Source organism: Pipistrellus kuhlii, unplaced genomic scaffold, assembly GCF_014108245.1.
Source record: "Pipistrellus kuhlii isolate mPipKuh1 unplaced genomic scaffold, mPipKuh1.p scaffold_m20_p_14, whole genome shotgun sequence".
Lineage (NCBI taxonomy): Eukaryota > Metazoa > Chordata > Mammalia > Chiroptera > Vespertilionidae > Pipistrellus > Pipistrellus kuhlii.
The window spans coordinates 14,575,285-14,647,373 of record NW_023425449.1 but is presented as its reverse complement, the minus strand read 5'-3'; the positions used below and the strand labels follow the sequence as shown (position 1 = coordinate 14,647,373).

Here is a 72,089-nt window from a genome sequence, read left to right as displayed (position 1 = left end):
ATAATATTTTATTGAGTTGTACATTTGAAATCGGTATGATTTTATTAACCAATATATTCAAAAATTAATTAATTAATTAGTAAACTCACAAGCAAATTAAAAATAATAATAATAATTAGATTTTTGTGTCCATACTGCCTTCTGTCTTATACATACTGACACAACCAGAGTATTTACTTATAATAAGGTTCCAAAACCCAAAAACATAATTGTGTAACATAGCTGGGTTATACACAAAGTTCTAAGTTAACTTTGTGCAGATATTTAATTCAACTTTGCCTCACAGACAGCCGGTATTCAAAAAATAAGATAAAATACATAAATTATGATAAGTCTAATCTACAAATTTATAAATTAAAATAAATATAACTTAATATGTTTATATTAAGGAATTAATTGTTGGTTCTTTATATTTAGAATCCCTATTAAAAAGACGCTTCTGTGTTCTTAATGTAAATAAGGTACTTCTTTGTATATTTGCAGATAATCTCCAAGAACATAAAATATCCCAAGTTTATGTGGTAAGTATAGATGAGTTTAGAATATTGGCTTCAGCTTAATGTGCACTGACTCTAAAACATATACTGAAAGTTGTTTTATTCTCTAAAAAAAAAACCTAGGTATCAAATTTACTTTTATTTTCTATTCCATTATTTGCTCTATAAAAGTTCATTTATATTCTCACTTGTTTTAAGTAAACAAAAATTTATACAATTATATTAATGATAATGATGATTTTCCTTTGACTAAAAGCAATCAATATATAAAGCTTCATTCTACAGAGGCTAATGTCAATCGACAAGACATTCTGTTTTGTTTTCAACTTAGGGATTTTTATAGTATGATGCAAAGTTATTATAATGCAAAAATGGTCACAGGTAGAGTAACTATGGCACACAACTGCAGTTGTATTTGGTGTTCTTGGAATATATGGGTCCAAGAAACAAGAAGCTACTGCTTTCCTGCCAAGAAGTCAAGTTTAATTTGCTTTCTTTTCCCCTCCCTCTTCAACTGGCTGAAATACAAGTTCCACTGCAAATGCAACAACCAGCAAACACAGATGCCATCATAAATACATAATGCTGCCAAGTAGGAAACCTTACATTGATGAATAACAGAACTCTCCATAGCAACAGGAAGATAGTCTGAGCAGCATACTTAAATCTTGAAGCTATATTATAAATAAAATGCATGCATTCCTATAACTAAAAAATAAGTTAATTTAAAAAAAAAACACCTGACATTTACTATTACTCAATAGCTAATTTTTCTGTTTAGTTCATAGTCTTAGTAGACTGAGAAATTTTATGAATCTTTCATTCTGAACTTCTGCAATACATAACTGTGATCAAGGAGGCCTTGCTATGCCTTAAACAAAGTTTGCCAGACTCAATAAAATGACAAAAACCACAAACCGTTTTCAAACTTTGCCAATGAAATTCATAGTCTGATAAGCTAATTTGGGTGTTTAAGATTTACCAACTGGGTGACCTTCCTCCCCAGCATCAGTTGGCCTGAGTACAAAATATGAAAACAACAAATATTTATAAGCATCCACTGTGGAAACAAAATATGTTAGATGCTGCAGTGGGACGACATTGAAGACAAGACCTCTACTCTGCAGGAACTTTTCCTCTAGTTTGTAAGAATCACTTATAAAGGACACTAATAAATCAAAGCAGTATTTCGTTTTAAAAAACAAAACAAAAAACAACAACAACTGATTCTTCTGGGATGTTACAAGAAACATCATTTGCCCACAATTGCTCTCAGTTCTGACCTCCCCAAAGCAAAAAATTCCAAACGTGACATATTACCAGATGCAAAAACTAGAAAAGGATCTTTTAGGGCAAAGATGTGATAGAGGCTCAAGACCTCTTCAGCTTTGGTTTTAAGTCCAAAATGTGTCGCAATGAATTTATGAACTCTTTCCCCATCACAATCACTATGAAATATCAATGCTGAGAAGTGATAGCACCAAGATGGTGGAGTAGGAAACCCCAACCTCTATGCCCCCACATAGATCAACAATTAGACAGCTATCCATCAACAAAAACAGCTCCAGGGGAATCTGGAGTCCACGTAAGAAACTTTAGCAATACTGTAGAACAAACAAAAAATAAATGAACAAAAACAAAACACCTGAGAATAACTGCACAAAAAGGAGAAGAAGAGCAGCTTCATTTTGTGCTCATCATCCCATCCCCCAGGACGGCCCTGCTCAGCGCCAAGAGGGAACTCCCCAGCTAGAAAGAGGTTCCCTTGCCGGGAAAGGGAAAGCAGGGTGAGTTATCAGCTTCCCCAGCCTTTCAGGACACTGTACATAGAATCCACAGCAGCTTCATCCTACCCAGAGACCAGCAAAGCTGAGACATACAGAGTAAGGTAGGGACAGAGAAGAAGGGAAGGGGCTAGCAGTATCAACTGCACAGCAGAAATGATGACAGTTCCCAGAGTGGTCCCTCTGCAGAGGATCCTAGCGGTTTTAGTCACTGAGGAAACTAGTACAGCTGCAACAAAACCCCTGCAGATATCACTGGTTTTCACCCTACAGGTTTGTGTGTGTGTGTGTGTGTGTGTGTGTGTGTGTGTTTAATTATACCAACTCCAGATGCCAGATCTGCACCAACATCCTGCCCTGGCTTCTGCAGCCACAGGAGTGTAAGGTGCCAGCCTAGATTTCCATGGCTGACCCACCACTATGCCCACAATCCAGGGTAGCTCCTTCAGCTGTGTACTTGCACACCTCCAGCCCCACACCTGTCACCAAACTCCCTGCCTTGTACACACCCATGGCAAGACTCTGCAGCCACAGGACTGCACACTGACAGCCAGAGATGCTACAGTTGCCAGTGCACCCACACTTGGCACCAACCCTTGATGCCTGCCCTATCCCCAGCACAATGTGTGTTTCTGAAATTAGCACTTGTCACAACATAGGCACCAGCACTGGCTCCCACAGCCCAGGTGGACACACCAGCGGCTTCAGTCACCTACACTGCCTTCTCTAGTCCAGTCCCTAGCCACTGCACCTCATTTATATCCCCCAAAGCTTAATAGAATTTCCTATTAACTAGAGAAAATAAAGAAGCTCAATTCAAGTATATAGAAATTTTGCTATATAAAAAAATTCTCACATTGAAGAATCAACAACTTTTGTGTCCACTGAAAATCCCCCACAGTGCTCATCAAGGACCAATAGCTGCCAGTGTTATAGATTCCAACAGCCTGAGTCACAGACACCATGCCCCACCACCAGCACCCAGAACTGCCATACACACCCACACTGGTACTCAGAACCACTAGACCGGAGCTTACGACATACTAGACTGTGTATCCCCACACAGTTTAAGGTCTTTCCTTATTAAAGCCAGTCCATAAATTTTGGAAGAGGTGACTGTGCTTCTTCTAATGTATAGACACCTATGCAAAGGCACTGAGAATTATAAAGAATCCTGAAAACATGACATTAACAAAGGAACTCAGTAAAATTCCAGTTTCTGATGCCAAACAATGAAAATCCAGAAATTGCCCAATGAAGAATTGAAAATAATTGTTCTAAAGATAGTCAGAGAGCTACAAGAGAACAGGTAAACAATTAATGACAATACAGAAAAGCAATACAAGAGCAAATGAGAAGTTCAACAAAGAGAAAGAATACACAGAAGAAGAACCAAAAGGAAATTTTGGAACTGAAGAATACAATGAATGCACTGACAAAGTCAATAAAAGCTTCAACAGCAGACAGCGCCAACCAAGTAGAAGAAACAGTGAGCTCAAAAATATATCACTTGAAACTACCAAGTGAGAGAAACAAAAAGAAAAAAAATGAACAGAAATGAGGAAAACGTACAGACACTGTTAAGAGAAAAAAAACAACAACTGCATCACTGAAGTTACAGGAGGAGAGAGAAAAAAGGAATAGAAAACTTCAAAAAGAAATAATGTCTGAGAACTTTACAAATCTGGAGACAGATTTAGAGATCCAAAATCAGGAAGCTAATAGGTCACTCCACAATTTCTATCCAAAACAATGTACAATATCCAAAACAATGTTCTTCAACATACCTTATTATAAAATTGTCTCAAACCAAAGATGAAGAGAGAATTTTAATAACAACGAGAAGAAAATTTTTCCTCATATAAGAGAATCCCCATAAGGCTATGAGTGGATTTATCCACAGACCAAGAGAGAATGGGATGATATATTCAAAAAGCTAAAAGGAAAAAAAACTGCCAACAAAAATATTTTACCTGGCAAAGTTGTCCTTCAGAAGTGAAGGTGAGATAAACACTTTCCCAACAAACAAAATCCAAGGGAGTTCATCACCACTAGTCTTGCCTTATTAGATATGCTGGAAGGAGGTCTTCAGGCTGTAACAAAAGCACACTAATTATAATAGTAACATAAGTTTAAAACATATAAGAATGTAGGGGGTGGGTTGGAGGTGGCAGGTGAGAGGTCAATGGGGGGGAAAGAGACATATGTAATACTATATGTAATACTTTAAACAATAAAGAATTTTTTAAAATAAAATAAAAAGCTTAGTCTGAAAAAAGTATAAGAATGTATAATATACAGCTAAAGGTTAAGTATACAGTCAGATTCAGCAAACTCTAATAGTATAATATGATGATTTGCTTTCCATTTAACTCCAGGCTACAGGAGAAAAAATATTAAATAGAATTATAGTTATAAAAACTTGTTAATGGATACATAATATAAGAAGATATAAATTGTGATATCAAAAACCTAAAATGTAGCATGGAGGAGTAAAAGGGTAGTTTTCATACATAAACAAAATTTAGCTATTGGCTTAAAATTGACTGTTACATTTATTAGATGTTTTAAAACATCAGCCTTAAAATAAACACAAAACAAAAATCTGTGCTAGATATAGACAAGATAAAAAGAAGGGAATCTAAGTATGTTACTATGAAAAATCATCAACTCACAAAGGACGACAATGAGAAAGGAAGAAAGGAACAAAGTACAAAAGAGCCAGAAAACAATGTAAAGGATGGCAATAGTCCTTACCTATCCATAACTTATTTCAATATAAATGGATTATCCAATCAAATGGCATAGAGTAGCTGAATGAGTGTGGGGGGGGGGGGGGGAGACACACACACAAGATAAAACAACAACAAGACCTAATTATATGATGCTCCAGAGACCTACGTCAACTTCAAGGACATACACAGGCTCACAGTGAAGGGATAGAAAAAGATAATGTCATGCAAATGGAAACCAAGAGAGCAGGAGTAGCTATACTTATATATCAGACAAAATAGAATTTAACAAAAGATCACGAAGGTCATTACATAATGATAAAGGGGTCCGTTCATCGAGAGGCCATAACAATGAACTACACAGGTACTCAACATCAGAGCTATCTTAAATATGGGAAAAGGACTTGAACAGATATTTTTACAAAGAAGACATACACATGGATCACCAAGTACATAAAAAAAGTGCTTCACATAACTTATCATCAGGAAAATGCCCATCAAAATCACAATGAGATACAATCTTATATAATATATATCAGAATGACTACCACAAAAAGACCAGAGATAACAACTGCTAGAGAGGATGTGGTGAAAGAGGAACCCTGGTACACTTCTGGTAGGACTACTATGGGAAACAGTACAGAGATTGCTTAACATAAAAAAATAGAACTACCACATGATCCAGCGATCCCACTTCTTCTGGGTGTATATTTAAAGGAAATGAAATTACTGCACTCCCATGTGCATTGTGGCATTATTCATAATAGACAAGACATGGAAACAACCTAAGCGCCCATGGACAGCTGATTGGATAAAGAAAGTGTTGTGTCTACATATAAAACATAAATCAGCCACGACAATAAAGGAAACCCTGCCTTTTATGATAACCTGGATGAATCTTGAAGGCATTAAGTTATTGAAATAAATCAGACACAAAAAAATACTCTATAATCTCACTTATATGTATAATAAAAAAATGTCAAAATCAGAGAAATAGAGGCTAGATTGATGGTTACCAGGGACTCTTGGTTGGAGAAAATCGAAAGAAGTTGGTCAAAGGGCACACATTTTTAACCGTAAGTTGAATAAACTCCAAGGTCCTAAAAGTACAGTATGGAAACTATAGTTAACACTGCTCTGAGAGTAAATATTAAATGTTTTTTCTCATAACAACAAAATGGTAATTATATGAGGTAAATGATGAGTCAATTAACCCTACTATGGTAAACATTTTGCAATATATGTGTATCAAAACACTACCTTATAAACCTTACTTAAACTTACACAATATTATATGTCAATTACATTGCAATAAAGCAGAAAAAGAAACCGAAAATGTCAATGCTTTTTAACGTCACCTAGTTAAGGAAGCCTGTAATTATTACATAGCATTTTCTCAGTAAAGATAGATAGGTCTACGGATAAATTTTAAAACCTGTTCTTTTGGATTTCCCGCCCCTTATTTCACCTACAACTGAAAAACTGTAAGATGCCAAACAAAAGGTTCATTTCATTCACATTTCATTAGCATTTGAAAACCTTTAACTTTCTGCATGTTCAGATCTCTAGCGTCAAAGCTTACTCAGCGCTGGCCAGTGTGCCTCAGTTGGTTAGAGCTTCAAACCTTCACACCAAAAGGTTGTGGGCTTTATTCCTGGTCAGGGCAACATACCTAGATGGCAGGTTGGATTGTGTAGGCGGCAACAGATTGATGTTTCATTCTCACATTGATGTTTCTCTCTCTTTCCTTCTAAAAATATATAAAAGTATGTCCTTGGGTAAAGATTTTTTAAAAATCCATACTCAATGGCTATGTCTTTTGCAATTATATTTTTAAAATTCGTTGAACATGCTAAGATGAATGTTTGCTGCATGCATTGTTTATGTATGCATACAAAGCTCATTATTTATATCTCTTAAATATTTTTATAATTATTTTAGTTGGTAATGACATATTAAAATCAGTTCTAGTGTCACTGAAATCAGGTTTTAAAAATCTTAATTTTTGAACTTGATTTGTAAATTGTTAATTCTGGAACTATAAACAAAAAATGATATCACATATACAGCAATATTAGGAAAGTGGCATATAAAATAAAGTATATGCAAAAAAATGTCACAATTATATTAGATTGATTTTTATTAAAATATGACTTTTTATAATTGAAAATAACATTAAACTAGCCCACTAGTTTTTATACTTTAAAAATCACAAAACTTACTCTAGGTGGCGTACTTCTATAAGCTTATGGAAGAAAAAATACAATGGAATATCAAGCTTTTGTGTTATTTCTAATCAATGATTATTAAACTTATGAATTCAAAAATCCACCAATATTTGAGATTTGTTAGTAGAAAATTAAGTTCAAACTTAGTTATTAAGCTAAATTAGGATATAATTAATAACAAAATACTCCATAATGGCTTTCTTTAGAGGAGTAAATATTTCCTTGTGAGAAAAACCATAGAGAAATCTTATACAGAAAAATGAAATACTTAGTAGTTACCTCCAAAAATGAAAGAAAAAAAATATTGTATTCAACTTTTACATCTTTAACTTATTTTTTAAAGTCCCCCTCATTCTAAAATTCTGAATCGAGGGTGCCACTGTTTATGCCACCATTTGTTTGGTACCATTTCTATTTCCTGACTGCTATTAGTTTTCTTAAATCAGTGACATATTATGCTATTTGCACTTCTTTTTAGCAAGACAACTTTTATAGTTTTTCTTCACCCCACTCTGATCAACCTCAAAGAACTCCAGCCGTGTGTATATATTTAGTCAGACTAGTAGGGAGATTGGGGAATTATCAACCAATGGGGCTGTGTTGTCTCTGGTTCTCTCTGTCATACGGAATGTGACATGTATACCAGTAGAGTGAAATTGGATCTAAAATCAGCTGTCATTCGAGTCCAACCCTTGAAACCCCTGGTTATAGTTACCAATCTGGAGACCTTCAAATTTATTTTAAATTGATGTGATATTATGGCATGCATTGTTACCTAGTTTTTAAAGAACATGCTCTTAGATAAACCTCAATTTTTTTGGTGATTCCTCTGTTACAATCACATATTCACAGAAGTGTTACCCATGTTTTCATGCAATATTTAAGTTACCTAAAAAGGAACTGAATTCACAATTAAAGGGACTTAGGAGTTTATCTCTCAAGTTACTTAGCATAAGCTCAGATATCTTTAAAGTTACTATCCATTCTCTATTTACAAAGGTTCATTATTACTTGGACGTCTACAAACAGATGTTTTCATATTAGTGACTTATTTGCCAAATTACTATCTCCAAGTTTATTTTGGTAGCAGCAGTTGCATAGAGAATTTTTCCAGGACCTAAAGAATTGAAAATAAGTTGTACTTTCTTATAATGTTATATTTTCTTACATTAAATAGTAGAGAAACAATTGACCCTATTGGAATTCACTTATCTGTGGCTGAAATGGTTTGTTACAATATGCTTCTAATTAAACTCTGGGAACACTAAAATCTTTCTAATTGTTAATCAGACTTTCATATTAAGAAACAATGAGGACAGAATATAGAACTTGATATTAATCTTGCTTTCTACTATGCTCATTATAATACAAAACTCATACCTTCTATATCATAATGATTATAGTTTGGTGCAAAAATATATATATATACACACACACACGTGCGCATGCGCGCGAGGAGGGAAGAAATGTATATATGATCCTTTTTTATATGTGTGCAGACAGATTTTCTCTTTTTAAAAGACTACTGAACTACCTCCATCTTCCTCCTTTAAAAAATAAAGTTTATAAAACTATTGAAGGCAACTAAGATAAATAATAAATTCAGCTGGACTTCTGAGAAAAATAATAGCAACAATTCTACATACAGGGTCTCCCCCCAAAATATAGCTCAATTAACATTTCTTTCTTTTCAGATTTTACCTATTGAAATTAATAACTCAAAGTATATATACATATTTGGGACACCCTGTATATACTCATTTTTTAAATTACAAAGAGAAAAGTATTCCACTCAATAAACAAAAGAAACATGTATATCTCGGTTCTTTATTATGGCATCTAGAGAAAATAGGGTTGAGGAAAAAAATGGGGAAAATAAAGCAGAATAAAAGGGGATAACACAAAGAATGTCATATGCAAACATAATAATAGAACAAAGGGAATAATACACAGAAATCCACAGAATCATCTGCTTCTTCCAATCAGTCTTCAAATAACTGAGTTTAGTCAGATGTTAGTGGGCTTCAGGAATACCTGATGGGTTAAAAACAACTTGCTGGAATCTCTCACACAACAGATTGGAGGATCCATAATTTGCATTTCCAGCAAATTAAAAAATGAACATGCTTTGAGAACATTCACTAGAACTCTCTAGTAGAGAGTTTGAAACAGACCATTAATGAAACTTGACCATTCACAATGTTCTTAGAATTGGAGAAAATTTTGTAGCTATTGAAAATGATCCAGATTTATGTATCTCAGAGTAGTCAAACTGTGAGGTATTATTTTTTCTTCCTGTTATTAATATATATGATCTCCTTGATATCCTTAAGCATAATGTTGTTCCTGATATGGATATTAGATTTTTGGAATGACTGATTAAATTCAATTTACCGGGGAACTAAATGAAGCTAAAGTACATCTGGAAGATTTGTTAAATAGAGTATAGCATAATGTGCAGAATATTTTAATTCATTCAAATATGTACCAGGTGTAAGCATCTGTTAGAAGCTGTAATGACAATAATGGACAAAGCTGGATATAGTCTCTGACTTTATTGAAAGAACCTATTGGGGAAAACAATCACCTGAAAATATAGTGGCAAATGGTCCAAATGAAAGATATGTGATAATATAAAAGAATACAACTGTTCTCCAGAGGAGCTAAATATTGACACTTCCAATCTGTTTCACATAATCATTGACACACAGGATTATCAATGTTTTATTTTAGCCATCCTAATGTGTTCAATGGCATGTCATTAAAGCTTTAATTTGCATTTCCCTATTAATTGCTAATGATTTTGAACATTTTTTCATGCACATATTTGCCAACCTGATAGATAGCCTCTTTGTGAAGTGTCTGCCTTTTGCCCATTTCCTGATTAGTGTTTTCTTACTATTGAATTTTCAAAGTTCTTCTTATATCCTGGGCACACTATTGTTAGCAAATATTTGTCTGTGGCTTGTCTTCTTTAACAGGGTCTTCTTTTCATCTTCTTTAACAGCGTCTTTCTCAGAATAAGATTTTATTTGTGACAAGATCAAATTTATTTTTTTTTTTTAAATTGCACCTTTGCTGTCACTTGAAGAATTTTGACCAACCCTACGTCATTGGTCATATATTTCTTCCTTTTTTTTCCCCCCCTAAAAATTTTACAGTCTTACATGTTACATTTAGATCCATGACTCATTTTTGTTCTTTTTTTTTTACATATATAACCCCCCCTCCCCCAGAGAAGGAGGATAGTTAGAAACATTGATCAGCTGCCTCCTGCACATGCCCTACTGGGAATGTGCCTGCAACCAAGGTACATGCCCTTGACTGGAATTGAACCTGGCACCCTTCAGTCCGCAGTCCAATGCTCTATCCACTGAGCCAAACTAGCTAAGGCCATGATTCATTTTAAGGTGTGTGTTTGTTTGTTTTTAATATGGTGGAAGGTCTAAGTTGAGGATTTTGTTTTGTTTTTCTTTGCTATGAAATATCCAATTGTTCCAATACCATTTTTTAAATATTCAACTGTCTCACACAATTCTATTGAATTGCTTATGCAACTTTTTCAGAATTTAGTTTTTCATACTGTGTGGGTCTATTCTGGACCTGTTACACTGCTTTGTATGTTACTCTGACAAAACCACACCATAAGTAGCAATACCACATTGTCATGATTACTGTGGCTACATAATTTTTAATATCTGGTAGTCTGATTCCAAATTTATTTTCAAGGTTGCTGAAACTATTCTACTTCATCTTTCACATAAATCTTAGAAAGTTTACCTACAAGGGATCTGAGATTTCAATAGAAATTATATTAAATTTATATTAATCATTTGGGGAAGAACTGACATCTTTATTATATTGTCCTCCAATCCATGAATATGGTATGTCTCTCCATTTTTTAAGTCTTTTTTTTCTTTTATTAGCATTTGTAGTTTTCAGCAAACATATCCTATACATGGCTTTAAAATTTTATACTTAGTATTTTTATATAAATATTATTTATTGCTAGAATATAGGAATACAATTGGTCTTTGTTGGCCTTGTATCTTGTGATCTTGCTAAACTCACTTGTTAGAGTTACAAAAATGTTCTTGGAGATTTTTTATTTATTTATTTTATTTATTTATTTATTTTTAATAATCTAAGGGAAAAAAGGTCGGTGCTTCTGGCTAGTAAAGTATTGCATGTTTTAAAAATTCAGGAGGTTGCTGGTCTATACAGAAGGACCGAGTATATTGAAAAAAAAGCATGACAACTCCATGAAACTTAAGTATGGATAAATTTAGAAATAGAGGGGATAGGGAGATAGTTTATCTATATATATATAAAAGCCTAAGTGACAGTTACAATAGGTCGCTATGATGATGCACTGATCACCAGGGGGAAGACGCTCAATGCAGGAGCAGCTGCTCCCTTGTGGTCAGTGTACTGCCAAAGCCAACCTCCCATGTCCCTCCACCTGGCCAACCCCTATCAAAACTGGTGAGACAGTCCCGATCATCCCCTAACACTGGCCAGGCCAAGGGACCTCACCCATGCACAAATTCATGCACCAGGCCTCTAATACTTAAATAAAAATCTGAATCCTTCTTCCTGATTCTGACACTATATAGAACCTCCAAGGCCAAAGATCAACAAATGAAAAACAACTGAATTTTAGTGAGGAAAAGGATAAACCGGCCTCTTTAGTGATATTAGTAACATTCTAGCTGCTATGGAGAATGGACTGGGAGGAAGTAAAAGTACAGGAAAACCAGCCATCTGGCTACTGTCCAGAAGTCAGGGAATGGTTCTTGGGTTCAGAGAGTGGGGGCAATGGAAATAAAGAAAAAGACAGATATGCAATGAATAAGAGCATAGAATTATTTAGAGGACTAAAAAGGTCCATTAGATTGGTGACATGAAATTAAACTATTTCAAAGGAATAATGGGAAGGGTGTCGGAAAGAATCTATCATAGTTAAAATAAGAGAGCAAGATGAAGAAAATAGTGTAAAGAAATGAGATGATGAGAGGTCTGAGGGAAGGCAGGATGCTTTGTGGTAGGAGAAAGTATGGCAAATGCATGAAAGTGAAGTACAGCTAAAGTATAAAAATGAAGAGACAGTGGTGGGAATTGGCTCAGAAAAGGGTATGGCTACTTGATTATAAGAGGAAAAGAGGTAAAACTGGGTATAAGAATATGTGATCCTGGGTGGGTTTTCATCTGATTCCCTTTCTTTGAAAAATAGTAAGAAAGCTGTTATTAGTTTGATAGGTCTGCCTTAACAAAGTACACAGAGACCTGGGTGTCTTAAACATCAGAAATTTATTTCACCACAGTTCTAGAGGCCAGAAGTCCAAGAGCAAGGTGCCAGCAGGGTTGGCTTCTTCTGAGAATTGCTCCTTGACTTATAGATATCTTCTCTGTCTTTGCTTGATCTTCCCTCTGCGTGCCTGGATCCTAATCTCTTCTTATAAAGGTCAATCGATTGGATTAGGGTTAAACCATATGACTTACTTTTACATGAACTGTCTCTATAAAGACGGTATCTACAAAAATATTCACTTTCTGAGGGTTAGGATTTCAACATGAATTTGCAGGAGACACAATTCAGCCTATAATAAACAAGAGACTACTAACTCAGAGTAAAAAAGAGAGATAGCATACATCCGCGTTTCAAAGTGAAAGAAGTTTAAAATAGTTCTGGTCTAAAATAGTTCTCACATTGACTATAAATGAAGTAACAGTTTAAATGAATAACTTATTTAGTTCAAAATAAAATTGGACTTTATTATTCCACTAAAAAATTGTTTAAAAACAAATTATAAAATTGGAATTTGCTTCCCTGCTCTAACAATGTCCCTTGAATATATCTGGCTCTACTTTTGTTACTCTAAAATGGGGACAATATATCAAAGAACAAGTATATGACTCACAGTACATTAGAAAGAGAACTAAACTTGGGAGCCCGACATCCTGATCCTATTCCTTGCTCTGTCACTGTGAGCTTAATTGCTCAGAAACTTCATTCCTCATTTTAAAATCGAGTACAACTAAGTCATCTTTTTCATTTTTTCCCTTCAAAACCTATAGTTCTATGAAACGAAGTAAAATGATGTTACCTTGAGAATAAATGGATGATGGCATTAGAAGAAAATCATTCTTTAGAATATTTGCCAATAAAAATTGTATGCTTCCAGTATACATTGGTCTTCCATTTATTTTTTCTACGTCCCTCTCTGCTCCCAAGTCAATATTATCCTTATGGTTAAAGCTGTTTTAATATGCCTTTTTCTCACTTCTGTTGGCTTAAAAACTGGGTGCTAAATTGCAACAAAATATTACTTACGTTATATCTAATTATCTACTTGACTTTAAGTGATTATATTCTTAAACAGCATTCCCAGAATGTCTATAATAGGAGTTTTTCATGTTTAAAAAAAAAAATGCCCTGGCCTGGCAGCTCTGTGGGCTAGAGCTTTGTCCTGATACACCAAGGTTGCAGGTTCAACCCCTGGTCAGGGCACATACAAAAAGCAAGTCAATGAATGTATAAATATGTGGAACAACAAATCGATGTTTCTCTCTTTCCCTCTCTCTCAGATCAATTTTTTCTTTAAAGTTAAATGGTAGGTACAATTAATCAGAAACATATATTACTAAAATAAGAGAAATCAAAAGTTTATTTTTCTTATATAATAAGTACAGAGATTGGCAACTATTCATGTAGGTTCAGGATCCCTTTAACCTAAGAAAATTTCTTTGAAATGTAGCTTTCATTCTCATATTTGCCCCTTCATGGTTATAAGATGGCTATTGTACCTCTAAGCACATTGTTGGCCAGAAGGAGAAGAAAGAGGCGAAAAGCCTCATCTCACATAACTTTGGCTTTTTAATTTGAAAGGAAGGCCCTTGCTAAGTCTTTCATTTCATTAACATCAACTAAATCATATGCCCACACATTTGATATCTAGGGCTATCCAAAATGGTGGCCATGAGTCACATTCAGTTATTTAAACTTAAATGAAATTAAATTAAAAATTCAATTTTGCAGTTGCACTGGCCCTATTTCAAGAGCTCAACAGCCACACGGAGTTAATGGCTATCATAATAGACAGCACAAATACAGGCCTGGCATGTCACAGACCATAAAGAATGAAGCCATTTCTATATTAAATCAATCTGATGCATCTCTTAGAATTGGGGTAAGATCCTAATCCTTTTGAGGAACAGGGATTTCTGCTCCTATCTCAACAATATAGGATACAATTTACTGGGAAGTTGAGGTAATAGTTGCACAGGCAACTGTCTGCCATGTTGGGATTATCAGTACATTAAAATGGAGGTCTATAAATTTATTACATATTAACAATGTAATAAAGAAAAAATTCTTGGCAAGAAGGTATTAAAATAAAAAATAAAAAAAAACAACAAAGTGAAACTAAGACTGACAGTTATGAGGCACTAAATTTCTTATTACACAAATGTAATTGCTAAAGAAAACCCTATTCTAGTGACTGATGGGAGAAGGTTAGAGAGAAGAAAGGTAGTGGGAATAGTATGCAGGCATTATTTTCTTTGTAGCAAATAAATTTTAAATGGCTGATTATGTTGAAAATGCAGTTACTAAATTTATGTATAAAAGGAGTACATCTTGTTATAACAAAGATTAGTTCAGAATTATTTTCATATGAGAAGAGATTTTACACAGTTGCTCATTACTCCTGACAGAATAAAATGAAAAGGACTGTAACATGAAAGAATTAGACTTAGATAGGAAGAGTAACAGAATTATTCGAAAGGTTAAAATGCTGGTTTTGGCAAGTTTTCTTCCTAAAAACTTTCAGGTTGTCAATTCCTCCACGATCCCCATTTGCCCAAATCCAGCAATGACAAGTGAGCAAGAGTTTCTGTATAATGTTGGTGTAAATAGGGTTATGACTAACGTACATATATATTAGACAAATATTTACTGTATTAGTTTGTAATTCATATATATGCAACATATATATGAATTACAAACTAATACTAAGAGAAAATATTTGTCTAAAATGAATAATTGACTATTCTAAAAAATATGTCTGAACAAAGAGTTTAACTCTCAAAGTTCTTTGTATTCTATTAAAACATGCAAAATACTGTTGGTTAATTAGTATGAAAAAAAGAAATTTCAATTATCACTAAGGAGATAATGAGAAAAGATTGTAAACATTTTTCTTTTAAAAAGTTTTTTTTTATTTTGCCATAAGGTAAAAAATAATAAGTTACTGAAACCCCTTTCATTTCTATTCTCTAGATCTCTGAATATTCTTTTATGTAATTTACAGTTAAAAGTTCAATAAATATAACTGTCCTAAAGGTTAAATTTGAATATCATAGCATATATGAACCTTAAAGCATTTTATAGGTTAAAAATCTAATTATGTTTTATGGCAAAAACAAACATTTTAAGACAGATTGCTAAATTTTGGAAAATTACATATTTTAGCATGATTTAGCAGAATAATATTATAGTATATAAAACAATAGCCTACTGAAACAGAGCAAAATTCAACCTGACACTAAAGGAGTTGAAATAATTTGCCAATATTTTGCTCAGTTATATATGCTATGTATTTCTTATCATAGATAAAAAAAGAGCTAACTAGGAATTGAGTTCTAAAATGATATCTTCACTATTTAAGTATAACAAAAAGACTATAATCATCATATGCAAGTTTAATAAATCATCATGGTTTATTTAATGAGTTCATTTCTACATCAGATTATGGTTTAAAATCAATGTGATATTAAGAGAATGATGTACAATCAATAACTCTAAAATCCTTCTTCTATGGACCTTCCTGATCTTTCTGCTTAGCAATGAAAGGCATTTTTAGGTTTACATAAACATATTCTTTACAACTGCCTCAACAGAAAATTAGCATATAAATAGCACTGGGCATTTAGTAAATAAGTCACAAGCCAATAGGTTCAATTGTGCAATTGTGAAATGTAACCTGAAAGAGTTTTTGAAACGTTAAGACTGGGTAATCTGCAGTGTTTCCAACATGTCTTCGACTGCCTTAAGAGAGTATTTGGTTTCCTTCTTACTTCGACCTGCAAACTAATTTTTAAAAAAATGCAATTAGGGTCAATTTCAATGGGGGTTCAAAATCACAACCTTACATTCTCATTGCTAAAGAGACTTAACATCTATTTTATCACTAGCATAAAATCAAATATTTTCAAACAAAGGTAAAATATAAAGTATTTTCTATTAATCATTTAAAGTTGTCATAATCCTTTAAATTTTTCCAGATTTATTAGTTGACTAGGCAATATGCTTCTGCAGCAAAGAGCTATAAAAAAAAAAACTTTGTTACATATCACAATGATGTAAACATGTTTTAAAATATGCATTTCTAGTTTAAATTGGATTTTACAATGAAAACAAAGTATAATACATTAAATACTATCTTTGTATATTTAAATCAAATTCATAGTGTATTAAATTCAATATAGTACACATAATCAGTGGGGGGAACCACTGTTGACTACCCATGCTAATTTCAAAATGACTTCTAACCAGACTGACAATTTCCATCATTTATCAGTTTGATTTAACACTACTAGAGAAGTGTTTCTTATGGCGGTAGGTTACTAGATAAGTAAATCTTTACTAGATAAGTAAGTGTTTCTTATGAGGATAGGTTTATTATAACTATATTACCTATTTTCCCCACGGTTAAAGTATGAACATTTACTATTAAAACATAAAGTACTTTCAATTAACATCTAAGCACTCAATACATTTTCATGTGACTGATCTTCCCTTCAAATACCAATGCTGTCTTAGGTACTTAGCACTTGATTTATGATGTGTTCCTTCTCTTTTGTAATTAACTTAATTTGGCAAACTTCTTATGACCTGTTGAGAAAGATTAAGTGATCAAGCACAGGTAACATCATAGCAGCAATAGGTTTCAGGAATTGTTAACCTGCCTTTGACCTCTCTGCAGCTTAACATTATGATTCCCCTACTTCCTAAACCATTAGCTTCTGTGGTTGAATCTTGATTTGACAGAGTAAATAAAGAGGATTTCCAAAGGAAATGCCAGGAAAAGAGAAGAAATCATAAGAATCAAGATCCCTTTTACCTTTTATAGACATTACTAATTAAAGGAATTCAAATGTTAAATATTCAGAATTACAAAATGTCATAACAGCAACATCACATTTAAAACTTTGCCTTTACATAATTGCATTTGGTGAGTAAAGGATGTGGGGTGTGCTTATTACTCCTATTATCCAGTTGACAAATTCCCTTTTACAAGGACTTACCAAGAACAGAAAGCCTTTTCTTTTACCACTGCCTATCCAAAAATAGGAATGTTCCTAATCAGATATTTAAAGGTCTAATTCTAAGTAAAAGTTTTGATGGGTTGGGGAAGGGGGTACAAATAGGATACCACATAATAACACTTACACAGCAAAACAAAAATAAATTCCCAGCACTGAAGTCATAAAAAGTATTTTAAAATACATTTTTTCTTAGTTTGTACTTAAACATAATAAATATGAATTTGCGATTTTTAAAATTAGCTAATAAAAAAATCACCTAAGTTTGTGTATCAAGATTACTAACCAGTGAATACTCTTTAGAATAAACAAAGCAAACTTATTTATGTCAGAACAAATAAAGAGAAAGTTGAAAATATAAATCAATCACTTCAAATTTTGCCTGACATGCAATTATTTTGTCTATTCCAGAATTATATGGCAATTTAACTGATTAAGCCGGAATCCTATTTTTCCTCAAATCATGATTTAATTTTCTATTTCCCAAAAGGATAGTACCAGAATCACCTCCACAATCATAAATAACATATGGATCACTAGCACAGATGAATTTAGCAGTGTACCAAAGAAGCATTTATCTGGAAAATTGTGTGTAGGTTCACATTAAAGTTTTTCATGAGCATTAATCAAACTTGCCTGCCTCTACTGAACATGCTAAACCAATTACCTCATTGAAAAGTCAGTAGTAGACATATTCTGTTTCATTATTAAGTAGAAAGAAAAGCAGTTCCTAAAACCTCTTTTTCTCTAATTTACAAATGCCTAGAAAAACATTACAATAAGGAATATTTTTCTTTATACTTATTTATATGCCTAGACATGAGTCATGAAGTTCTCAATTAAAAAAATATATTTTATTGATTTTTCAGAGAAGAAGAGAGAGGGATAGAGAGTTAGAAACGTAGATGAGAGAGAATCATCGACCAGCTGCCTCTTGCACACCCCCATGGGGGATGGGCCCGCAACCAAGGTACATGCCCTTGACCGGAATCGAACCCGGGACCTTTCAGTCCGCAGGCCAACGCTCTATCCACTGAGCCAAACCGGTGCCGACTGAAGTTCTCAATTAGATCCCACAGATTTGCTTACTAAAATGTCAATCTCTAGTTATAATTTGCCAAATTAATCATAAATTCTGCATTTTTGTTTTTATACAGTTAAGATTTTACTTAAGTAAACTCTTTTTTCATAATTCCACTGGGTCTTAAAAATAATTCACCCAAAAAATCACAATAATAATAATAATAATAATAATAATAAGTAGTCAGTGATTCATCCATTGCAATTACTGGGATAAGTTGGGCTAAAATTTACCTTTATACAATTTTGAAAACAACATGGGCGTACAAAGTAATAGGATAAATAAAACGGGACACTGGTTGGATGAATCTCAGAAACATTATACTGAGAGAAAAGAGTCAGACACAAAAGAGTACATAACCTATGATCTCATGAATATAAAGTTCTAGTACAGACAAAATTAATTTATAGTGGTAAAAATCAAATCAGTGCTTGTCTGTAGTATGGGGTGAGTTCACTGCAAAGTGGCAGAAGGAAACTTTCTGTATGAAGATGTTGTGTATCTTAATTGGAGTGGTGGTGAGAGGGGAATTTAAACTTGTCAAATCTCAGCTGTAGACCTAAAATGTGTGCATATTTTTTGACATATTTTACCTCAATAAAGTGGATGAAAAGGAAGGCAAAGCAGAAGGAAGGGCCTATGGAGTTATGCAAGCTATCTATATGTATAAAAGCCTAAGTGAACATTATGATCAGAATGATCAGTGGCTATGATGCACACTGACCACCAGGGAGCAGATGCTCATCTCAGGAGCTACCCCCAGCCTGTAGGCCCCGATTGCTGATAAGGCCTATTGGCCAACCTCCTGCTTCCTCCCCCTGGCTGGCGGGCTCCAATAGCCCAATTGGGGCCAGGCCTCTGGGCTGGGACAGGGAAATGAGGGTGGGTGGCAGCAGATTCGGCCCCTTTCCCAGGGGGACCAAGGGCCAGCTCCCTCCTCAGGGCCTATGGCAAACCTCCCTGATACCTCCCCCCAGCCAGAAGGCCCCGATCAGTTGTCATGGTTGCAGGAGGCTCCTACTCCCAGCCAACAGGTTCTGATCAGGACCGGGCCCCAGGCTGGGACGGGGAACTGGGGGGTGGGTGGCAGCGGATGCGGGTGGCAAGGGAAGGATGCGATGAGGAGCCCTTATCTCCAGCCAGACCTAGGAACCCCACCTGTGCACAAATTTTGTGCACCAGGCCTCTAGTAGTGTAATAAACTGCCAAATGAGATCATATTTCTCTTCCTATTGAGAGGTAAGTACTGCATCCCTGATCTATGCTGACCATGTGATTTTCTTTGCCCAATGAAATATTAGGAACATGTGACAACTCCAGAAGCTTGAAAAGCCCTTGCACATCCAAGTTTGCCTGTTGGCTGTTCTTAGAACCCTGAGACCCCTACATGAGTAGGTCCAGGATAGCCTGCCAAATGAGAGATACCCAGCACTCCCAGACAGCCGATAGTCTTTTAATTATTTAAGCGAGGGTATCAACCACTAGCATAGGACATAAATATAAATAAGTCCAGTCAAGGAAGTATTTCAGATCTTGCTCCCTGGCTTATGTCCTCAGTTTTATTCAAATAAACTCCTATAAGATGGCAGCATAGGAGAATGTATTACTTGCCTCTTCCCACAACCACATCAAAATCAGTGATTTGGAATATGAAGAAGTAAAAAAAACAAACAAAACAAAACAAAAGAACAACACCGAATCAGAACAGCAAAAGGACAAAGAATCCAAATATATGAAATTAATGTAAGACGGTACTGGGACAACTTCAAGTGTATCAACATTCACATCCTGGGGATGCCGGAAGGAGGAGAGAGAGCAAGAACCTGAAAATCTATTTGAAAAAATGACAGAAAATTTCCCTTACCTGGTGAAAGAAATAGATATACAAATCTAGGAAGTGCAGAGAGTCCCAAACAAGAGGAATCCAAAGAGGCCCATACCAAGATACATCATAATTAAAATGCCAAAGGTTAAAGACAAAGAGAGAATCTTACAAGCAGCAAGAGAAACGCAGTTAATTACCTACAAGGGAGCACCCATAAGACTGTCAGCTGATTTCACAACAAAAATTTTACAGGACAGAAAGGATTAGTAAGAAATATTCAAAGTGATGAAAGCAAGGACCTACAACCAAGATTACTCTTGCTAGCAAAACTATCATTTAGGATTGAAGTTCAGATAAAGAGCTTCCCAGACAAGAAAAAGCTAGAGTTTGTCACCACCCAACCAGTATTTACCTGAAATATTTAAGGATCTTCTTTAAGAAGGAAAACAACGATAAAAAAAATATAAACAATAAAATGGCAATAAATATATATCTGTCAACAATTGAATCTAAAAATCAAAATAAATGAATAAGCAGAGCAGAAACAGATGGACAGACATAGAGGCCATTTTGATGGTTTGCCAGATGGGAGGGTGTTGGAGAAATGGGAGAAAAAGGTGAAGGAATTTAGAAGTATAAATTAGTTGTTATAGTTGTAGTCACAGAGTTGTCAAGAACAGCATAAGGAATACAGTCAATAACCTATAATAATAAAAGTGTAATATGCTCATTAGACTGGACATCCTTCTGGATGACCTTTCAGATGAATCTGGGGTTACGAGGGAAGCCTAGGGACTGGGTGCCAGAGGGCAGCCGGGGGAAGGGAGGACTACGCTTGCATGAATTTCATGCATCGGGCCGCTAGCATTCTAATAATTATGTATGATGTCAGGTTGGTATGAGATTTTTTGGGGATGATCACTTAATAAGTTTTATAATGTATAATCACTGGGTGTACACTGTACACCTGAAACTATTATAATATTGTATGTCAACTGTAAATGAAAATAAAAAAGATTTAAAATAAATAATTAAGCCCAGTCAAGACTAGTGCAGTATTACTTAATTGAGCCCAAGGCAAACAGCTTACCTATAGAATCATAAGCAAATAAGTCATTATTTTAAATCAACAAGTTAGCAAAGAATAAAAGATATAAATATTTACTGAATCAGATTGACAGAAAGTGAACCCTGAGCCTCTGTAGAAAAAGCACAGAATATGTGAGCCTCAAAAGCAACAAGAGATTTTATTTAAAATCCATTACTGGTGTCAGGAGGAAGAAATAATTTTACACAATGAGTCCTAGCTGAAGAGAAATGGAAGTTGCTATACAGAAATCTGACATAACTAACTAAATTAAGATGCAATACCTTCCAAGATTACAGGAACTGGCAAAAATTCCTTGTACTATACTGTCCTATGGAGTCAATAAAAGGCAAATAATACCTTCAGTAAAGTTGTGTAAAACATCTGAGAAATATAGAGCTTACAGTATAAAACTAAAAGACTGAAGAGTATTAGTGATGCTTTCAGAGCTCTTTCCAAAGAACACTGAGACCTTATAAATAAGCCTATAAAAAGAATATGGATCTAATAAAGTACAATAAGAAAAAGTTTTTAAATAAGAATGGCAAGGAGGGTAAATATAACTAGAGAATAGGGCTTGAATCTTTTAATGATGGCTTAAATTACTGAAATGATGGGAGTCATGGCTATTGATAGTGCATCTCATAAGCAGGGAAGGGCATGTTTATCTGTTTTTGTGTTACTGAGGGATAGGAAGAAAGAAAAGGAAAAACAAAACAAAACCCAGAATTCAGTAATTATTGAAAACTTTAGGTCTGAATTGAAGAAAGTAAAGTGAAGGTAGAATATCAATTGTTCACATGAAAAAAGGATTGAAAAGGGAATTAGAAACTATAATTACAATGTCAGACACATTTATATCTGACAACTCCTTATAGAGACAGAATATTATGGCCATTAAGAGCACCAACTCTGAAGTCAGACCTGCCAACTCTGGAGTCAGATTTGTAAAAATTATGTATTAGCTCCTTTAATCCTCAGAAAAGTTTTATTATGCCCACCTTGCAGATGAACAGTAAGGCCCAGAATAGTATATAATATATCCAAGGTAGCTCAAACAAACAAAAGCAATATATAGAGAGCTAATAATTGTCAGAGCCAAACTTTGAAGTCAGACAACATGGATCTATTCTGTGTTCTTCTCTTTAAGTACCACATGGTACTGGCTTCCATGGAACAGGACTCATGACAATGGACAAAAGCACTCTGGATAGTTAAAAGGGGGAAAACTGACTCCTATTTCACATCGTACATAAAAAATCAGTTCCAAATGGACTTGGGATCTACATGTGAAAAGCAGAAGAAAAAAAAAAAAGATCTAAAGACACTCAAGATTATCTTTATAACCATGAGAAGTAAACAATTTCTTAAACAGAAATCAAAAAGCACAAACCATAAAGGAAATGAAAGATTAGTTTGAACATATTTATATATCATTACAAACATATGTATATATACAACAAAAGACTTGTACAGCAATATTCAGTATAGTACTATCATAATTGCCCAAAACACAAAATAATCCAAATGCCTAACAACTGATGACTAAATAAATATATGTTCATAGACTATAGTACAATGAAAATGAATGAATTATAGACAAAAAGTTTAAGTCTCATAAATACATATAACAGGGATATTGGCTAGGCAAAAATAAATACATACTGTATAATTCCACAAAGTTCAAAAAGGGCCAAAAACTATGAGATTAAAAATCCACACTCTTGGGAAGGACAGAAGGATTACAAATTAAGAAGAGGTACCAGGAGAGCTCTGGAGTGCTGTAATATTTTTACTTACTGACCTGGATACATTTGTTGGTGCAGGTAGTTAGCTAGTTATTGATAAAGAAAGGGAGCAAAGGATATCACACATTATTAAGCATAATCAACTAGGAAGATATGCCTGCTTGCTTCACAAAGAAGTTACAGTTTCACACACTCCCCAGGGAACCAGCAGTTCAATGGGATAAGGGATCCTATCTGATAAAAGAGTAATATGCAAATTAACCATCATTCTGCTACAACCACTAGCCATGCCCACCAAGCAATAAGGAGCGAGTATGAAAATTGATGGCTACGGTCACTGAGAGGGCAGGAGGGAGGCTTGGGTTTCCCCAGCGATGGAAGAAACCAAGCTTTCTGCACACCCTGGCCAGCCCAGGCCTCCACTTAACAAGGAAATAGCACCAAAACTAAAATAACAGAAAACAAAGCCAAAGAAGACAACTTCAAAAGACTACACAGCAGGTAATTTCCCAAATCCTAGAATATAGTTGGTATCCACAACAGAAGAACCTAAAAAAGACCAACAGCTGTGTGGTAGGAGCAACAGGAAGTAAAAGAGGACAATCTACTACTCTACAAACCACGGAAAGAAAAAGAAAAAGTGTAAACTGATGAATCTTACAATGGCTTGCAAAACCAGGACAGTCTCAAAGGCTACAGATCAAAGATATGTAAGTGTAACATTAAACAAGTCTAATATCAGACCTAAAATTCTCTGAAATATCTAATATATATCCTCTTCCAAAGGGGAAAAGAAAACTAAACAAACAAAAAGCAAAAACAAAATAAAACCCACCTCACACAGAACAAAAACTACTGTGAATCTGAAACCAAACTAACCAAGACGGAAACCCTGGGGTAAGAGGAGGAAAGAAGGCTTAAAAAAGGTGGTCATGCCTCAAGACAACAAAACCCAGAAGAAGAAAACAAAACAAAAACACTAACAATAAAACCCAACATTGAAAAATGAAAGCAACGCCTCAAACTTTAAGATATATAGAGATCTAGGGGTAGAAGAGAAGGCTGGAACCAAAATATATTTCTGAATTAGACCTAGTTCTGGTATAAGCTGAATATACAAAGAGGTCATATTTGAGTTCTCCTTAACAGAGGAAGCTACAGAGAAGTCAAGTTGGAAAAATTATCCTATTTTATCTCTGATTCCCTAAAAACTTTCTCCTAATAGCCTAGGAAAATTGTCTCCCTGAATCATGGAGAATAAGAAATAGAATATAAAGTAACTCCATAAAAATATTTAAGAAAATGACAGAAAAAGTATAAGAAAGAAAAAAGAAAAATATAGGATATGAGAAAAGAGAGCCAATAGACCTATAATTGGAGACCTGAATAAGAAAACTTAAGCCTCAATGGATAGAGTGTCAGCCTGAGGACTGAAGGGTCTCGGGTTCAATTCCAGTCAAGGCCACATGCCCGGGTTGAGGGCTGGATCCCCAGTTGTAAGCATGCAGGAGGCAGCCAATCAATGATTCTCTCTCATTGTTGATGTTTCTATCTCCCCCTCTCTGAAATCAATAAAAATATATTTTTTTTAAAAAGAAAAAGAAAATTTAAGCAAACAAAAAAGTATTTAAAATTGTAATTTTAATAGCAAATTTCTGAAATTAAAAAAGGAACAAAATCCACATATTAAAGGGTCTATTGTGTATTTGAAAAATTAACCTGAGAATAATGAACGAAACATACTGCAGTATTTTAAAAATAAATAAAACATTCCTTAGGAAAACCAAACAAAAAAGTCTAAGTTAGTTATTAGGGAAAGAAAATCAGGAAAATCAGGTGTTAAAATATTTTATCCTAAAAAACAATGGAACAATAGGTTTAAAAGACTTAGTTATGTAAACTTCATAAAGGTTTCATAAAAAGCCAAATCATCCTTCAAATATAAAGACTATAGACATATGTTATAACATGAAAGATGTAAGAAGATAGTATATTTTTCCAAGAGGCCTTCTTGAAGAATCTCCTAAGTATGAGCTTCAGAAAATCAGTAATATATGACATGTGAGGCGAGTACATAAACTGTTATATAGTCTGGTTAGTTTATTTTTAGGCTTTTCTTCACTTTTTCATTATTTGAGATACCTCTAATTAATAACACACACACATACCCAATTTGCTTTTGCTTCTGAAATGCATCCTGCACTTTGTTTATCCTTTCTGGATTTTTCACAATTACTTTTTACTTGCCAAATGCAGAACTACTGAGATTTCTAGATGGTGAGGCTAATTATGGGATCATAATGGTAACAGGCTCCTCTGGGGGGAGGGGGTGTGTGTGTAATCCTACAACTACAAATTCATTCTGTAGTTAAAACACATTGATAAAGGCTCAAAGGCATAAAAGTCTAATGACAGACATTTGGCTTTGTTCTTTGTAGAAACAAAAACAACTAAGTTATACAATACATTAACTGACCAATCTGATAATATAAGGCTATTATTAATAATACTAACCTGATAAGCTCTGTTTATTTGACTAGCTGCCCAACTAGCGTATTTCATGTTGTCCTTTTTTGTTTTTGCACTTGCTTTTGGATTAGAAGCAATATGACTTGCTGACTAAAAACAAAAAGTAAACATCAAAAACAAAATGCCATTTTTCTAGCAAGATAATAAAAAACATGTAAGGTCACAGTTGCAATGGGATGATAACAAAGTTTTAAAAATTGTACCAAAACTATTTGCTTTTAAAATAAATATGAAGTTAAATAAAATAGCAGTGTTTAAAAATGACGTGTTTTAAAATAATGAAAAATCCAAATGGAAAAGAGAAAGAATATCTTTTAAAATATCTAAAATTATTTTATTAGTTGTCTACTACAGCTCTTAAGGGTAAAATTCCATTTCTTTACTGAAAAGTATTTCATTTGTTTCTTTCTGCCTCCATCTCAGCAATCAATTCTTTTCATTCATCCAAAAGTCCATAAAAAGACTAGGATAAATTAAAATTCAAAGAACTGGCTTATTAAAGGAAAGTTTGCTTTTCCAGGCATTTTGATTGTAGAGAGGGGCTCATTTTATATATATTTTAAAGCTCAGCAAATTCTTCCTACCCCAAAGCTCTTGTTAATTTACTTTTCTAAGCTTGTCACTTGGCATACATAAATAATGGGAATATTTAATTACATACTTCCCACAACTTCCAAATTGGTTTTCTATACTATAAAAAAATGTTTTTACATTAGAGATTTTATTTCTGATATGTTTTTTATGGCCATAGTTTATAAATATCTCATACAATTTTAATTTAAAATAAGAAACAACAATGTTGAGAATAAATCCAAGAATGTCAAAACAATTAAGAAATAGTATGAACTTTTGTCAGTTACTATTTAATTTTATAAGGGAATATATCACTTCTGATACAATAAATATATTTTATAATGAAATGTCAAATATATGTGATATAGTAAAATTCAGAAATAAAATTATCTTATAACCTATTACTCATAATTAACTAGAAGAAAAAATGCAAATAAAAAAAAAAAAGAAAGAAGTGATTCAATAGGATAGTTAATGGAGTTTAAATGACAGATTTGGTAAAATAACATTAAACATGCACCTTAACTCACCATGTAAAGTCCAAACAAAGCTCTCATATTTCTGTTGTTCAGTTTCAATGCCTGTGCAAAATACTTTCTTGAAAGTTCAAGGTTTTCAAGTCCACCTTGGGTATATTTAACCTGTTAAAAATTTCAGAGTGCTGAAACTTGTTTATTTTACTACTTTGAAATATAACATGTTTCATCATACCAAAGGCATTAGTAACTGAAACAGATATTCTGTAAACAAATAGATGTTTAAAAATTTTCATCTTAAAGTTGTTAAAGCTTATCTAAAATTTAAAGCATAACCTTCCCTAAAAAACTTCTAATAACAGTTCTTAATGATGAAGTCCTTCTAACCTTACAGCATAGAATTATATTGCTATCCTTAATATTTAATGACAAATACTTGCTATTTCACAAAATACTGATCTTGATATGAAATTTCTAGAATATAAGTTTTAAAAATCATAATCACTATCAATGTTTTAGAAGTTATTAAATGGTGACAATTGTGGCAGAATTCATAATTCAAAAAGAAAATAGCATTCAAATAAAAAAATACAAAGGATTTCACTGTTTTAAGCAGTGTTTTTAACTGAGAAGTCACTATTTCCATTACAGTATTAAAAATTTAAAACTTTTACTCCAAGTCAATTTTCATCAAATGCTTTAAATATTTATATACTTGCCTAACATTAAGGACATAATCTTAGTTCCATTATAATACCCAAACCAACAAAAATAAAATCATATACAATTGCTGGTTTTGAAACTTACTTCAGCATATTGCTGGCAGTATAAGTGGTTGTGTGGATTAGTCATCATAAGCTCCTCTAAACAAAAGGCTGCTCTGGCATAGCTGAAAAATATCAAGGAGAAATTAGAAGTAACAAATTTTATCTTAGTTATGTCTTAAAATAACTTTAAAACAAGTTTAATGATGTTAGACACATTTTGTCCCCTAAATAACTAAAATAGCTTTATTACTAATAAAGGACTTATCCTAAATTCCTAAATACAAATATTTAGGTTTTTAATGAAATTAATAAAAAAAAGCTTAAATCCTAAAGCAGCCCATGAACAATCAATACATATTTTTAAAAACTAGGTCACTACTATGATATTCAAACATTATTAACAACAAAGGTTTCAAGACCTTGGATCAAATTACATATAAAATAACTTCTAGAATTCCACAAATCATTTAATAAAATAATCAGATAGCTACAGTGTAAGGAGGAAACAAACATTTTATTAAATACTCTCTATTCACTAAAAACCCTTTGTAGACATAAATTTATCAACATATCCTATAACAAAACTTTTCATTAGTTAATTGTACTGTAAAATACAAAATCATAATAAAGTTATAAGTTTCTAAACCCATAAAACACAGACTTAGTGTATTTGATATATACTCTGCTATTATTTAATCACGTGGTAGATAAACAAAAATCTTGCTGAAAACCTGAGAGAACTGCTGCAAAGGGTTCTGGTAAAATGGTGTTACACCAGGTAATTACAATTCCTCTCAACATATTTTATGTGTAAAGGCATGTGACTATACTTACTATTTATAAGAAATCCTAAAGAACACAGGTGTTCTAATATTTATTCGCAGTGAGATGGTGTTGAGAGTACCCATTAGAAAAAGGCTAACTATAGTTTTTTTTGCATTTGTCACTGATATCCTATTTTTACACTAATGTCTAATATACTTACTTTTCAAAATACATGCTGCAGTTTCATATATATAATTAATAAGAACTTTAAAAATACGTTTTATGATTTTAGAGAGAGGGGAAGAGAGAAATATGGATGTGAAAGAAAAATGTCAACTGCCTCCCATACACCCCCTGATCAAATCCACAACCTTTCAGTACACAGGACAATGTCCCAACTGATTCATAACAGCAAGGGGAAAATCTAACTTTTATCACGTCCTCACTATGTATTATTTTCTAGGTATTAGAAGTATTAACTCATCTAATCCTTCCAAAACCCTAGGAAATAGGAAATTAATATCACCATTCTATAGTTAAGGATTCTGAGGCACAAAGATTAAGCTGAAACCAGGCTGTGCCACTCCAGATAGTCTACACTCTTAATCACTATGCATACTGCCTCTAAGCACTACATATCACAATGGAGAATTGTGGTGATTGTAGTGATGAAGATGTGAATGGTAACATAAAGACAGGAACAACAATCAAATCCACAAAGTCTGAGGAACCAAAACAGCCTGCAGATTACACCCAAATCACAGTACTTTAGATTTATGAAGATTATTATAGATTAGATATCTGGTGCATGAAATTCATGCACGGATAGGGTCCTTAGGTTTGACCAGCAATCTGAGCCCATCGGGGCCTTCCTTCCCCTGGCTTCCAGCTGCCAGCTGGGGGCTTCTTTCCCCCCCAACTGCCAGCTGCCAGCTGGGACCTTCCTTCATTCTGCACTGCCCCCTGGTGGTCGCGCACGACATAGCGATTGGTAGAACTCCCGGTTAGTCAAACTCCCGAGGGGACAATTTTGCATATTAGCCTTTTATTATATAGGATTCTCATCAAGATCATGCAGCTGTTTAGCCCTTTCATTTTTATATCCAAAATCAGGTCCTTGACATATGATAGGTATATAATGGGTGACTGGCTAAATGAGTGAACAAATAACTGAATTAACAATGAAAGTATTGATATGTATTTATCTGATGTTTATTATTCTATAAGACAAGTGGAAAGTGGTTTCTAAACACCTAACTTCATCAGAAAGGCAGTTCACTTTAAATGTTTCTTTTAAAAAATTAAGTTTTTAAAGTTCTTCTGATCCTCACAAAAGCATATGTTTAGGTTATATATTTGTCCCTAGATTGCTTTATCAACATTATTTTTCCTTATAACATTTTAATAATTTTATTTGTTATAAAATTTTACAATAAGGCTGGGCCTACAAAAAGGAACTGTAATCACTATAATAATTAATTTATAATACTAGCTGATTTTTACGATATAACAACTAGTTTTAACTACAAATCAAGTAAAAAACTTGTCTGTTTAAAATATGTATTTTTGTTTTATAATATGTATTGGTAATGCTAACAATATATATAAACAAAATATATATTTTAGATATATTGTTTTATATTTAAAACAAGTAAAGTATCTCAACATGGTCAATTGGTATAACATATACCACTTGAATAACTAAATACACACTAGAATTTATAAATCAGAAGCAAACAAATAAAGGTAACGTAAAAGATATAAAAGAATTCATGCCAGAATTCTATTTCCCCTTTTCTCTCTCTAAAAACACTGAATAGGCTTATATGAACATTCTACTGTGAAAATTTAGAGTAAAACTTCTAGATTTAGACTAACAATGCTGCCTGTTATCTATTATATTTAAAATAACTTATGAACTATTCACATGCAGAAAATGCCAAAATGTTAAATATATCTATAGGAATACCTAAATTGCTACATTTTTGCCACTGTGTCCATAAAACTTTGCTAAGCTGACATCCCACAATAATTTACCACTTACACACACACACACACACACAAAAAAAAAAAAAAAAAAACCTACTTATTATAATGACTTGTCCTAACAAAATGAATTAAGTGAACAGATTCTGATTTTCACCTCAAAAAAATCTGAAGGTGCTTATTTCCAGTTCTCTACATCTGAATATTTCTTCTAAGTGCTCAATTCAAAATAAATAAATAAATAAATGGTTATTTTGTGAATGAATACCTTTAAGACCAAAAAGAGTTTTGTGACACAGAATAAAAGGGAAAGCTGAACACAATTATCATTTCCTCTGAAAAGAAGTTTTTCAGGTGCTTTTCTGTCTTTGTAGTTTTCAATTTCTTGCGATTTTTTTTTTTATTTCTCTTAAGTGTACATTCAACTCTATCTCAATAAATTCTTTAGAGATTCAAAACAAAGCAAAATTAAATGTAGGCATTACAAGATGAAGCAAATATTAAATTTAATGATAGGTTAAAAATAAAGTGTAACCTATTTGAGAATTAAATCGAGAAATATTAGAAACATGCAAAACAGAGGTGGTATATTTATATAGTCCTTAGAGGACAGAAAACATACAAGCAATGAAAATGGATACATATGACCATCTAAAAATAAAACCTGTTTTTTAAAAAATCAATATAAAAAAAACTCAACTACCAAGCATATATTTCTGGAAAAACATATGTTCCAATCATTTATATAAAGAGCTCTAAAATAAATTTTTTTAAGGGGTAACTAATTTTCACCTAACAAAATTGCAAAGAGTAAAAAGAATGACAGCACCCAATGTTGTTAAAGGGACACTAATAATAGCTGGTTTGAGAGTGAAGTAGGAACAAGTTATCAAAATCCCTGAAAATGTGCATATCATTTAATCAAGTAATTCTACTTCTAAGAATTTATCCCAAAAAAACAATTAAAATAAATCAGTATAGTATTACAGTGAAAATTAAAAACAACTTTTTATTCACTAAGAAAATTAGTTAAGAAAACTAGGTTACATTTGATAAAATGGAATAATATAAAGACAATGAAATCACATTGTGGAATATTTACTGTAATAAAAAAAGTTTTGACAATATAACTTAAGTGAAAAGCATTAGGCCACAAATGAATGATAATTCTATTTTAGGTTTCTGTTTGTTATGAGATATTAAAAAATTAAAAAATAAACTATAGTTAACTTTAAATGATGCAATTACATGATTTTTTTCTTCATCTTTACTCTTTATTTAGTTTTCCAATTTTTCAACATTAGGTATTCCTTTAATTAACAAAATAATTTTCTTGATGATTTGAAATGTGTTTGAATGCTCTTAATCACAGATCCTCAAGTAGCATAAAAATATTTTAGATGACTATCATCTGTCTTATGAACAAAATAAAGCTTGTTTTTTTATTGCATTCTGAAAATTCAATTCATGTTATTTAAGGTATATACTATTATACTTCATAAATATGGACTTAAAAAATAAGGAAATAAAATTATTACCATTTAAACCAAATGGTAATAATTACAAAATGGTAATTTGGTTTAATTACCAATTTCACATGCATAAGAGAATCCTAAATATGTTCACATATGTGAATATACAAGTATACACTCATCTATACTGAACATTATTTGGAAAATAATTTCCTAAGGGAAAATAAAAAGAATCTGAGTCAAAATATGGTAGAAAAGTGGAGACTGCTTCCCAGAATATAGCATACATCCATGAAATGATGCTATAATTTTAATTTTAGCCCCCACTAATCTCTGAATTATGCAATTAACTACCTTAATTCTCCATTTCACATTACATATGCAGCCCTGAGCAAAGGCAACAGACAAGTGTCTTCATTCTATTTTATTTCCTGTGTCAGCTATTTGTAGTATGAGAATGAGATTAACTATTCATGCATAGTAAGATGTGCATGAGAATCTGATTCTATTCTCTCTAGAAGAAAAAAAGAAGCAATGTGATATACTTCAGATTCAGAACTAAGGGGGGCAGGGGTCCTGCCTCTGGATGGAGGTTAGCGTTAATGCTGTGTTATTAGAAAACTTGCACTAAGACTGGGCTAATCCTCTCACACTGGGATTTCCTCCTGTCACTGCAGCAATAAAAAAAGCTAACAAAAACATTAAATATCCAATAAGCCAGTTCCTACAGCATTCAACATTCTTGATTACTCTTGGTTTTTTACCCAGGCAACAGGATGCTTCTCTACTTTGGAAGACTTGATTCTCTTAGTGCTAAGGCTAATAAATGCATACAATTGACAGAATTTTTAAACAGCAGGGAGTATAATACTCTTTGTATTATAAGAACAATTTGAACTCTAAAAATTCACAATTTTGATTCACTAAAATAACCATAGCTCAGCAAATGCAGGCCTTCCTAATTCCAAAGAATGCTTTATGCATTTTAAAGAAAAACTTACTTCCCCAACAAAAATAATTTAGTAAAAAACAAATTGATCAAGTTAAAGCAATTCACATATTATATCCAACAAATCATGGATTTGTTATTTTTTCATTTATTTATTTTGTTCATTTAAAATGGCATGATTCATACCTTCTCACCAATCCTTTGGAAACCATTAGACCTTATGAATTTAGCGATGAAAACTGTGCTCCTAACAAAATTGTATGTGTACTTAACAACTTACTCATGTTCATTGATATAAAGTTCTGCAAGTTCATGCCAGGCTTCTTGGTCTCCAACAAATCTGGTGAGGGAAAAGGAAAAAAAAAAAGTGTGTAGATATTTGGTAAATAAACAGCATGTGGGCAAAAAAGGAAAATCAATGCAAATTCCATTTTAATTAAAAAAGATTTATTAGAATAACGAAACACATTCCTCTTCTAAAACACTCACTGCTCCAGATATTCATTCAGTTCCCGAATGGCCTCCACATTTTTTCCCTGGGCTTTTCGAATGGCAATCTTACGCTTTCTTGCAGCCTATGGGTTGACATTAATAAAGGATTAGGCACTCATGATTCCCTGGGTTTTTTGTAAAGAAGGTAATTTGACTGTGCAAATTATTATCTCAATGCCAGTGAAACTCTATTGTAGAACTACTGCTTAGTGGAGATTTATAAACATACCCCATGACATCCCACCGGGGAATTCAAACATTCCTCTAACAATCACATATGCTTTACTTTTGATGTACACATATATGCATCATTTCATTCAAATAAATAAGCATCCAGATTCTCATAATTACAAGCCAGCAGGGAATCTTAATCTTTATCCACCCTAAAATCCTTTACTCTGTCTCATTCATAAGATCTATATCTTAAGAGAAAGAGGAATAGTAGAGATTAAGAAGAAGAAAAAAATATCACCATGGCCAATTGAATGTCATTATACAATTATGGCTTCTGATAACTTTTTCGAAATTTTAAGAGAACAATCTGCTTATGAGTCTTTCAAATGAATAATATAGGTCCCGAAGGACATATTTTAAAATAGACAAAATATTTAAACTTGCATTTTAAAGTTTTTTAATTGATAAATATCAAAATCAGGGGAGAAAGGTGGGTGGAGAGGGGTAAACAGAAAAAATGGGGACATCTGTAATATTTTCAACAAAGTTAAAATAATAATTCTTTACTAAGTCACATAATATACAGCCCTTCCCAGGTTTTGAGAAAAAATAACACCATGTTCTGACATAAGAACCAATCTTTATTTATCTTGATCATTTAAAAGAACATTAAGCAGGGATTTCATTTCTAGCTGAGATGATGTAACAGGGACCAGATTTACCCTTTTGTCTGAAACAACCAAAGACCTGGACTAAATACAGGAAACAACCTTGTATTGAGAGAGAAGGAGAAGAAGAGGGAGGGAGAAGAGGAGTAGGAAGGTGAGGAAGAAGGAGAGAAAGAGAGAGAGACATTAATTGTTTGCCTCCCACAAGCATGCCTACCAGGGCCGGGGAACCTGCAACCAAAGTATGTGCCCTTGACCTGGATTCAAACCCAAGACCTTACGGTCTGCAGGCCGACACTCTAACCACTAAGAAAAACACAGGCTAGGGCCATGAAACAGCCATTTTAAACCACAGGACAACAGGCAGCAAAAGACAGTACAATTCCTGAGAGGCAGGAAACAAATGAGGTGAGCCCTGTTTTTATTGCCCTGGCTTGCTGCCTTAAGAGAGTTTCAAGGGTGCTGTGCAGAGAGGAAGAAAACCAGATTTAGCCCATCAGACTGAGATCAGAAAAAGGAGCTGAGAGACTAGAAAGATCAAAGAGGTTGGCATTAATAGGCCAGAGTACTGGAGGGGGGAAAAAACAAAACAGAATAAGGACTCTGGAGGTTCCCCTTGAGGAGTACTCAGCTTGGTATTGATCAGTGCATGTGAGTGAAGAAACTACCTACGGTCAAGGAAAAAAATCAGCAAAAAGGTTTTGGAAGCCCAGCTGGTGTGTCTCAGTGTTTGAGTACTGACCTATGAACCAGGAGATTACGGTTCGATTTGGGTCAGGGGACATGCCCAGGTTGTGAGCTTGATCCTCAATGTGGAGTGTGCAGGAGACGGGCAATCAATGATTCTCTCTCACTGATGTTCCTTTCTATCTCTCCCTCTCCCTTCCTCTGATATCAATTAAAATATATATATATATACACACACACACACACACACACACACACCCATTTTTTTTTTTTTTAAAGGTTTTGGGAGCCCTGGCTGGTGTAACTCAGTTGGGATGATGTACCAAAATGTCGAGTGTTTGATGCCTGGGTTACAGGTTCTGTCTCTGGTCGGGGTGCGGCTGGAGGCAACCATTCAATATTTCTCAGATCCTCTCTTTCTCTCTCTCTCTCTTTCTCTCTTTCTCCTTCCCTCTCTAAAACCATTAAAAACATATTTTTTAAAAAAGATATTCCACATTACTGGTAATGTAAATAACAAGGTAACATTTTAATCAATCATACTAACAAAAGTTAAATATGCCATACAGAGAGAGAAGCATCTCCTCCACCATAGAAATGATTGTAGACAGCTAAAAAACAAAACGAAACAAAACAAAACAAAAAGCACCTTTGTGCAGGGAAATTTGGCAACCCCTATCAAAACTTAAAATGCACGTAACTTCCTGACAGATATTTTACTCCAGGAATCTATCCTACAAACGACATCCACTGCAACACTTTCTGGGAGGAAGACATCAAAATCAACATAAGAGTTCACCAAAAGGGTCTTAAGTAAAGCTGTTTTTTATGAAGACAGAGACTATACATGCAATGCAATGTTATGCAGCTTCTCAGAGGATGATGTAAAGCTTATGCTGACATGACATCACCTTTAAAATACACTGCTAGGTAAAGTACGACACCATTTGCATTTTTAGCAATTCTCCCTGCCAAAAGAGATACTCAAACGTGCACACATATCATAAGTGTATAGGGAAAAAAATTATCTAGAAAAATACATAAGAAATTACTAACAATGTTTGACTAAGTGAAGGAGGACTTGAAATCAGGAATGGAAGGAAAGACTTATTTTCCCACTACACATTGTTCTGTATTATTTGTAATTTTTAACCTGGGTATTAAAATTACTTTTTCAAAAGAGCATTTCAAAAAAATTTAAACAAATGAGGAGAAGGTGTCCCATTTCAGTAACGTCCCAAAAGAAAAATTTAAAAACTTCTATTAAAATTACTTTATTCTTTTTGCCCTACATAGGCCTTGTGCCTTAATATTAAAACTTACTCATGCCATTCATGAAATAAGATGGCTTTGTCTCAAGCCACACTCATCTTTCAAAGCCTACAAGGCTCAAAAATCACACAGCAAATCATCAAAGAACCAGGACTTAAGTCTATCTCAAAGTCCGAAATCCATTTATTATATCATCCTGCCACCTTAAAAGCAAAGTCAAGGATAGTGTATAATTCATCCTTTTATTCCCAACACCAAACACTCTGCAAGCACTCAACAAATGTTTTTTGAAATAATGAATGCATAAAGAGAGCTCTTTAAGCTTGAATAATAATTTTTCTACAGTGGTTATCAATGAGCACAGATTCACAAGACCAGTAAAAGAATCACATAACCACTTTTAGACAATGCAAAGAATTACAGTTACAAGCTTGAATTAAAACTACAGATGAAAACAGAATTGGGCTTTCTCACCTTTGTGATAATGAAGGTGCTTTGGAAAAAGAAACTGTGATGTCTTCTAAATAATAATTTGACTACTTAATATAAGTAAAGTCTTTCCCTAATACACTTTTTCAGTTCTAGGTCTTATATGGCTTTATTTCCTTCAATGTCTACCTCAGTATTTTCTACAGATACAGTAACAGAAACAGTGTCTTTAATTCTTAGTAACATTAACACTGTGGTGGCTCATGAAACATAATCATCATTTACAGCAGGACAAAAGGAACTGAGTAGAGATTAGATAAATATCCTCTTATAAAAGAATCATACATTTAACAGTTGATTTTAGTCACTTTGTTCTAAAATATTCACCTAACAACAAAGACACTTAGTTACTACACTTTATATATAGTCAATGAGGGGAACCATTTGAATTTCTTTTGGCCAGTCTTAAAGCTATAAAATGTAGAAAGTACTATAAAGACAGAACAATATATCTTACTTAATAATAGACAAACATGCTAACTGACTGTACTAATTCACGATGCCACAGACAATCAGGAGTATGCAAATTAACCCAACAAAGATGGTGGTTATGTATGCAAGGACATAACATAAAACATTAAAAATGCCTGAAGTTATTTAAAGTCTCTCTTTAACTTTTTATTTAATACAAGGGAAATCTGAGGGAAGCCATTATACCAATACTAAACTAAAATGTTCTCAACAATAAAAATTCTTTTACCAGGGTATTTTTAAAACATATTATACTATATAAGTATATTTAGAACAAATATTTTGTCCAATAAACTGATATAAAATTTGTTCAAAATCAGAATTATTGATATTTACATATTTTTCCTTTAAATATATTTATATATGATATAGTAATTCTTATTCAGGTAGAAAAAAGTAAATCGAAAACAAAACAGCTTCATTAACTCCATATACTAATTATTGAAATGACTTCTTTCATTTCTCATTAAGACAACTAAAATTAAACTACACAAATACGGTAAGACAAGTTACTATTTCATAAACTTTAACAAAATATTACACACAAAAAACACACAAATTTGCTGGGCTTTTATGCAAGCACATAAAATTCTTTCTTCCCAAATTTCAATTAATTTTTTTTTTAGTAAGATATCTCATAAGTCAAATTTAACTGGAGAGTTTTAAACCTATTTTTAAAAACAATCCATCTTGAAATATTTAAAATAAGATAATAAAACATAGTTCCATATGCATTTTTCCACTACTTCCAAAATTAATTAATTTTGCCTTTTGAAATAAACTATATCAACTTCAGAACTATTAGTTAACTTACAGTGTTAGTTGGATCTTCATGTAGAATTCGATCATATAGCTGTATTGCATCATCATATCTATTTAAAAAGAAAAAGAAACATCAAGAATCATGAACTTAAAATTTAGTGACAAATAGTAAATACTGGAAAAGATTCAACTGGCAGGGCTTTACATGCATTTGTAATTGTTATCCCGGTCACTTTTTATATTCCTATAATAGTAAGGTTTGCTACGGTGTGGTTTTTTTAAATGGAAAAATGTATCACAAAAAGTATTTCTAGAAAAAGTTACTTCAAAACATACTTATCTAATTGGGCCTAAATACAAACGTAAAATCTAGCAGCACAAAGGGATACCTTTATGATCCTCATTCTACCTAGAATTACAACCAATAAAACATAAGGAAAAGTTTAATTTTAATAAACCCATTAGCAAGGAATGAGCTATATATTAATTCTCCTTTAATGAATATTTATAATAGCTTTTATTAGTTGAACTGGTTCAGTTCATTAAGCACCTACTAATTATCCACACGTATTACTTACTCTTTACTGGAAAACAAATTTATCAAATGAGAAAATACTCACATATGACAGTAACTAAAAAGCCAAAATTAACATTATGTGATAGAGAATCTAAGTAGAGATACATTAGAAATCAAATAAAAACTTTCCTTAACTATATACTCTTACATATGATAACCTTGATTGGGATGCAAAGAAATAGCTGAGTGATTCTGAAATTCCTAACAATGTTCATAACCCCTAAGTCCCTTCCTATCAATTTCTCCACTTCTGAATAAAGATGTTTAAGAAAGCAAACAACAATGTTTAAAAACTTTTACAGCAGTATTTCTAAAACCAGAAATAGATACATTATCTTGGGACCTCTTCATAAATGCCCTATAGGATATTTTTAATTTTATATTTTTCTCTTAATGACATTTTCTGGAAGATATCTTTTAATGATAGATATGAATACTGTATATCATGTGACTCATCTTTCAACTATACACTGACCCCAAAATTTTAGTACCCAAGTCAATGTTGGTGATTAGGGTCATGCCAAAAGGTAAGAATACTTTACCTATTCTTGTTATCTGTAGCAGACTATTGAAAAAAAATAAAAGCAGACTGAATTTGTAAATGTGTTCACTCCATATGTCCACATCTCTGCACACAATTAGACACAGCAGTAATTCAAAGGAAAAAAATTAGTTTGGACATCCAATACATGGTACTATAATAGGTCTGCTAGCCTCATAAGAATCTACAACTAAATGAGGGAATAAAATAAAATCATTAAATAATAACAAAACAAAACAGTCAAGTATGCAAAACAAGGGCAAAATTAATGCTATAGAGTAGAAATTGTACCAAGACAGTACATGAGAATCACTTGGGAATCTTTCCAACTAAAATAACTCTGAAAAAAGATATCAGAAGTGACAGAGAAAGATATGAAGCTATTCATTGTTTTTATAGTTGTATAAAATCTATATATATGAGGCACTAATTATCTAGTTTTATATTTAAACATATTTAAATTATACTGTAATTTAAAAAACAATGTAAAAACTGAGGGTGATGGTTAATATTATGTGTCAACCCGACTGGCCCAGATCAAACATTATTTCTAGGTATGTCTGACCGTGTTTCAGGATGAGGTTAGCTTTGAATCCGTAGACTCAGCAAAGCAGACTGCCTACCCAATGTGGGTGGGCATCATCCAATTCCTTGAGGTCTAACTAGAACTAAAGTGGAGAAAGGAGGAATTTAACCTATTTTACAGCCTCACTTCTGAGCCGGGACATCTCATCTTACCTCCCCCTATCCTCAGAATGAGATTTATACCATCGGCTCCCTTCCTTCTCAGCCTCCGGACTTGGACTCAGACTGAATTATAGCACCAGTTTGGCTGGATCACCAGCTTGCAGATGGCAGATTCTGGAACTTCAAAGCCTCCACAATCGTATGAGCCAATTCCTCATAATAAATCTCCATTTACATATATGGTTCTCTGCGTATGTATGTAAATGTCTGTGTGTGAGGGGTGAGACTGGGGGGGGGGGGGTTTCACTACAGCACATGTGTCAAACACAAGGCCCGCGGGCCAAATCCGTCCCGCCAGGCCTTGCAATGTGGCCCGCACCGCGCTGTCATCACTGCACTCCGCTGCGTTTCCATCACAATGACAGTTTATGACTGTTCAGTAAACCATTCAGCCTGCGATTTAGGCTGGATTTTAGATTTTGGCCCCTTCTCTGATTGAGTTCGACACCCCTACACTAGAGGATCCTAATACACTGAAGGTCAACAAAAATTTACATGTAGTCAACAATGTTCTGATACATGTCTTTTTACCTGCAGGGTTTTTTAAAGAAAAATCTCGGTTATACCCCCACAAACTGATTTCAGTAAAGTGGGAGCAAGGCAACTACTCATTTTTTTATATTCCACATATTCTAATTTACACAATCATGTATGAGAATCAATGATTAATGATCCTATTTAGCAAAAGCACATCTAACAGCCACTCTTCCAAATAAAAACATTAAAATGTTGCTAAGTAAAATGGTTCTACGAGTTCCAATAAAAATAAACATATACTCTTCTATATAACAAAAGCCTAAGCGAGCATTACAGTGGAACGACCAGTCACTATGATGAGCACTGACCACAAGGGGGCAGATGCTCAATGCAGGAGTTGCCCCCCTGGTGGTCAGTGCACTTCCACAGGGGGAATGCTGCTCAACGCTCAACCCTCCCACATCGCCTGCCTTCCTGATTGCCCCTAACTGCTTCTGCTTACCAGCCTGATCACCCCCTAACCACTCCCATGCCAGCCTGATGTCTAACTGCTCCCCTGCTAGCCTGTTTGTCCCCAACTTCCCTCCTCTGCAGGGTTAATTGCTTCCAACAGCCCTCCCTTGTAGGCCTGGTCCCTCTCAACTGCCCTCCCTTGCCGGCCTGGTGCCTCCCAACCTCCCTCCCTGCTGGCCATCTTGTGGCAGCTATCTTGTGTCCACATAGGGGCAGGATCTTTGACCACATTCGGGCAGTCATATTGTATATTGGAGTGATGGTCAATCTGCATATTACTCTTTTATTATATAGCATACAGGCCTGGTGCATGGTTGGAGGCCAGCTGGTTTGCCCTAAGGGTGTCCTGGATCAGGGTGGGGGTTCCCTTGGGGCATGGGACAGCCTGAGCAAGGGGCCTGTTGTGGTTTGTAGGCCGGCCATGCCCCCTGGCAACCTTAGTGGAGGCCCTGAAATTTATTTACTTTCTATAATTGAAACTTAGTAGCCTGGAGCAGAGCCAAGCCTCCTGCTCACACCTGGGCCGGCTTAGGCCGGCAAGGGCAGGCGTAAAGCTTGGCTTCCTCCATTGCCTGAGAAACCTAAGCCTGCTCTCTGTGGCTGTAGCCATCTTGGTTGGGTTTATTTGCATACTCGCTCTGATTGGCTGGTGGGTCATGGCTTTCGGGTGTAGTGAAGTGACGGTTAATTTGCATATTACTCTTTTATTAGGTAGGATTTCACTAGCCCAGAGATGGTAAGTGGATTACACTTTTATGTCAAATCCTATTTTTTAGGAGTAAAGGCCAGGATTTATACTGAGAAGCACTCTGACATTACTCTGAATCTCAGGAGCAAGACATCTTGTACTCTCAATGATGCTGCCATAGCACAGAACATAAAGATAGGCCTCATATCTGCTGTTTTCAAATGGGACCACACTGTTTGCAAGACTCAGTTACCTTTCCATGGCTTCAAATCTCATGCCAGTTAGTCGCTTGACTCTGTGACTGCCAGGAAACTGTCTTCTCAACTCCTGAAGACAAAACTAAAAAAATAATTGGTAAACAAGACTTGAAAAGTAATAATTATATTATATATACTAAATGGGCTACAAATAATGACCTACATTAAGTCTTTAATGTAGAAGTGATATTAATCTAATGAATAATAGGGTAAAAGGAGAAATATGAAATTACAGTGAGAGAAATCACCAGTGCTCAGGCACTAATCATACTAATAAGCAGGAATATAACCAGATCATGTGTCCACTAATAACTTCAAATACTACCACTATATTACTTCTCAAAAATTGCTTACATAATGTGTCAAACACCATTTAAATATCTGCAACAATTTCCTGGCATTTTCTTCCTAACTATGCATAAAGATTCTTTAGATAAAAAATAAGTTCTTTGGTACTTTCAAGTCCCTTGCAACTACTACTAATACTTAATATTTCTCTGTTGAAATTTTATATTAATCTTCTTGTCAGTACATAGATCCTGATTTGGGGCTGGGAGGAGGCTGCAACGTAGGTAAGTGCCTTTGACCGGAACTGAACCCGGGATCCTACAGTCCACAGGCTGATGCTCTATCCACTGAGCCAAACTGGCTAGGGTGTGTGTGGGAGGCAACCAACAGATGTCTCTCTCACATCAATGTTTCTCTCTCTGTCTCTTTTCCCATCCTTATCACTCTCTCTAAAAACCAATGGGAAAATGTCCTCAGGGAAGGAAAAACAAAAAACAAACAAACAATTATGAAAATTAAAGAAAGCATGATGTAAAGCATTTAGCATAGTACCTAGCAGATAGGGGATCACAATATCGCTATTATCATTCTCTATTATAAAAGAAGCATTAGTAATTTAAGTCATACTGTGCAAATATTAGGACTTTCTAATAGTTTAAGGTATACATTTACAATATTACAAAACATTATTTAACAACATATACTATTGAAAGATATTCAATAACCCAAAAGATAAACTTGTTTTAAACTATCTACTTCTCATTACATACTCTATAATACAGCATAAGTAAGCAGATAGCCTTCAACTAATTTATCCTCTTCAGTAAAACTGGAATACTAAATATCTACTTCTCATGATTGTTAAAAAGAACATACTGTGTTCAAAGTACCTAGTTAGGCCTACTTATCCTTAAGAATAGCATTGAAAACCAGCTATACAAAGCATTCTATACAAGCCATATACTAAGTCTTATACATATAATCCACAAAGTATATTAAATATAAAATGAAATTAGTTTAAATACCTACCAATGCCAAGTCATCCCGACCATAGTCTAGAGCTGCAATCATCACCTGTTCATATATGATCCAAACTAGATAAAGAGAGAAAAAAACTAAATTTACTATAAAATCTCTCAACAAAAACTAGATAATGAATTCTTCCTGTTTGGTATTTTAGAGAAAAGCACTTATAACTGAAAATTGATTTACTGTATTTTATCAGCAATTAAGAAAAGAAGGCATTCTTATATGCTTCGGCAATGTAAAATATTTCAGTATCTTATCAAGTAAAAAAAAAAAGTTCGAATTATCTAATACATTTACTGTTCTAAAGGATTCTTTATGAAATACATTTTGACCAGACCAGGACTGCAGCCTTATGAGCTTTAAAATAAAAACACCTATTTGATAGCTTTACTACTAACAGAAATTATAAAGCCTTCTCAAAATAAAGAATCATTAATCTTCCTGAGAAGTTTTTAAAAAGTGACAATCATAGATAAATTGCTATAAACACTAAAAAAAAATAAGATTTTTTTTTAAAAAAACAACTAAGAATGGTAATAGATATGTGCCAAACATAAAGATAATAAATTGAAAAAAACTTACTATCATCTCCAAGCTTAGAAGCATATTCATTAATTAATTCCTCTCCAACTTCCACAATTTGCTCACTATTTCTTGAGTTTTCTTCTCTCCATTTTCTCATTTTATCTCGCATTTCTGAAAACACAAAACTTGTTATGATGTGTGTGTGTATATATATATATATTTGATCAATGTCAAAATTACTAAAATGAAGTCAACGTTTTTGATAAAATAAACTCACACTAATATAAAAGGCCATGTATCTCTTAAGTTCATGAAGCAGAATACCAATTTAATAAGAAAGACAGATCCTTTGTTAGACTACAAACATATTATAAATAATACAACCATCTTAAAAAGTAATGAATGGCATTGTGCTAGGTATCCTACCCATAACCTGCCCAAATGAACCCTCCTTATAACTGTCCCACCTCCCAATCACTAAATAATAACTCCTCTAATAAATTTCAATAATTTTCAACTGGCTGAATAAATAAACCATATATTCTACTTTTTCTATAGAACCTAATAGAAACTAGGAGAATGTTAGATATACTATATAGGTCTTTTATAAACATGTGATCACTTTTCCTATAACGAGATCAACAGTACTCTTGGAACTAACCATTTCCACAACTTTAGTTCATTACATGATTCAAAGGAATTCTTGAGGACCTAGGTCCAACTGACCTAGGTCATAGGACTATGTAAAGAAATTATTCCAACACTAGAAAAATTATTTAGTTTTTTTTTGTAACAATTTATTAATGTTTATTATTAATCTAATTAACAATTCATTTAGTCAGCAAATAGAGTTCCCCTCATAAATCAGGCACTAGAACAAGAGGCCTGGCGTCTTCCTTCATTCTAGGAGAGAGAAAATTTTACAACTTAACACAATTGGGTATGCACTTCAAGAGTATAAAAACACACAGTTTAAAGGATGAGGGGTAGATTTCGTGGCTTTTTAGTTTTTGTTCTTTTTCTCTCCCTTTTTAAAATTTTGGTGGAGGGATGGGGAAGGGCTTTGGGATGGTCAAGGAAAACTCTCTAAAATATATGACTGTTGAGGAGAAATTCTGAGAAATGATAAAGTATAATGGGAACAAGAGTGGGACAATGAGGAAAGAACACTCCTGGTAGAAGGAACAGCTCCTATCCAACCCTAATACAAGAGGAGCATGGCATATTTAGGGAATTCAACAAAAGGCAGGACTGTCAGCTCTGAAAGAGAATAGCTTAAGGCAGGGGTCAGCAAACTCATTAGTCAACAGAGCCAGACTGAAATTTTCTTTGAGAGCCAATTTTTTTAAACTTAAACTTCTTCTAATGCCACTTCTTCAAAATAGACTTGCCCAGACCCAGGTATTTTGTGGAATAGCCACCTTCAAGGAGCCAAAGAGCCGCAAGTGGCTCTCGAGCCGCAGTTTGCTGGCCATGGGTTCAAGACAAAGCTAGAGACATAGGTGGGAACTAAATCATCTTAACTATATAGTACTTAGTTTAAAAGCACTTTCACGTGTTTCCTCTCTTGTTCCTCAACAAACTTATGAAGTAGTTATTATTCTAGACTGCCCACAGGGTAGTCCAAGTGACTTAGTTAAATCACCGTGTCTGATGGTACACACCTACTCATTCCTTAAGATTATATACATGATACTATCATCTAAGAAACTTATATTGAACATAGTTTCAAAACAGCACTTTCTAAAAATATAATAAAAAGCATGACATATTTGAAACATTAAAAAAAAAACACATTAAAAATAAAGCCACCTATCTACCATCCAACTTAAGAAATATGTCCTGAGAAGCCTCTTAAAACTACATATGGACATGTTTGTCCTCATTAGATTGTGAACTCCATGAAGGCAGGGACTGCCTGCTGCTCAATTTCATATATTCAAGATACAGCACTAAGCGCTTTTTTTTTTTTTTTAATATATTTTATTGATTTTTGTACAGAGAGGAAAGGAGAGAGATAGAGAGTTAGAAACATCAATGAGAGAGAGTCATCGATCAGCTGCCTCTTGCACACTCCCTACTGGGGATATGCCCGCAACCAAGGTACATGCCCTTGACCAGAATCGAACCCGGGGCCCTTCAGTCCCCAAGCCAACGCTCTATCCATTGAGCCAAACCAGTCCCGGCATTAAGCGCTTTTCTTGTTTAATATCATGGAATTCCCTGATACGGGTAGAAGCATGGAGATTCACAGTGGGCAAGAGGCCACAAAACCAATCATCATTGAGTTCGGTTCAAGTATAACGGAATTTCACCTTTTCCCATACAAGTTTGCAACTCTGTATTCCTGGAGATGTTTATTCACCCTGGGTGAATATAACTTTCTGTACACATGCTGTCAGGCCATTGTTTAAGCCCTGGAACAAGGCATTCCTTGTACACATAAGCTGCTTTACGTCTCCTGTTAGACGCTGGGAATATGATTTTCAAATACACCTATTTTTCATGCGTTAGAGAAACTTAAGGCTCTTCTCTCAAGCATGTTTCCCACTCTAGTTTTTCAGGAGGGAAAAAAAATCTCTGTTACAAAACGGGTCTAAAGTTTGCTTCCAGTCTTAAAGAGCACACTTCACCACCTTACATTAAACGAGGATGGGGAAGAAGTCCATCACGCTTGAGTGCATGCCCAGGATACCAGTCCTTCTTCCCTTTAGAAAAGTCATTCCTGTGGGAGTAAGAAGTAGCTTCTGCTGTGGATGTAAATGTGTTCCGAGGAGGAGGAGTGGAGCAAGGAGTAATGAAAAAGGGAAGAGGCTGAAACCGGTTTGGCTCAGTGGATAGAGCAGCGTTTTTCAACCGCTGTTCCGCGGCACACTAGAGATGTTGCCTGGTGTGCCGTAGGTGCAGACAAGACAAGAATTTTATAATTTTTCACTATTTTGTTTACTTAATATTTCATAATAAAGTAATTATAAAATACTTTCTTTGTGTTTATTTGATTCCTATTCAAGAGAATTACTTTATATATAGTCAATATAGGCACAGAGTTAAATTTTTTAACATTTTCTAATGGTGGTGTGCCTCGTGATTTTTTTCATGAAACAAGTGTGCCTTTGCCCAAAAAAGGTTGAAAAACACTGGGATAGAGAATCGGACTGCAGACTGAAAGGTCCCAGGTTTGATTCTGGTCAAGGGCATGACCTTGGTTGCGGGCACATCTCCAGTAGCAGGCGATGAGCAAGAGGCAGCTGATCGATGATTCTCTCTCATTGATGTTTCTAACTCTCTATCCTTCTCTCTTCCTCTCTGTAAAAAAATCAATAAAATATATTTTAAATAAATAAGTTAATTAAATTAAATTAATTAAAAGGGAAGAGCCTTAACCGGTTTGGCTCAGTGGATAGAGCGCCACTGGCCTGCGGACTGAAGAGTCCTGGGTTCGATTCCGGTCAAGGGCATGTACCTTGGCTGGATGCACATCCCCAGTGGGGAATATGCAGGAGGCAGCTGATCGATGTTACTCTCTCATCGATGTTTCTAACTCTCTATCCCTCTCCCTTCCTCTCTGTAATAAATCAATAAAATCTTTTAAGAAAAGGGAAGATATCAGAAATTCAGCTTTGAAGAGGAAACGAGACGTCAAGTCTTCTGCAGAAGGAGGAGATCTGTTCATGGGTCTCCCACACACCCTTTCTGCACAAAGTTGCAAGCCTGACTATACCCAGCACTCAATACATACAAGGGCCTCCCAGGTCCTGTCTTTCTCGGCTGCAGGAACCCATCTCTCCGCGCCGCCCAGCAGCCCCAGGTCCCTCCCGCCTCCAAAGAGAAGCTGCCCTGGACCCCTGAACTGGTCTATCGATGAACACAAGCGCTGACACCGGCGGGTGGCCGGGCCACGCAAGACACAGGTCAGCCTCCACCTCCTCCTCCTCCTGGGCCACCACCTCAACTCAGCCCATTCAGAGACCTGCCGTGCGGGAAGACGGAGCAGAGAACTCGGCTCTGCAAGGGCATCAGGTGCCCCGCACCCGTTCCCGGGGCTTTGGGTCTCCCTCGCGCCCGCTCCGCCTGCTGTTACCTTCCCAAGTGACATCGTAAAGCTCTGACACTTTCGCCATCTTCTCAGAACCTGGAGGTTAGCTGCGGGGAAGGGGCGGGGACACGCGGTCACGTGACCCAGGCAGGGCGGCGGCGGCGGCGGCGGCGGCGGCGGCGAATTACGACACCACTTCCCATTGGCTGGGAAGGCGCAAGGGGCGGGATTCGCCGCGCACGTGCACGCGGCTTTGCGGAGGGGAGGGGCTGTCGGGCCAGGGGGCGGGGTGAGCTGGGCGGCGCGCGGGCGGTGCCGGGACGGCGAGGGGGCGGGGCGGGGCGAGTTGGGCGGGGCCCGCGGCGTTGGGACCTGGAGGATGCCCGGCGGCTGAGCTTGTTGGGCGCCAGGTGTGTGTTTTACTATGGACTTTTCATGGATGCGGGTTTTTTTTTTTAAACGTGTGCACTTCCGGTGGTTCGCTTTTCTCCACGGAGGTGTGTTCGTTCTCTTCCTTCTCCCTCGTCAGTTCCTCGTTCCCACGGCCTTGCTGCAGCTCCAGGTTCTGTGCCCGAATCCTTCATTGGTCCCCAACTTTGCTTCTTCCTCAGCGGCATCTCTCTCCATTTATTTATTTATTTGTTTGTTTGTTTAATATATTTCTTATTGATTTCTTACAGAGAGGAAGGGAGAGGGAGAGCGAGTTAGAAACATCGATGAGTGCTCGCTTCTGCAGCACATATACTAGAAACATGGATGAGAGAAACATCAATCAGCTGCCTCCTGCACACCCCCTAATGGGGATGTGCCTGCAATCAAGGCATGTGCCCTTGACAGAATGAAACCCAGGACCCTTAAGTCTGCAGGCTGAGCTCTATCCACTGAGCCAAACCGGTTTCGGCTCCATTTATTTTTTTTTAATGTTTGACTATAAACTGATACGCTCTAAGTTTCTCCTTAAGTCTCTTTAAGGACCAGGTGGGATACGGCCTTTGCCTATTACCTACTGTGGACCAAAAGGGGCCGCATGCTAACCTGACCACCTCAGCCAAGGCCTGTGTGGGGCCCTGCAAACTCAGAGACCTCAGGGAGCCTCAAAAGATGGCCTGGAATGAATGAAAACTGTTCTAACTAAGCAGTGTATGGTGGGTAGTCCTGTCCTAGGTGGGTAGCTTCCTCCACAAAGGTCAGCCTTGACCTTCACTGAGGCTGTCTGTTGTCTTTTTGCATCCGCAATAACATATTGTTGCAATGCCAAAAGTCATTTTCCTTTTCCCTGGACCGCTCAAAGCATAGGCGCCGCTCTGGGGAGACAACCGATCCTCTCACTTATTAATTATTGACTGTTAATGATCCTATGCATACCCACCTATGTCAAAGAAGCATGTGTCTATCACCATGGACGGCAAACTGCGGCTCTTTGGCTCCTTGAGTGTGGCTCTTCCACAAAATACCACGGCCTGGGAGAGTCTATTTTGAAGAAGTGACGTTAGAAGAAGTTTAAGTTTAAAAAATTTGGCTCTCAAAATTAATTTCATGCACTGTATTGTCGATATTTGGCTCTGTAGACTAATGACTTTGCCCACCGCTGGTCTATCATTTTACTTTTCATCCAGTTCCCAGGTGGGAGAAAGCAAAGGTTTCCCCACTTTGCTTTCTCCCACCTCTATCACCAATGGATTTCATGAAACCCCCATATTGATTGTAATGTACAAAATAAGGTGCAAAACAGCCATTCTCAGAGCATTATCTCAATCTGTTGAGATTTTGCTTCCCAGCAGTTGTCCACAGTTTAGCTCAAATAAGTTCATTAAAATTCTTTACGGCTTTGAATGTTTCTTAAATTGACAATACCTGTGGCCTAGGGCTTCTTTATGTCCCATTAAATGTCTTTGTGGCACCCCATATCCTAGGATCCTTCTGCCTGTCACTCTAGATTTGAAACTACATGAGAGCAGCCAATATATAAATGCTTATGAATAAATAAAACCACAGCAAACCCTACACTTCGCTCTTCTTAACCTCACAAGGGAACCTCCTTCCCTACCTTTCCCACCTGGCAAATTGCTATCAGGAACCTTTGGGTCTAGCCAGGGAAATATGTCAGGAGTAGAAGCCAAAAATGGGAAAGTCATAAGCATATATTTAGAATTTGAAGCAATGAGAACAGGAAATTATAAAGGGGGGTGGGGGGGAGAGATATGTAAAGTGAGGAAAGAAGGCTAAAAAGTCCTGCATAACAGACATAATTAAGAGTTTATGAAAAGAGGCAATCCACATTGAGAAAAAAAAAGAGTCCTAACCCACAAACCAAGAAAGTAGAGTAAAAAAAAAAAAACCAGCCAATTAGTTTTACGTCTTCCATCTTATGGCATACACATGCAAATTCATATTTGTACTCAATTGATGCCCAACATTTTGTTGGACTTTTTGAGGTGGTAAAAGGCCAAGAAGATTTCTTTTTAAAATGTACAATGGATATCAATTAATGGTTACAACTAATTGACGGTGTAACTATTTTATAGTCATTTAAATGCCCTTTTAGCTAGCTACTTATTGTCTATTAGGCAATAAGTCATATTTGAATCTGGGTTGAAAAAGCTCATTTTCAGAATTTTTGAGCTGAAATATAGTGTAATCTCATTGTAGGCTTAGAACAGTAGTTTCCAACTGTGAGGCATATCCCACAGGGAGGCAGTTTGATTTTTAAGAGGGGCAATTCAAGAATGAGTTATTAACAATGAATTTTTTGCATTTCTTATGGTTCTAGGGATCTTGTGACATTTATGCATTTCAGTTCTCTATTATATGCTATGAGACTTTATTTTCCTTTTTTAACAATTTCTTAGTGAATTCTTCCTTAGCACTTCAACTATCCTTTTGTTATTTCATTTTCCTCTTTCACAGATGCCATGTTCTTTGAAAGCTTGTTTAGACCAAGTAATGGCCTTTTAGGCTTCCTCCATGTGAATAGGAGTTCACTTGTTGAATAATAAGAGTAATATGTCACGTGGAGAGGGGCATCAGGATTTTAGAGATGCTTAGTTGGGGCATGGCCAAAAAAATGGTTGGGAACCACTGGCTTAGAAGGTACTAATGATTCTTTAGAACAGTATTTTTTAAAGTTTTCTGCTTGCAGCCATACTAATGAATGCATTTTACATCATCAAACAATATGTAAACATATACTTAAAGCTGAAAATGTAAAAACTAGCCTTCCAATATGTCTTGTCCTCTATATTTTTCTACTCAAATTGAGTCAATTCCATTTTATTTTATAAAAATAGTAGAGGTCTGTTGCACAATATTCCTGCAAGAATCAGCCCCTGGATTCACTCCCAGCTGGCACATTCCTGCTCCTCAGCCGCCTGGGAGCCAGCACTCCAGTAGTTCCCTTCCACCACCCATCCCTTAGAGCAGGCTTCACAATGCTCTGTGTCTGGATACGCAAATTAACCTTCATCTTTGTTGGGTTAATTTGCATACTCACTCTGATTGGCTGTGGGCGTAGCAGAGTGATGGTTAATTTGCATGTGTCTCTTTTATTAGGTAACACTAGTTGCGCCTCACTAATGGGGTAATGACTCATATTTTTAAAAAGCACTAGGGACAATGAGACCCTAAAGTGAAATGATTTTTCTCAAGAATGGGAAATTCATATGGAGGAGATGAGTTATTTAGATCATAGATGAAAAATGTTTTATAGGGAAAATGTTTTTAAGGGAACATTTGTCACCAATAGTACTCTTGGAAGCGGGGGAAAGTGAATGTTTCCATATAACATTTCAAATATCTAATAAAACCTGTGGACATTCCTAAGAAACATTTCAAATATCTAATAAAACCTGCCTTCCTCAGGCACACTCAGGAAAAAACTGGTATTTAGTGACAGTATTCTTTTTTATATTCTTCTTTAAATTTTTGTGATGTAATTATAACTGTAAATAAAAAAAGAAATAGCTCTTACAGATAAAACCATAACCCTGAAAATGTAAACATTATATTTTCTATAAATCTACCTTTACAAGATGTTCTCAGAAAGTTTTGCCTTTCCTGTCTTACTCCTTTGAAAAAGAGTTTTCATTCATGTATGTTAAAAATATGTAATATAGTTTCTCTGATTGAACACTGCCCAAAATGGTGACAAATATCAAGGAAATATCAAAGCAGCTAACTATTAAATTGCAGTTTCAGACACCATTGGAAATACTATCTCATTTAATAGTCTTAAAAGCACCATGAAAAAGGCACATGACTATGATATGCTTTTTATTTTTAAGGTGAAGCTTTTTCCCCCTACATGATCGTGTTTGAATAGTTAGAATGATAGTACATTAGAATAAACTAAGTTCAGAAAGGAATAAGCCCACATTTTCTGTGAGATGGGATAAGCTTTGATTATCAAACCAGATTGACTCACAAAACACTCCAGAGTGCTTCTCTTTTATGGCCAGGGTTTACTTAATTAAGTTTATATTTTCAGACATTATGAAAGACTAAAAGACTTATTTAACTTAATAAACCTGTGACATTTATAAAATGGACATTGGTCCTTGCCAGGGACTCTCAGTGATTGGAGTGTCAGCCCACGCACTGAGGGCTCCTGGGTTCGATTCCCAGTCAAGGGCACATAACCTGGGTTATGGTTTTTGCTCCCCAACCCCTAGTTGGGGCACCTGCAGGAGGCAACCAGTTGATGTGTCTCTCTCACATCAATGTTTCTCTCTTTTTTTTTCCTCTCTCCCTCTCCCGCCATCTCCCTCTCTCTCCCCCTCCGTCCTTCCCTTCTACTCTCTCTGAAAAGCAATGGGAAAAAATAGTGAGGATTATCAAAAATAATAAATAAAATAAAGTGGATATTGTGTTTAATTGGCCATCAGAGTTGATTTTGCAGTAGTCAGCATCTTTATCAAATCATTTATTTAGAACCTACTGATTTGTTCTGTCTTAGTCATAGTGAATTAAAGTATCCCACATTATGTAGCATAGTTTATAACCTCTATTTACTTCGACAATCACCCATCCAAGTAAATTGGTCCCAGTACAACTCATGAAATTTACCATAGCTTTTAAATCATGTTAATGTTTCTAATTAATGAAGCATAACCATATCCCTTTGTATGTAAGGGAAAATATTAACTTATTTTATCTTCATTCCATTTACATTTGCAAGGAAGTTTTCCTTAGTGTTTGCTTTACCAAAAGCCAGATTAACATGGAATTGTTTTAGGAAGCTTTTGAACATTGTTTTTTATTACATTTTTAAAACATTATGTAACCTATTATGTAACCAAAACACAAGAACCTATGCCCCCTTTGCTGACACAACCATAGCATTTAAGCACTTCTAGTTTTTCCAAGTTTGCCATCATTTGCAACATATATGTTTTTAAATGTGTCAGCCATTTATTTCATATCCAATTATATTATTTTATAAAGTAAAGGAAAGCCTCTAGGAAACATTTCCAGTGAGGTCACTTTGGTTCTTTCACAGTAGAATTCACAAACTGATAATTGCCCCTCTGTGCAATAGTTGTAACAGTGAAGAGGAAAGTACATCCAGAAAGAGTACACCCAGAATTTCTCCCACATGAGCAATAAATTAGAACTGTTTCTTTTTGAGATTTATAACCATACTTGAGTCCACTTTTTCAAGAAGTATTTATTTAATGTCCCCAAAGTGCATATTCTGTTCTGGTATGCACATACATTTGTGCATATGTAACAATCCTTGTTCAGAAATGTATTTTTGTAAACATCCAGGGATCTCTATGTACTATAACTGTTACCTGATGGTCTATGAAGCCCACCTAGACTGTTTTCTACAACCTATCTATGTAAAACCCTAATATGCAAATAGACGGAACAGAACAACCTAACAACCCATTGCTATGATGTGCACTGACCACCAGGGGGCGAGCTGGAACATGGCAGGCTTTGGCCTTAGCAGGATAATGGAGCAGGTGAGAGGGCACAGGTCCCTGTCATTGAGGCGAGCCTGCCAATACTTGCACCTGCTGCTGGCACTGGCTCCAGTTCTTCCTTATCCGCAGTGGGTGCAAGCAGGGCCTGTGCCTTCAACACATGGGAGCAGCAGCAGTGAGAGCATGGCTGCCAGCAGAGAAGGGACCACTGGGCACCACAGTGGGAGAGGCACAGAGTATAGGCCGAGACCCACCCCTGTGCCCACCACAGCCTCTCAGCACAAAGTTCTTTCATCAATCCATGTGCTGGATCCCTAATGGAACTATAATTGAACTCATGCTAGAAAAATGTTCAAAAAAGTATTTATTCACACAAAAGTAAATTGCGTTATGGGTAAGCTCATGCAAAAATATACATTTTTTATAATTACAAGTTATTATATTATGGATGTAATTTCCATTTTTCAGCAGTCCTTGTCTTTGGTGGTTTGGTAGCATCACTCTAACCACAAGTGAGTAAGTTATTTACTCAGACCTGTAGTTCTGAGGTATCTTTCCTTGCCACCAGACCATAGGTCATTCACTTCACTGATCATCTTATTCTTTCCATGGTCATACTGACCACTCCTGACCAAATTAGCTTAAACACATATAGACACATTGGGCATTAAGTAGCCATCTCATCTTTCATAAAAACTGTGCTTTTTTTTAACATAGGAGGACTTAATTATTCAACTCTATGGATTTATTTGGCAAAAAGAGTGATTTCCTGGCAGGATATCTAAAAAAGCTACCCAGCCTCTAAATCCATTCCACCAACCCATCCATCACTACCTCACTTCTAAGGACACAGCACAATTTCAAGTGTGTTTCTTTAACTTTATTTAACATAGTATTTTTAATTTACTTAAAATTCTTTACCTTAAAACTGTGAAGTGAGGAACAATATAGGTGTGCTCCGAAAGATTCCGCTCCATTTAAATTGCTATCACCTCACTAGAAATTCTTTCAACATTTTAATAACTTCCTTTAGATCATTTTTATTATTATATGTTTTTATTATATATTTTTGAATCTTTTAATAATGGATTTGAACATTTGTCCTGTGGGTGGGGTGAACAGAGACAGGCAGAGAGGGAATAATTTAAGTTGATGTAATTTTTCTAGCAATAGCAAGATTATGGAATATTAAGTATAACCTCAATCTAGTCATGGGAAAACATCATACGAACCCAAATTAAGAGCAAAAATAACTGACCAGTACTCACCAGGGAATGGTCATGGCATTATATATTGCTCTTCTAAGCTGTTAGACAAATGCTTAGTCTTCTGGACCCATCAAGAGATTCTAATGTCATGTATGTGATGAAATTAAGAGCATCAGCTTGCAGTTATGAAAGAATCCTCAAAGTAGTTTGTATTAATTATAAATTGTAACCCCAATCAATGTAATGAATATTTTAAAAATTACAAATTGTACATGCCACATCATAGAGGATATGGAGCTCCTTTATATTCTAGATAACAGAAATTCCTCAACAGAATCTGGCGTATGGCACAATAGCACCCTTAGTGTTAATATACTAGTTATTGAGTACCTACTGCATATCAGGCACTGAACAAATTGCTCTTTGTAGATTATTTCACTTAATTCTTACAATAACCTCACTTTACAGATGTGGGAACAGTTTGGAGTAGTTAAATGACTTCCCCAAAACACTATGGTATACTTCTTCACATACTAGGTTCTTAGTAATTAGTGGCTTTGCCATTTTGGTCCTCTGGGAAGCAGATGTTGATGGAGTTAAGAATGCAAGAGGTTTGTTATCAGTCACGCCCTGTAAAAGATAAAAGGGGGGTTGGAAGCAGAATAGGGTTGGAAAAGCTTTCAGGCCACGATTGACATTTGATATCTGTAATGAAAGAAAAGACAATAGGAAGCAGAATTGGGCAGAAATTGCTTCACACCATAATTTAGACCTGATGAAATATCAGCCAACTCAACGAGGATAGCTCCAGAGTAAAGATAACCCATCAGAGGAGGTCTATTATACATCGGGCAGAAATGGCCAGGCACCAGGACCCCCACACATTCAGTCATTGGCCGGGGGCTTCCCAGAAGGGCATGGCCTCAGCTTAGAAGCAGAGATAATCCCGAAGGCAGCAGAATAGTAAATTCTTTCTTAAAAGGAGATTCTAACAGTGCATCTCCATAGCTGCCACAGTAGCCATTATTATTCTCTCATTCTGACTGTAATCTTTCATTTTTGATGAGGGTAGAGGTGTGTGTTCTCCTGAAGTGCTAGCTAGATTCAGAAGCTGTTAGACATATGGAAATTTTATTTCTACTCCACAGAATGTCTTTTTCTGGTGTATGATTAATAGCTCAGCAAAGGTTGCCTTCTGTTGAAGAAAAGATGTGGTAGGATATATATATATAGCCCACAGAGGCTCGACAATTTGCTTGTTTTTTATGAGACACAAGTCAGTAATTATTCATTCTTTTCTTGGATTGAGAATTAATGCTACTACCATAGATAAATTACCTAGAACTTCATATTTCTTTCCTTTTCACTCGGATTCCAAATATATCCAAGTAATTTAAAATTTTCAAACGTCTTTCCAAGAATAACAGTTTAACTTTGAATAATGGCAGCATTTCTAAAATTTTAAAGATCTCCATAAAGTACTAAAAATTAAAAAAAAAATACCACTCAGAATGGCTCTTGATAATTCATTGGCTAACTGCCATAATATCATTGATGATTGCTTATTAATAAACTTAAGCAAGGCCAAATTTTATCAATACTGTCCCTGCCCCCCCCCCCCCAAAGAAGACCCTCATTGTCAATTTGTTTTTCACTTTTTAAATGCCAAGGCAGCTCTAGTTAGCATTTGCAAATGGTCCATACTCTGGGCTTCCAGAAGCAATAATATCGTGAAATTGGTACCTAATAGGAGGAGGCAGAGTTCATCTGAGTCTCACCTGAATAGCGAGGTTATTAAAGAATTACACATTTTTTAAAAAGAGAGCAACAGAGGAGAAATGGTGAACAAATAAAACTTTGGTAGTTAATTTCAGGGAACATTTACATGAGACGTGGTAGCTGTAAATCTCAGTACATAAATTCAGGTATGCAACTGCAAGAACTAAATTTAAATTTATATAAAACAATTTCTAATTGAGGAACCATTCTTGGGGAAGGATAGAAATTTAATCTCAGTTAGGTTGGAATTTGCTCCACACTGTTGCCTCCTCATTTTTCAAGGCTACTCTGACTCATGCATGAAAGTAATGTTCAAAATATTTAACAACACATAGGGCAAGGTGACCGATTGTGGTAGGGGCAGTGAAGATGGTCCCCAGTGATTTTCACCTTCCTGGTTAATACACCCTGTGCAGCACCTCCCACATTGAATAGGATGACCTTTATTGTCAATAGGACTTTTCAGAAATGATGGAATCTGACTTCTAATTCTAAGTCATAAAAATATTGTAGCTTCTACCTTGCTCTCTCTTAAATCACTCATTCTGAGGAAAGGTAACTGCCATATGATGAAGACACTCAAGCAGCTTCACAGAGCCCAGCCAGCATGGCTCAGTGGTTGAGCATCAACCTATGAACCAAGAGGTCATGGGTTCAATTCCTGGCCAGGGCACATGCACAGCTGAGGGCTCAATCCCCTGTTGGGAGAATGCAGGAGGCAGCTAATCAAGGATTCTCATTGATGTTTCTCTCTCCCTCTCCCTTCCTCTCTGAAATCAATTGAAGTATTTCTTTTTTTAAAAGTAGCTTCACAAAGAGGTCCATATGGCAATGAACTTGCCATCCATGTGAATGAGACATTTGGGAACTGGTCTCCTCAGCCCCAATCAAGACTGCAGACCCAGCTACCTTGATTGCAAGCTCATGATAAACCTTTGAGCCAGAACTGCCCGGCTCAGCTGCTCCCAAACCCCTGGCACACAGGAACTGAGTGAGATAACAAATGTTTGTTATTGCTTTAAGCTGCCACTTTTTTTTTTCTTTTTTTTTTTTAGTAAAGTGTAATACAGCAATAGATAACTGCTAAACCAACAAATCAGAAAAGGTGCAGAAACTGGCTTTTGTAGTTATGCAGCATCCCAAAGGATCCTCTGCTATCCCAGGCATTTGTTCCTTTAGTTTGGGGAGAGTGGGTGATTCTGTGTAAATGCTTATTTATCAACAATTACAAAGCCCTATGATAATTCAACAACCAATAGTGCTATACCAGTTACATATCAGTCATGCTTATGCCATCAAGACATTGGGAAGCCCACCTGGTTGGTCTTATAGCTTGGCAGTATAGCCCTTGTTTCTCTCTGCAAGCACCTTCTTAACTCTCCTACTTTTCACATTGCAATTTGAGGTTTCCTCTGTAGACATATCTTCCTGCCTTTTATCTTCCTGAGTGCTCTAACATCCTTGAGGCTATGACTGGACATAGGGCATCTCTCCCTGGGAGCCACCAAACTCTACTTTTATTAGCTGCCCTTGACTTTCTTGCACTCTAACCCCGCTCTTCCCTCTCCCCTGCCTGCATTCCCCAGCCCTTCAAGAGCAGTATTTCAATCCCAGGGGAGATTCCCTCATATCCTCAGTGCTTTATTCCCTAGGCATTGTCTGACTTGTGATTTACCTAGAAACACCTATATATATCCTATTTGAAGGGTTTTTGAAAACTGAAACAAGAGAGAAAGGCTTCTGAATTGTGAGTTTTCTCCCTCTTAGACAATGATTTGGTCTGGAAAAGAGGCAGATATGAGAGAGAGAGAGAGAGAGAGAGAGAGAGAGAGAGAGAGAGAGAGAGCGAGCGCGCGCGGAGAAAATGAATCACTTCTTAACTTCAAAAATGCTACCCCACTACTCTATCCCTAGAGAAAATATCTCCTCTCTAAAGAACTGTTATATTGGCTGGGCATGATTATTTCATCAAAGTTCAGCAGGCTCTAATTATAGTCATTAGCTTCAATTCCATGGTAATAAAGAAGCTCTTTGTTTTGCTTTTCCTAGTACCTAAATACCTTGAAAGAGATACTTTGCTCGCAAGGCTAATATACCCTACTCATATTTTTTATTGCTTTCCTAGAGAAATTCTTGCCTGACTTCCCCTAGATAGGGGTTAGGTTCACTTCTCATATACTCCAGTATTCCCCGACTTTCCTATCCCTAAAAGCATTTATCCCACTGTATTATTATATTATCTACTTATTTGTGTCTATTACTAGATTCTAAAGTCTATTCAACACTTATTCATGATCTATATCCAGAGACTCAATAAATATCTGGAATGTCAGAAGTTCTATTAGGTTACTGCTCACCAATGTGGACCTTTATGATCCAGTAAAATTTCAGGGGACAAGGTGGAGGGATCAATATAAGGTTGCCAACTGTTTTATCTTGCTAAGTGAGAACATTAGAAGTAACAACTACAGCCCAGCTGGTATGGCTCAGTGAATGGGTGTTGAACTATGAACTAGGAGATCATGATTCTATTCCTGGTCAGGGCACATGCCTGTGTTTCAGGCTCGATCCCCAATAGGGGGGTGCAAGAGGCAACCAATCAATTATTCTCTCTCATTATTGATACTTCTATATCTCTCCCCTTCTCCCTTCCTCTCTGAAATCAATAAAAATACATTTTAAAATAACAACTACAGCACAATCTCCCTACAGGAGCACTCCCAAGCCTTTCTCCTCCCCTGCTTCTTCCCCCACAGGCATACATCACCTAAATTCTAAGGGACCCTAGGCTTGCAACCAGGGCAGCAATGGGCAGTAGCAGTGCATCCTGGGCAAACCCCCTGAACCTGTCCCCAAGGCCCCCTCTTCTCTGACTCTCACTTATTTCTCTGTCTATTCTAATCCCTTTCTTGTCTTACTGTCCCCAACTTTAATAAATGTGCTCTAAAATTCACCATTGTGAAATTTTCCCTTCTCGAAGTCAAGAACCCTCATAGTAGAAGATGACCCTCGACAGACCCACTAAAAGCCAGGTTTCCCTTCTGGTAACAATAGGAAGAACAGATGTTTACTACATAGAGGTTTGCCCAGCTCCAAAGATAGGTCAAAAGTTATCTCTGATAATCTCTTATGAGCTAGGTATTTCATTCCAAGTCTTCTAGGTAGTTTAGGGAGGAAAAGGGGGGGGGGGGGAGTTAAAACTACAATTTAACTTCACATCATTTCATCTTAAAACCACTACTTCAACACCAAAGGAGTTAAAGGATTTTCAGGAATAGTCCCTGGAAGCCGTTTAAATTTAACTCTTTACCAGAGAACAGTGGCAGCCTCTACCTGAATTGGTACCACATGGCAGACACATTTGAGAACTGCTGTTACTTCTTAAATCCCTTCCGACTCTCAAGTCAAGGCAATTGAAAATAACAATTCATCTATTTTCAAGGTGGCAACGTGTAGATTTTTTTTTTAAAGACACACTCTCAAATAGTTAAAACTTATTTTCTATCTGTATATCTATGTCTTTAGAGAGAAAAAAACTCATTGAGTATCTTGGCACATGATTCTCAGCTGGCATCCATTATCCTCTTCAACAGTTTTGACTTCCTCCCAAATTTCTGGAGTGAATATACTAGAAAGTAAGAACTACTGTAATTTTATTTAGTTTTTTTTTTAAAGAACATGTTTGGGGCAGGGTTGCTCCTGTATGATCTCAGAAGAAAAATAAAATTATAGTTGAAATATCTCATGACGCCAAACATTTCTGGCAAATTCACTTTGGTTATAACTCATCTCATAAATTCAGCAAAATTCACTTTGGTTAAATTTTACACTAATGTAGAGTAAATGTATCATTCATGTATCATTTCACAAATCACAAAAGTTCTTGATCTCACTGACAAAATAGTGGAACTGTAAAGTACAGTGGAATGGGAGTTGATACAATACCTATCTCTGCAGATAGGTATGGTGTCAACAAATGGCAAATACAATAAAGAAAGCACAGAAGCGGTGTTTCTGTTTTAAACTTTACTTATTTTGAGAGTAAATGATTACAGCAGCCTTTGGGAAAGCAGAGCCATTAAAATTAGAAGATGGAAAAATGAAATAAATGATGATGTAATTTTTCCCTTGATGACACAGGAGACTCCCTTTAAGATCCTGCCTGCATGCTGTGTCTGTTGTAATGCTTCAGGCTAAGGGAAATTTCTGAATCTGACTTGTCCCTTCACATATCTATGCTTCCTCCTTATTTTTATTTTACTTTGTATTGGAACTTCCTTGCTATCCTTAGAGAAAAAACAGAGGTTTTAATATTCTAGTTTCATTTATTTTTTTTCTTACAATACTAATACTGAATGCAAAAGCATATTATTTTCTGTTATAAAACAGTTTACAGGTAAATTTTACAGCTAAAGTCCAGCCTATCAAGAAAATTGTGGATGAGCCTTAGTCGTTTTGCTCAGTGAATATAGTGTTGACCTGTGGACTGAAAGGTCCCCGATTTGATTCTGGTCAAGGACAAGATGCAGGCTCCTCCCTGTTCTGGGCCCTGGTCCAGGCGCATGCAGGAGGTAACCAATTAATGTGTTTCTCTAACATCAATATTTCTCTCTGTCCCTTTCTCTTCCACTCTCTCTAAAAATCAATGGAAAAATATCCTCAAGTGAGGATTAAAAAAGATTGTAAATCAAACAATATCCACATGCAGGGAGAAAAATTAGAAATCTCATGAATTATAAGAATCTAGTACATAGTTAACTCTGGTTTGAGATATAGAACAGGCATAATCAATTTTGTGAAAAGTAATATATTTTAATGCATCAGTTGCCCCAATTATAATACTACCTACTATATTAACATAAGGAATAATTATTTTAATAGCCAGAATAGTATTTATGATTATTATCATTAATCTCATCTGATTCAATTTGAGTATATGGCATAAGAGGTTAGATTTGCACTATATGTATTTTTAATGTAAACTAGAAGATTTTCATGTAGTTCATAAATATCTAATAACATCTTTAACCATTAATTTAATTTAATTTTTAAAATATATTTTATTGATATTTTACAGAGATGAAGGGAGAGAGATAGAGAGCTAGAAATGTCGATGAGAGAGAAACATCGACCAGCTGCCTCTTGCACACCCCCTACCGGGGATGTGCCCGAAACCAATGTACATGCCCTTGACTGGAATCGAACCTGGGACTTTTCAGTCCGCAGATCGACGCTCTACCACTGAGCCAAACCGGTTTTGGCTTTAACCATTAATTTTAAACAAAAGTTTCCCGATCTAAATATGCTGAGAAATGAAAAACAAAATAAAATTATTTTTATATCATTTTTTGAGAAGTGTTAGTGATAACAGCTAAATATTTTTGAACTATCAGGGGCTAAATTTAGTTTATCGTTTATGAAAATAGTTATAACTGGCAGCCTGATATCAATGCACAGATACTTTAGTGTCAACACAGACAGCATTATCAACCTGAGCTGCATGCTAAGCACAATTAACTGAAAAACAAAAGTTCAACCAGAGTACACTGGTCTCATTTTTAAAGTTCTCTAAAGTTTCAGATCACAGTCACATAAGAGTGTTTACATGAAGCTAACTTAAATAGGCAGGTTTTTTTTTTTTAATTAGAAAAGGTAAAGATTTTTTTAATTTGAGAAAGAAAAAGTATTACTTAATAAAATTTAATTAAAACTTTTTGTCAAGACTCAGGTTACTGAGCTTCTGAAATATATCTTTGAATTACCAGAGGACCAACCTAGGAAGATACAGTTGTTTTGGGGGGGTATGGGGGGAAGCCACTCAGGAATAGACACCCAATGAAATTATAAGCACCCAAATAATAATCTGAGTAAATATATGATAAATATAAGGATATGCTATTTCTCACAGTTACTGCCAAAAAAAACAACAAAAAAAACTTTATTGAATTAGTTGATTTTTTTCAATTGCAGTTAATATTCTGAAGCACTGATATTCCTTGGAATCCTAAAACTTTGCCTTGATTTCTGGATTTACCAGTTACCGTACTAATTATATGACCTTGTATAAGTTCTTAACTGTATCATTTGATAGAAGATAATATGACCTATCTTAGATAGTTATTAAGAAGACTAAACTTGAAAATGGCTGTCAAAGCATAGCACAGTACCTGACACATGAATAAAATAAATTTTAAGTGGTTAAAAATTACTGTAATGTAATCAACATTTCTGTTTTATTTCCCATTCATCATTCAGTGTTAGTACAGGATGATCTAGCAAACTATGTACTATCTCCTTGGTGACAGTTAAACAGAAGCCTGATATAGATATAACAAAAAATATTTTTGAAAGAAGCAAAAATAATTTCTACTTGTTACATTTTTATACACTCTATTCTAATACATCTAACCTTAAATCTGTAAAATCTGCAAGCAGTTGTCTTGAATTTCCAGCCAGATATCCAGGAAGCTCAAATGGTTTCTTAAGTTTATTGAGTAAACAGCTACCTATTCTAAACCAACTTGTCTTGAAGAAGTGGAATACAATGAGATTATAATGACACCTGTCTCACATCTCTTCCCACACAAAACCTAAAACTGAACATCTTTAACCCATAGAAACACTGCTGATAAACCCTGCTAACACGATTTTCCCCATCTCACTTCTCTTTGGAATTTCCCCTTAATCTTAATCCTTAAGATTCTACTGCATACATGTCAAGAAAAAAATTATTCTAGAATGAAAATAGGGACATATATTCTTCTTTACACTTTTCACCATTTCATTTGGGATACCTGTCAATCATTACATTTTTACTAAATTATCCACTTGGAGGAACTGGTCTAATTACATATTTTGCTTTTATTATTATAGACTAACCTAGTAAAATCTTTGTATGACAATTTGGATTTTTGTTCGTGTTCTTTAAAATACAGTATATGTTTTATGTAAATGTAAAGATGCCAAACAAAAAAGCATACATTTAGTAAATATGGGCATTAATATAATGTGAAAATAAGAGAAATATCTTTTTTTATGTATATATTTTATTGATTTTTTACAGAGAGGAAGGGAGAGAGATAAAGACATCAATAAGAGAGAAACATAAATCAGCTGCTTCCTGCACAACCCTTACTGGGGATGTGCCTACAACCAAGGTATATGCCCTTGACTGGAATCGAACCTGGGATTCTTCAGTCTGCAGACCGATGCTCTATCCACTGAACCACACCGGTCAGGGCATAAAATATGGTTTTCCCTTTTTAATTAATTTTAATTAGGTTTTTATTTTTATCAAATGTATGTACATGGTTTTAATTAAGGAAAATTTTAGTAAAAGAGTTATAAAAGTGAGATTCCTCCTCTCCCAAACCAAATACTGAATTCTTCTAAATATGCTTCTCCTCATATTTCCATAAAATAATATACTTTGCTTCTGTCTCAGTATAACATTGTTATCGCTCCCACTGCTTCCTTTCCCCTTTCTCCATCCTTTCCATATAAGGTCTACTTTATTCTACTATTACTAGAAAGGAGACCTGGCCCTGAGAGTGCCAGCCTTAGAGTGTGCGTTCTCGATTTCATGCAGGAAGAATTTCACAACACAAGTCCAGGTGATTTTTAGAGGACATTTATTAAAGCTGGGGACAGTGAAACAAGGAAAGCCTTAGATGGGATAACAGGAGAAGGGCTAGATGGAGAAATGAGCCTACTCTGAACTGCTTTGGCTCACTAAGAAGTCAGAGGAAAGGGGCCTTGGGTACAGATACAGGTCCAGTTAGATGAACTGCCATTGCCCATTGCTATCTTGTTTGCAAGCCTCATGGAGTCTCTTAGAGTTTAGGAAATGCATAACTGTCGGAAGGAAAGGGGGTGGGGGGAGGTGCAGGCATGCTCCCAGGATGGAGACATGCTGGCACGTTGGCTTTGAGGGGTTTTAAAGGCTGGGAGCTTAGGGAAGGATAGAATATTCATCAGTGTTATGCTGATGTGCCAAAATGAGATTTATTCTCTTAACTTCATCTGCCCTTGGGAGTGGTTGGCAAATGGCACTAGTTGGCTTTCTGCTAGTTCTCTGAATAGAGCGATTTAAGTTGTTTACCCTCTGATTGAGGAGATATGCAAACCATTTACTCTTAAGTATCCTTGGTTAAGGCAAGATAGGATTTTCTAGATGACTTCAAACTGCTTGTTCTACTATCTGTCTCAGTTTTCCTTTTCCACTTACTGGCTTACTAGCCTGTCTCACTAGCACCCAAATACATTTTGTCAAGGTAAGTCATTTAAGATAAATAGGATAGTTTGCACACATGGGATACTACAACTATTTCTTTCTCCCCCGCCCCCAGAAAAAAAAAATACCTAAAGTGTTCGTTTGTCAGTTTTTATTAGTTTTCTTATTTGCTTAAATTTACTCTATTTTTTCTTGTTTAATTTATTTTATTTTTTCCATCACCACCTTCCAGCCAAGATTTCAGCTTCTAGGATAGGAATTACTTTTCTTAGAAATATGGAAAGTAGACAAAAATCTGATATTCTCGCCACTTTCAATTACTCTCCTTGTCAGCACTAAGCTTCACCACCAGCTTCCCTGGTATCTTGTACCTCCATGTCTTAAACCAGTGTTTTTCAACCTTTTTTGGGCAAAGGCACACTTGTTTCATGAAAAAAATCACGAGGCACACCACCATTAGAAAATGTTAAAAAATTTAACTCTGTGCCTATATTGACTATATATAGAGTAATTCTCTTGAATAGGAATCAAATAAACACAAAGAAAGTATTTTATAATTACTTTATTATGAAATATTAAGCAAACAAAATAGTGAAAAATTATAAAATTCTTGTCTTGTCTGCACCTACGGCACACCAGGCAACATGTGCCGCGGAACAGCGGTTGAAAAACGCTGTCTTAAACCTTCCCAGGTTTCTGTAGGGCAAATTAGACTAAAACTAAAAAGAGAGAGAAAAGAAAGACGCAAAAAGCATGTTTCTCATGGAGAGCCTATGTAGTCACCCAGTTATAACTTTCTTTACTGAACACTATTCTCCATCTGCTTTCCATCTCCCCCAAAAATTCTGTTGAAATATTTCATCATCATTTTTTTTTTCATCATAGTTTTGTTCTTTTTCATTTCTTTACTTACTTTATTGGGGCTTCAGGCGAATGAGGAAATAGAGGCATGTTCAACCAGAAGGTTTTTCCTCACTTCATTTAGTGTGAATTCAGATTCCCTTCTGAAAGATGCTTCTGCTCATTGCTCTTGCCAAGTCCTGAGTTTATCCCCAGGGTATAATACTTGAGGGATTTCAACATGAAAAAAAATTACCATGAAGAATTTTTCTGAATTTACATAGAGAAACTTCAATTATAATGTCATGTAGTTTTCCTTACCAAAAAGCATGGTATTAGCCAACAAGAAAAAGCACACCATAATAGTGGTAGCCACAGTTGGCAGAGTTGTGAATTTTTAGGCAATGAACACACTGGCTCAATGAGTGGAACAATGATTCAGTTAATTTGATCAAGCTGAGTGATGGAACTCTAGGGACAAGCACTAGAGGTGGAGAATGTCATGTGTTTGCCACTGGCCCTATGAAATGTAGCTCTGCTCTTCCTACTGCTGCCCTAAAAAAACACAGTATAGAAATTTAATTTACCATATTCACTTTTCACCACTGGGAGTCATCTGAACTTTTACATATGGCTAAGTCTTTTAAATTATTTTATCAAAGTCTGAGGAAAGTCTAGTTGTAGACTATAGGCTAATATAAATTTTCACGTTAGGAAAATAGCTTAGTCTAGTTTACCAAATAAGCCTGCCCCTTTGTTCTTCATTTCACCCAGCTCTTGCCACTATATGATAGATGCAGGCAGCCATTTTTACAGTCCTTTATTTAATTTATTTTTTTAACTAAGTCCTTTAAAAAACATTGTGCAATTGTAGCCTTAGGCTTAAATCATTCTTCTAGAAACATCCTTACAACTTATGCTGACTTTTTTAGTCTTCCAAATTCCCATGCACATGCATTTCCATGTGCTGTTTCTCTTTTCTACATGTTGCATACTCTTTCTGTCATATAATTATACAGTTTGTAGATTTTTGTATCTGATTTCTCTCAGTATAATATTTTTGAGATTTACCTTGATGTTTTATGTATTAGTAATTCATTTTATTGCTGAATGGTATTAAATGATTACAAGTTTGTACCACAACTTGTTTATCTTTATAGCCATTGAGAGTTTACTTACAGTTTATGGCATTCTGGATAAAGCTCTTTATGGTAATTGTTTGAAAATACTGTAGTTTTTTCAATTTGTTGGAAACAATCAAAACTTCATTTTACCCGTTGCATTCCCTTAGCACTTAGGTCAAAAATCAAATATTTATACTCTATTTTATTCCATTCATTGATATGTTTATACTTAGTCCAATGACACATTGATTACTATAGCTTTATAGCTTTATTACCTTGAAATCAGTAGTGTGAGCCCTCCAATTTTATTATTTTTCAAAATGATTTTGGCTATTCTGGATTCTTTGTGTTTCCATAAAATATATTTTTTAATCAGCTTGTTAATTTCTACAGAAAATTTTGCTTGGATTTGATTGGGATTTTATTGAATCTAGAGAAAAACTTGGTGAGAATTGACAATTTAAAAATATTAAGCTTCCAATCCATGAATTTGATATACCTCCATTTATTTAGGCATTCTTCATTTTCTTTAATTAATTTTCAGCATATAAATGTTATAAATTCCAAAAAGATATGTCCCTAAGTATTTTATGTTTCTTATGCTGTTATAAAAATTTTTAAATTTCAAATTGCAGTTGTTTGCTAGTATTTAGAAATATAATTGATTTTTACATAATTGATATTCTATTCTACAAGTTTACTACATTCACTTATTAGTAGTGGCTTTTTTTGGTAGCCTCTGTAATATTTTCTATATTTATATTGAAAATGGAGAAAGTTTTATTTCTTTATTTTTTATCTTAATTAATTATATTTGTTTTTCTGGCTTTATTTCACTAAATAGAATCTCCAGAACAATGTTGGACAGAAGTGGTGAGGGGGACATCTTTGCCTTGTTACTGATCTTGGGCATTTAGTCTTTCACCAGCTAAAATGTAAGTAACTTTGGATCTTTGTTGTGTGTTTTTTTTAAAATTATTATTCCTTTTATTAGGTTAAAGGAGTCCCCTTCTATTCTGTTTGCGGAGAGGTTTCATCAAGAATGAATGTGGAATTTTGTCAAATTATTTTTCTGTAGTTATTCAAAATACTACATTTGTGTGTTTTCTCAGCCTGTTATATTGTTAAATTTTCATATTCCTTATAGAATATATTTTAAAACTTCGAGAGGAACAATGATACAGATTTTGACCAAAGGGGTATCTTTTTCATTGGACTGTTTTTTAAGATATTTTATTTTTATTTATTTATCTTTTAAATATATTTTTAATTTATTTAAGAGAGAGGAAGGGAGAGAATGAGATAGAAACATTAATGATGAGAGAGAATCATCCGTCACCTGCCTCATGCCTGCTCCCTATTGTGGATTGAACCGCAACCAGGGCATGTGCATCGAACCTTGACTGGGAATCGAACCTTGATCTCCTGTTCATAGGTCAAGGCTCAACCATTGAGCCACACCATCTGGGCATTTTTGAGAACTGATGATCTATAAAACATATGGGAAATGCTAATATGGAGAATAAATGTGTAAATTGGACATTTAATGTGAGTAACCAAGATAATATAGATAAAGCATTTAGCTTAATACTTAGCACATAATAAATATTCAAGAGATATTCAAATATTAAAAGCTAATTCATATATTAATTGAGCATAAATTTTGCTTACTCTTTCAATATCATTGTTAGTATATTATTAACATGAAAATTAAAAAATAATTATTTAATATGTGACTAAGTTACTTTTGGGTGTTTTTATTTTTAACCCTATGAAGGAAATGGGCATATATTCTATCAGAATTATAAAGAACAGTTGTTTTCACAGCTCAGATTTACCAGATTTCAAAATTACTCTAAAATTACTCTTCAGAGAGAGGCCTGGCTACAAGGTTCCTCAACACCAACATGCTTATTATTTTAACTTTTTCACAGGTTGGAAATAACTTTTGTGAAATTCCTTCCACATAGATAAGAGGAAAGCATGCCTGCTTTACCAGCTAGCTTGTTCCTGAGGAATAAAGAGACAGTTGATCTTTTCTTGTTCTCACATGACCCCTCACACATGTAGGAAGGCTTCAACTATGTGGGAAATCTTGGACATCATTATATGAGCTTTCAACATCACTTTGTACCAGAGGAAATGAATATACATCTAGGCAGCCCTAGAAAGCAAGAATATAATTGTTGAACATATACACACATACACCACACACACACACACACACACACACACACACACACACACATAAATGCAGCTTTACTTTTATTTTCTTTTATGCTAGAGGCCTGATGCAGGAAAATTTGTGCAAGAGTAGGCCTTCTTTCCCCTTCTGCCAGCACCAGTTTCCTTCCCGTACCCATACCTGGGACCCAGGCTTCCCTCCTCTGGCCACCAGCAGGCACTCGACCTAGGCTGACTTTCCTGGGGCCTCCCGTAGGAAGGGACCTGGGCTGGCTTCCCTGGATGTCCAGAAGATATCCAGACTACTTAGCATATTACCGTTTTATTATTATAGATTTTTACTTGGAGAGTCACAAATTTACTGTCTGCGCTAGTGTTATACAATCACAGATACTTTACTGATCAATCACAGACTGAGTTTTCATTACGAATTCTCAGGAAAGGAGAAGAACCAGATAATTTCCAGTGACACACCAAATATCTCTTTACTGTTACAAGTTTTGCTTTAAAACCAAGTAATTATACGGTTCTGATGATTTGTGGTACTCGGGACAATAGTTCTCTGACAATGCTTAACAGCAGTTTATAATAACACTTACATATGGGTTTGATATTACATGTTGTTAAAAGATTCAGCAGGCCTAGACTGGAGTTTATTTTTTAAGTGTATGGTAATGATCTGCAATATTCCAAACAGAAGGGTGTGTGTGCCTACCTCAAAGCAAGAATAATTGAGTAGAAGGAAGTACCCATTTTGTCTATGTTATTTGAGGAGTGGGATATAGAGGGCAGAAAAGATTCATTAGGCCCACATTTGCTAGTTCTGGGAATGCATAAAGAAATGGTATCTGGATCAATCCACATGCTATGTACTTGGTATAATTCTGCCTGAAAGGAGTCATGAAGGCCAGGAGACTAGCTTTAAAAATCAAGAAAGCTAGGTTTAAGTTCCACCCATACGACTTACCTTAAATGAATATATTAGTTTTTTCTGATATTTTTTTCACCTGTAAAATTCTCATCTCATCTTAATCTTAACTCATAGTTTTATGATAAAACTATAAAAAGTGACATGAAAAATACTTTATAAACTACAAATCACTTTAATAATACTTTATTTTACTCAAATGCAAAAACTTAGAAATTATCATTATGGTAGTTTTTCAAAACATTCAAGGAAAATAAAAGTGCCAAATTGGCTTTTGTTTTGTTTTGTTTTGTTTTGTTTTTGTCATGGTCTAAATGACTGTAAATCTATATCTTGAAATATGTATTAGCATTTTCTGAGTTATGTAGTTGATTTTGTGAATCTATAGCTTCTAACATTGTTATTTCCCCCCCCTAATAAGCACATATAACCTAGACTATTGGCACATGGCCATTCTCCAAATGTCTTGAAAATAATTGTTAGTGGCTTGTGATGACTTCAGCTAATTCCTTAAGAAACCTAAGAGGAAAGAGCTGAAATTTGCAAATTGAGAACTTCTCAGTGTAGAAAAGTATCTATGTTCTCATATATTTTAGAGTATTCTTTCATCCATTTGTAGCCCCTACACAAATCATATAACAAATGAGTTTTTCTAAGACAGAGATTAAAAGTAAATAACACTTCAATCTAATCATTAGGACAGTTGAGATATTCTTTTTACTTTATTTCTCCTAAACATCTTTCCATTTCTTTTATTCTCCCGCATAATTATACCTTATTTCTTTTGGCTTCTTATTCGAACTCTGCAAGAATATCCTAAGATACATTCAGTAGTGTTAAATACATTATTTCCCATGGATATTTTAGAGAAAGAGCTTTTTGAGTTGCTTTAAGTGTTAGCTTCCAAGTGCCTTTATACTCTATGCTTGATTTCATTTATAAATAGAAAATTTATAATTTTGTGTTCATCTGACTTCTAAGTAAATGTTTTTAAAGTGTTGCTATGTTTTTCAAAGTACTGCTATCAGAGCATTTCTGCTGACCTCATGAAGCAATGGCCCTTTTCATTGAATTAAGAACTCTTTGAGTAGGATTCTTATAAATTTACAAAATATTATCTTAAGAAGATCCTTTACCAATCTCTTAAAACACTGCTTTTTAAGTATGTTATTATATACGGGGCATACAAAATGCTATATTTTTATTGTATAGCCATGCAGATTTTAAAATTTAATTAGTGAAATTTAATAAAATGAGAGTGCCTGGCTTCTATTAATGTTTTGGATAACTTATCTAATCAGTGAGATATTCTTAGGCAAATGTTTTTGTTTGGATTATACCTTATTAAAATGGTTAATGGTTAACAATAAGATGCATGCCAAAGATTTTATTAACATTAATAACTCTGTCATAAGTAATTTCATTTACTTTTATTAAAAGTGGAGACTTTTCTTTCACTGTATGCAAGCTTTTAATTTTTATTTATTATTTTATAAACATCATAATCATTATTGATTTCTGTATTCTTACATTTTTTTTCTATTCTTTCATTTTCCACATAGAAATTCTAATATAAAGTATTCTTAACTCTTAACTTTCTCTTAATGAAGACATTGGCATAAACATTGAATAATTTAATCAAAATATCATGAAATGATAACATAAGAAATGTTGCAGGTATTGCCCAAGCTTAGAAATTTTAAGTAAAAATCAGTGTAGCCAATAAATTGCAGAATCAGTACTCAAATCCAGGTCTTCAGACTTCTAGACCTATTCTTGAATTTCCTCCCTTTTTGATCCCTCAAAAAGGAATCCTTCTCTAATTACATATGTGATACCTGTTTATTTATAAACCTTAGAAATTATAAAGGCAAAAAGAAGAAAATAAAAAACGGTAAATTAAAACATCATGGTATATATTCATCTTGATTCGCGCTGCCCAATATGATAACCACTGGCTACATGTGGTATTAAAATTAAATTAAATTTAAAATGTAGTTGCTCAGTTACACCAGCCAAACTTCAAGTGCTCAACAGTCACAAGTGGCTACTATATTGGACACCACAGATACAGGTTATTTTCTTCATCATGGAAAATTCACTAGTGCTCTACATGTATGTATTTTTCATGCATGAAGAAGGGCATACCCAGAGAGAGAGTTGTATAAATTTATATTTTAAAAATAAAATGGGGTCATACTATATATAATATTTTTACTATCACTTTTTCATTAAACATATATAAACATTCCCAATGTTAATATATATAATCTGCATAATCATTTTAATGCATGAATTATTCATTGTAGCCAAATGCCATAATATATTTAATCAAACTCTTCTTTTTGTAG

General features: G+C 35.0%; 1 protein-coding gene across 1 annotated transcript; it reads right to left on the bottom strand.

Moving 5' to 3' along the window:
* Window positions 1-15,939: 15,939 nt before the first annotated feature.
* On the bottom strand, window positions 15,940-47,661 carry EMC2 (ER membrane protein complex subunit 2). The gene is made up of 11 exons (XM_036436789.2): window positions 47,564-47,661; window positions 43,540-43,653; window positions 42,958-43,022; window positions 41,637-41,722; window positions 37,893-37,950; window positions 33,315-33,400; window positions 33,106-33,165; window positions 27,694-27,775; window positions 26,941-27,051; window positions 25,823-25,927; window positions 15,940-16,332 (listed from the first exon to the last, which is right to left on the bottom strand). The coding sequence occupies exons 1-11, from the start codon at window positions 47,601-47,603 to the stop codon at window positions 16,246-16,248; spliced, it is 894 nt and encodes a 297-aa protein (XP_036292682.1). The 5' UTR covers window positions 47,604-47,661; the 3' UTR covers window positions 15,940-16,245.
* Between the last annotated feature and the right edge of the window lie 24,428 nt (window positions 47,662-72,089).

What these genes read in the sequence shown, in the direction of transcription:
- EMC2 (XM_036436789.2), bottom strand. Translation starts at nt 47,603, where the DNA reads ATGGCGAAAGTGTCAGAGCTTTACGATGTCACTTGGGAAG. An exon ending in TTACGATGTCACTTGGGAAG is followed by an intron (nt 43,654 to 47,563) that starts GTAACAGCAGGC and finishes TTGTGTTTTCAG; the next exon opens with AAATGCGAGATAAAATGAGA. An exon ending in ATGAAGATCCAACTAACACT is followed by an intron (nt 33,401 to 37,892) that starts GTAAGTTAACTA and finishes GTCAACCCATAG; the next exon opens with GCTGCAAGAAAGCGTAAGAT.